The sequence below is a fragment of the Pelophylax lessonae genome, assembly GCF_965119305.1.
Source record: "Pelophylax lessonae genome assembly, chromosome: 1".
NCBI classification, from domain to species: Eukaryota; Metazoa; Chordata; class Amphibia; order Anura; family Ranidae; genus Pelophylax; species Pelophylax lessonae.
Window position 1 is genome coordinate 821653138 of NC_138768.1, and position 72089 is coordinate 821725226.

At 44.1% G+C, this 72089-nt stretch overlaps 1 protein-coding gene across 1 annotated transcript; it reads right to left on the minus strand.

Moving 5' to 3' along the window:
- Positions 1–14564: 14564 nt before the first annotated feature.
- On the minus strand, positions 14565–39003 carry LOC309566412 (fatty acid-binding protein, liver-like). The gene is made up of 4 exons (XM_082271558.1): positions 38911–39003; positions 21184–21356; positions 16196–16285; positions 14565–14665 (listed from the first exon to the last, which is right to left on the minus strand). Exons 1-4 carry the CDS (start codon positions 38975–38977, stop codon positions 14612–14614), a joined length of 384 nt encoding a protein of 127 aa, XP_082127684.1. The 5' UTR covers positions 38978–39003; the 3' UTR covers positions 14565–14611.
- Positions 39004–72089: the final 33086 nt, after the last annotated feature.

The window sequence follows — 72089 nt, forward strand, 5'->3', positions numbered from 1 at the left end:
AAGTGGTTAAAAACATACAAGAAATTTTATTTGACCATTAATACAAGGTCCTTGACCGTGCCACCCAAAAACAGGTTCCACTGTAAACCTGTACCAGCCATCAGTCATCTACAACCAGCTTGGTGGTTACACACTAGAAATTATTACACCTTTATTCACCTGGAATATCATGTTCCGTTGTAAAAACATATTAGCCAGTAGCCAGCTACAACCAACTCCTCGGGTACATACCAGGTATTTTTACACCATTATTCACCTGAAATAAACCTTAGTAAGTACACCCTTAATGAAAACCACATTATCATACATATTTGTGACCATTAAGGTTAAACCACTTGTCGCACAGTGCCGAATCGTAAAAAGTGGCCTGGACTTAAGACAGCGAAATCCTCCGGTGGTAAAGTGGTTAAGAGCACTGAGGGGGGGGGGGGGGCTAAGAGCACTGGGGGGGGCTAAGAGCACTGAGGGTGAGTTAAGAGCACTGAGGGGAGGTTAGGAGCACTGAGGGGGGGGTTAAGAGCACTGAGGAAGGGGTTAAGAGCACTGGGGGGGAGTTAAGAGCAATGGGGGGGGGGTAGGAGCACTGAAGGGGAGGTTAAGGGCACTGAGGGGGGGTTAAGAGCACTGGGGGGGGCTAAGAGCACTGGGGGGGGGGGGCTAAGAGCACTGAGGGTGAGTTAAGAGCACTGAGGGGAGGTTAGGAGCACTGAGGGGGGGGGGGGTTAAGAGCACTGAGGAAGGGGTTAAGAGCACTGGGGGGGACTTAAGAGCAATGGGGGAGGGTAGGAGCACTGAAGAGGGGGTTAAGGGCACGGGTGGGCTGGAGAGCATTGGGGGCCAGCAAAAGAAGTTGTGTAGTAGGGGGATGGGGCAGCTGCATATAGACCTTTCCCTATTCTTCCTGCAGCCGCAGGAGGAGAATCAGACATTCAGCAGCTGCAGGAAGAATAGGGAAAGATGAATTTCTCCATATGCAGCTGCCCCATTCCCCTCCTATACAGCACACACACTCGAGTCGGGCACTCACCTTCTTCCGCTGCGGCTCTGCCCCCACGGCTCCGCCCCCGCCCCTCGAGCAGCGTGGACTGAAGGAGCTGCCTTCTCCTTCACACCGGCCGTACACACCCCCCGCCTGCCCGTTGGTACGCCACTGCCGCTGAAGGAGGGGAGGACTGGAGCTTCGGCGCCCCTCCTCCGCCTCAGCTCTCGGCGCCTGGGTGCGATGCACCCCGTGCACCCGCCGAGGATCGGCCCTGCATATTATAATGGTTATACACGGGATACTGCACATAGTATAATGGTTATAGACAGGATACTGCACATAGTATAATGGATATAGACTGGATACTGCACATAGTATAATGGTTATAGACAAGTTATTGCATGCCGTTAAGCTCTGATATTCTTGGCTCATTTGTTACTGTGTTTGCTGCCTTTATAATTATTTATGCTCCTTGAGGGTAGGGACTGATGTGAATGTACAATGTATATGTAAAGCGCTGCGTAAATTGAAAGCGCTATGTAAGAACCTGAAATAAATTATAAATAAAAATGTATACGGTATGTTGTCTATTGTTGTAGAGAAAGGATCCCCTTAGTGGTCAAAAACTGAAATTACATTGCATGTAATTACACTACATTTCAGTAGGTTTCTCAGATATGGGGCTATTCAATCTTTTTGCAATCGGTGTCCCATTGGAAAGATTTCTCTTCACTTCCAGTCTGTATACCGTAAAAAAATAAAAAAAAAAAATAAATAAAACATAAAAAAGAGGAAATTTCTCCAAAATTAGTGAAATGCTCTTTTCGACACTAATGAAGTCTTTCAAGTATACACTTATTGAAAGACTTCTCCATTATTCTTGTTTTGGTCACAATTCAAAATGTTGGAATTTTTCCTCACTCCTGGTCTTGGTAACCATGGGCGTAAGGACAATAAATGAGAGTTGTGATTGTATACACAAACAGCAATAAAACCTAACAGGGGTTCTAGTTCTTCATCACTTTATTCAAAGCAGGAAAAAAGTTTTGGCTTTGGATATTGTATATCATTATTGTATATATATATTGTATATATTGTATATATAGTGACATCTAGTGGGGAAATAGCAGCATGCAACCCACATTTTTCCATACTACAGTTGTATTAGGTTCTAGGCCAATAAAACACAGCCTGCTAACCCTATAGGATCCAGTGATATCACTGAGAACTGGCACACTGTAGTACATCATGGCTGGAGTTATCTGATATATAGCGGGTATACAGCTGACACCTGAAAATTCAGCCATCAAGTTGGTCATGATCCCGGAGCAAAAGCAGCTGGACACGCATTGAATTACACTGTCCCTGGCCTACTAAACTAATTAGTAGGTCACCTTTGTTTTATTTTTGCAGGAGAGTTGATAGAAAAATTTAATGTTGAAGGAAACCTGGATTGAGAGAATTACAGAGGCTGCCGTTACTGAATTCTCACTTTGAAAATGCTAATTGCCTGGCTGATATGTCATTCTATGATATGAATCACTAACCCAGAACAGTTATGCAGATCAGAAATTCTGACTTTCTCCTGGCTTTACTCAGACTAGCAATTTAGAAGGTATTTTGGCAATAGACAGTGAAGTAAATCACATTTGGAGAAGGTAGCCTAGTTTTTTCCCTTTTGTTCTATATTGGTTTTTCAGTTCAAAAGGCCCAGGTTACATACAAAAAAAAAAAAAAAAACAACTTAAAGCTGAACTCCAGCCCTACACATTTACACTTTAAAAATAAATGACCTTTAATGCAGTCTGTCCTATGTTTGGCTGCTTAGTTGTTTAAAATGTGTAGCTCCATTAATCCTGCACAGAGCTGTAAGCGCCAAACTTTCAGCACTGAAACTTACAGTTCCACAGGGAGTGCTGAGATCACTGCAGAAAAATTGCGGGGGGTGGGCAGAGACTAGACCAGTCACCTTGCACATGAAGAGAGAGCAGCAGTGACCAGTCTGAATTACAGGAAACTTTCACCTGGATTAATACAGACCTGGAAGAAATACATAAAGCACACCAAAATTAAGAATACACATGGCTTTTGGACTTAGACTTTTGCTTATCCTGGAATTGAGATTTAAGGATCCAGGAAATCCTAATACATGGAGAAGATAGTGTTCAAATGCCTAGTTATTAAAAAATAAAAGTATATATATACACAGTGCCTTGCGAAAGTATTCGGCCCCCTTGAACTTTTCGACCTTTTGCCACATTTCAGGCTTCAAACATAAAGATATAAAACTGTAATTTTTTGTGAAGAATCAACAACAAGTGGGACACAATCATGAAGTGGAACGAAGTTTATTGGATATTTCAAACTTTTTTAACAAATAAAAAACTGAAAAATTGGTCGTGCAAAATTATTCAGCCCCCTTAAGTTAATACTTTGTAGCGCCACCTTTTGCTGCTATTACAGCTGTAAGTCGCATGGGGTATGTCTCTATCAGTTTTGCACATGAAATTTTTGCCCATTCCTCCTTGCAAAACAGCTCGAGCTCAGTGAGGTTGGATGGAGAGCGTTTGTGAACAGCAGTTTTCAGTTCTTTCTACAGATTCTCAATTGGATTCAGGTCTGGACTTTGACTTGGCCATTCTAACATCTGGATATGTTTATTTGTGAACCATTTCATTGTAGATTTTGCTTTATGTTTTGGATCATTGTCTTGTTGGAAGACAAATCTCCATCCCAGTCTCAGGTCTTTTGCAGACTCCATCAGGTTTTCTTCCAGAATGGTCCTGTATTTGGCTCCATCCATCTTCCCATCAATTTTAACCATCTTCCCTGTCCCTGCTGAAGAAAAGCAGGCCCAAACCATGATGCTGCCACCACCATGTTTGACAGTGGGGATGGTGTGTTCAGGGTGATGAGCTGTGTTGCTTTTACGCCAAACATAACGTTTTGCATTGTTGCCAAAAAGTTTGATTTTGGTTTCATCTGACCAGAGCACCTTCTTCCACATGTTTGGTGTGTCTCCCAGGTGGCTTGTGGCAAACTTTAAACAACACTTTTTATGGATATCTTTAAGAAATGGCTTTCTTCTTGCCACTCTTCCATAAAGGCCAGATTTGTGCAGTATACGACTGATTGTTGTCCTATGGACAGAGTCTACCACTTCAGCTGTAGATCTCTGTAGTTCATCCAGAGTGATCATGGGCCTCTTGGCTGCATCTCTGATCAGTCTTCTCCTTGTATGAGCTGAAAGTTTAGAAGGACGGCCAGGTCTTCGTAGATTTGCAGTGGTCTGATACTCCTTCCATTTCAATATTATCGCTTGCACAGTGCTCCTTGGGATGTTTAAAGCTTGGGAAATCTTTTTGTATCCAAATCCGGCTTTAAACTTCTCCACAACAGTATCTCGGACCTGCCTGGTGTGTTCCTTGTTCTTCATGATGCTCTCTGCGCTTTAAACGGACCTCTGAGACTATCACAGTGCAGGTACATTTAAAAGGAGACTTGATTACACACAGGTGGATTCTATTTATCATCATTAGTCATTTAGGTCAACATTGGATCATTCAGAGATCCTCACTGAACTTCTGGAGAGAGTTTGCTGCACTGAAAGTAAAGGGGCTGAATAATTTTGCACGCCCAATTTTTTTCAGTTTTTTATTTGTTAACGAAGTTTGAAATATCCAATAAATTTCGTTCCACTTCATGCTTGTGTCCCACTTGTTGTTGATTCTTCACAAAAAATTACAGTTTTATATCTTTATGTTTGAAGCCTGAAATATGGCAAAAGGTCGCAAAGTTCAAGGGGGCCGAATACTTACGCAAGGCACTGTATATATGTATATATATAGAATATATAGAAAACAAACACCTGACGCTTGGAAAAATAGGTACAACTTCTCATGAAATAGTGTGCACATTCACGATTATCAGAAGTCGTAGTGAAGAAATTTCCTCTGCGGATCAGAGGCGTAACTAGAACCTTTAGAGCCCCGGTGCAAGAAACCATAAAGGGCCTCTCTGGCCCCCCGGCCAGGGCCCTTCCTACTGATTCTGGGGTCCTTTACTCCCTTTGTAGGACCCTTTATTACAGGCCCCCTTACCGCCATCTTGGTGTCCCCCCATGGTGGCGGAACACCATGGCCGGTTGCAAGTGTGACCTTTGTGACCCTGGTAGTTCCACCACTGGTGTCAATAGTATTTTTTTTTACAATTTTATTATTTTTGTTTTTTTTTAAACTATTTTTTAGGACCCCCGTTGGGGGCTTTGGTGAAATATCAGGAGTCTAAGCAGACACCTCAATCTCCATCTCTGTAGCCTCAGCAGCACAGAATGAATGAACAGGATTCGCTCTGTACAGAGCTTCCCATTCATTTATAAACTAAAGCATAATAAACATAGTTTACTATGCCTCAGCTATGAACGAAAAAAAATCTATCGATTGACTTAGGTACACCATGTTGGACTTCTATCATGTGATTATTGTCAACGGTTATAGCCACTAGCGATATTTATTGTGTTCTCCAGGCAGTGGTGGCTCGCTGCCCCCCCCTCCCCCCCTCCCACCAGAAGAACATAATACTGTGTTCTACTAACTGTGTTGATGAGGGAATTGAGCAATTTTCTTTCCTAAGGTAGGCATAATCTATAGCTTACCTTAGAATGTAAAGTCTCGCGAGCAGGGACCGCCTAACCTTCTTGCCTTTAATTGTATTTGTAACAATTCTGTCATCCTATTTTTTGGAATGCCCTGCAAAAATTTTTGTGCTAAAAAAAATCCTGTATAATATTATTAATAATAATAATAATTATAATAATAATAATGAAGAACTGCCCCCTAGGGGACTGATGAGAATTACACTTTCTGGATTCCCCTGGGTTACCCTTAGCAACTGATAGCAGACAGCATTGAAAGTCCTTGGCTCAGTCAATATTCAATCCAGGGGATGTTGGTTTTTGTGTTTTTATTTAGAACTGGGATAGGAGAAGGGATGAGTGGGATACTCCAACTATAAACTATGCACAAACTTGAGGACAACTAGCTGTAGTGTGCGGCGAAGCCGCTGCTTCACCTTGCCACTAAAGTGAAGATAGTTTAAACGGTTCCTGTTTTAGTCATTCTCTTCAGGGTTCTAACCTGGTATACCCTTTACTTTCACTGCCTGTGTGTGCTGACACCCGTCCACTGACTCTATCCACTGGAGTGGTCCCCTTCCTGGGCAGACCCCTTGGCAAGCTTCCCTGTACTCACGGACACTGTTTTTCCAGAGTTGCTCTGCTGTCTACTCCACCAGTCAGCTTTCCTGGACCTCTGGATTCAGCACCACACTCCTGGTCCACAAGGCCGACCACCTGTGACCACCATCCACAGCAAACGGAAAGGAGAGACAGCCGTCACCCTCCTTACGGAACCTGGCTTCCCGCCCAAAGACAACCTGCCATATGTGCCCTTGGCTTTTATAGCCTATCCCAGGATGCACCACTGGGTATGCCAACCCACTGGGACAGCCACAAAAGCCTGTGTGTCACTGGCGGAGTTTCCTCCACTGTCCAACAGGCTCCCCTATTGGTGGGACGGTGAAGAAGAAACTGTTGAAGAGAAAGTTCTTGATTACAGGTTCTTTAGAAACAAATTATAATATCTGGTTTAATGGGAAGGATATGGGCCAGTAGAAAATTTTATAACAGAATTCCATCAGAGATTTTCTCCTAAACCTGGCCGTAAGACATGCAAGGGACGTCCTGGAAGGAGGGGCGTACTGTCAGGTCTGGGATCTGAACCCAAGACCTCTGCTGTGTCTGGCAGTAGCTCTTTTTGTGGATCCACCTGAGATGCTGCACAGCTCCCTGACTGATCCCTTGAACAAACTTATTTTCTTTCTTGTTTCTGGTGAAGCTTGAACTCCTTGCTCCTCCCATGAACTTCCTTTAATCACGCCATGCCTTTGCACTTTTTGTTTGCCAGATTATTGTGCTTATCTCTAGCCAATATCTTGCTCCTTACGCTCCTGCTGCTGTCTGCATCTTCATTACTATTCATTATCAACCTTTGGCTTGTTCCTCGACTAAGCTTCCACTTGATCCAAACCTGCAACCATTTGTTACTGATCTTTGGCTTGTTCCTTGACAACGCTTTAGCTTTATCCCAACTTGCAACCACTTGTTAAAATCCTTTGTCTTGTTTACCGACAATGCTTCTGCTTGATCCCTACCTGCTACATCTGCTACTGCGCCCCAGCTGGTTCACCTCCTGGTGGAGCAATCCTGAGGGCTGTGACCTGGCACTAGCATGCAAACCCATCTCTACCAATAGGAACTCTGGTGAAGACCGGTTGATGCTTAACTTCACACCGTGGGTGAGCTTGTGTCACCTGCCAGGGGAATCTGCTAATCTATTTATTCTGCTGTTTTCTGTGTGAGGCTTTTCACTGCTACAGCCAGGGATGCCAACCACCTGTAAATTTTTGTCTAGTTTCTAAAAATCATCTGGTTTTTAACTGTCCATAAATGTCTGGGAATGAGTTCCTAGTGCCTGTAAAAAATATGGCTGTGCAGTTTCGAAGCTGGCTGAAAGCTGCTCAGGCCATGCAGGAGGGTGCAGGGGTGAAATGTTTGTGGAGCAGTCTCTCTGGGGGCAATAGATGGAGTAGTCTCTCTCAGCCTGAGGGCAATAAATGAAGCAGTCTCTCTTAGTCTGGGTGCAATGGAGGCATGGAGCAGTCACTCTCTCTGAGGCAATGGAGCAGTCTCTCTCTCTCTGGGGGCAATGGAGCAGTCTATCGCTCTCTTTCTCTCTCTGGGGGCAGTGGAGCAGTCTCTCTCTGGGGGCAATGAAGCTGTCCCTCTTTCTCTCCCTCTCCCTCTCTCTGCAGGCAATAAAGCAGTGTCTCTCAGTCTGGGGGAAATTAATAAAGCAATATTTCTCAGTCTGGGGGTGATGGAGGCATGAAACAGCCACTCCCTCTCTGGGGGCAATGGAGCAGTCTTTCTCTCTCTCTGGAGGGCAATGGAGTACACTCTCTCTCTGGGGCATTCTCTTGCAGTCTGGGGTAAATGGAGCAGTCTCTCTCTCTCTGGGGGCAATGGAGCAGTCTCTCGGTCTGTTTAATTTTTTAGAATGTTTTGGGTGGGTTTAGTTGGCATTACACTTTACTTGAGGGTTTACCGCCGTCTTTTTGCAGTTAGCTTCTCCTGGACTCACACTGATGTCGCCACATTGCTGTTGACCACTGCTATCCACTGCTGAGCCCCGCCTCTTTCTGCTCTACTTGCCTAACTGTTAACTGCACAAAAACACACAGTCAGCTGCCTGCCTACAACCACGACTGCCGCCTGCTGCAACTCCTGAAGCATTCTTTGCTAGTCTTGGATTCAATATACAGCTATATCGTACTGTTAGACACATTTTGTTTTGATGTTTTGTTCCCAAATTGTATCTGCTATAGTATCATTTTTGTTTTTTCTCCTTCTCCCTCTTTATGCAGTTAGTATCTCCTGGAGTCACATTGACACCCCACAGCTATAGACTAGCCTGTTCCACTTCCACTGCCTCGGGCGCCCTCCTTGGATCAATTTACCTGCATGAAGTCTGGAAGCGTTCTGTGACAGTCTGATTAGATATTCCACTCTGTCTTCTGGTAAGTTATTGTCAATGTTGAAAGTCTGATTTTTTTTTTGTCTGTCAACATTGTTTATTTGTGTGGGAATCAGACAACATAATTAATTTTTTTCAGCTCTAGAAAACCAAGCTTCACACTTATAAATTAAGTGCTGCTAATATGTTTTTCTAAAATGTTTCCAGAAGTTCCAAAATATCTGTTCTCATTAACAGCTATTGATTTCCTGGCTTTCCTCAGACAGACAGGCATCAGCAGCACACAAGACATTATATATATGCTATCCCATAGCACATTTATAAATTTGTGAAACTTTCTTTAAAAGATTATTACCTTGTTCAAAATAAGTGTGCCATTTGACACTTTTAAATTGACACTCGTCTTCCTATTGTTAGGTTTGTATGTAACACAAAAGTGGAACTGAATAAACTTTTAGTCTAATAAAAAAGCAGTGGCGTCACTAGGGTGGGGCCAGAGGGGGCCAAGGCCCCTCCAAAATTAGTCTGTGCCCCACCATGTGCCCCCCCAATTGATTATGAGCACAACATATACTGTACACACTGACTACCACTGTTACACACAAATCGTCCCGCCGCCGCGGCCGCTCAGCGCCTCTAACACACAGCAGCCGCAGGAGCAGGACGGAGAGCGGGCTGGGCGGACCGGCGCCCCGACGAGCGAGCGGAGGGGGCGATGGACAGCGGAGCGGCTCAGTGGCATGACGTCAGGGGAGCAGTGCGCACCAGCCCGCCCCAGCCTGGCCGAAAGCGCGCGTGGGAGCGGCGTGAATGGCGGCGGGCTGTCCAGTGTGTCTAGTCGTCTGTGTCCTGTCGGAGACCGGGAGTCCGGGACGGGGACGGGGACGGTCCGATCGGGAGTCGGGACCACCACTGACCTGACCAGACGTTGAGGCCGCGAGGCGGCCGAAGGCAAGACACTCACAGTGGCGTGGCGCGGTGGCGTCTCTCTGGAGTCTGGAGTGGAGTGAACCAGGACTGGCAGCCAGCAAGCATAGGCCTAAGGCCTAGGCCACCAGCCCAGCAGAGTCAGCAAGAGCAAGCCAAGGGGGCCAAGCACTGGCACTGCAGAGGAGGACTGGAGGAGTGGACTCAGTGGAGGATTCAGACTGAGGAGCAGTGGAGCACGCAGGAGGAGTGACTGAGGAGACAGCCAAGCCATTTGTGAGGTGAGTCAATGCCCAGCCCAGCCCAGCCATTTGTAATGCATCGTACCACCCTCAAGCACTGTAGCACATCCAACAATTGTCAATGTGGAGGGACAGTGCTTGACTTGCCAAGCTGACAGAATTTTACAGCTGAACAATGCTGTAAAATTCTGTCAGCATGTCACTGTCAGCCCACATTGTCATTTTCAGGGGTATGAGGTTGGTATAAGATGCAAATGTGCAATGGACTCACATTGAGTCCACTGCACATTTGCATCTCATACCACCCTCATATCCCTGAAAATGACAATGTGGGCTGATATGCTGACCGAATTTATTTTACAGCTGAGCTGAACTGCTCCACTAGTGCGAGTGCCATCTCTAAAACTGATGTCCCCGGGCCTGCTCCTTGTGTGCTGGCTCACTGTGTCTGGTTCCATTGCTGCGTACTGCTGCCTCGCCTTACAGGTGACTCCGCTAATCCTGTCCGCATGCTCTGGACCTTCAAATATATAAACATTAAATATTCGTGACTGATGCCCATTGTCATGAATATTTCATGTTTGTCTTTATTTGGCCAATTTTTCACAAATGTTTCATGTTTTATGCTATTGAAGGCCCAGAGTGTGTGGATGACATCAGAGGAGTAACCGGTAAGGCGAGGAGCCAGACACAGCCAGCACACAAGGAGCAGGCCCGAGGACATCGGTTTTAGAGGTGGCAGGTAAGTGGAGCAGTGAGTCCACTGCACATTTCCTTTCTCATACCACTCTCACGCCCCTGAAAATGACAATGTGGACTGATCCGCTGACAGAACTTTACAGATGAACGTGGCAAATGTATAATACATGTCTGTTTGCTATGTCCAGCTGTAAAATTCTGTCAGTGTGTCAGTCCACATTGTCATTTAATATTTAAGCTTTTAATATCCATTGTCAGGAATGTTTATCTCCGGGGAATTCACAGGGGCTGGGATAGTGTTAGTGGGGATTGGGGCAGTAGTTGGTGGGATGGGAGTCTGTCAGTAAGGGGGGGGGGCAGTAGTTAGTGGGATGCGGGTCAGTTACTAGGGAGTGGGGCAATAGTTGTGGGGTGGGGGTCTGTCAGTGAGGGGTGGGGCAGTAGTTGGTGGGGTGGGGGTTCTGTCAGTGAGGGGTGGAGCAGTAGTTGGTGGGGTGGGGGGTCGGTCAGTGAGTGATGGGTCAGTAGTTGGTGGGGGGTCTGTCAGTGAGGGGTGGAGCGGTAGTTGGTGGGGTGGAGGGTCTGTCAGTGAGTGATGGGTCAGTAGTTGGTGGGGGGTCTGTCAGTGAGGGGTGGGGCAGTAGTTGGTGGGGTGGGGGGTCTGTCAGTGAGTGATGGGTCAGTAGTTGGTGGGAGTCTATCAGTGAGGGGTGGGGCAGTAGTTGGTGGCACCAAGTATTTCCCGTGAAACGTTGACGCTCATGTGTATTGTATTTTCAACAAATAAAACAAAGTGAATTTGTAACAAGGCCTCTGGAGTGCATTCTATTATAGATAGATAGAGTATATATATATATATATTGCGTTTTTATAGTTGGCCCCCCTACTTTTGTCCCTGTCCCCCCATGTGCCCCCCCTAAATATGAAAGCTGGAGACGCCACTGTAAAAAAGCAAGTGGTTATCGCCTTTCTTGCCTTAGATGTGTCAAATATTAGGCTCTAACCAGTGCTGTATTTTGGCCTAGGCCAGCACTTTGCAGGGGGGGCAGCAAAAAAGCCCCCTCCCCGCCTCCACCTGAGACTCTATTGGCCACTGGTTGCTGACTCCCTGGCCCTACCCATAATTCAAAGTGAAGGAGGATTTAATTTCTCTCTCTCTCTCTCCTCCCTCATGTCTCTCTCTCTCCTCCCTCCTGCCTCTCTCTCTCTCCTCTCTCTCTCTCTCTCCTCCCTCCCCTCTCTCTCTCCTCCCTCCCTCATCTCTCTCTCTCTCTCCCCATCCCTCCTCTCCCCCCCTCCCCCTTTCTCCTCCCTCCCCCCCTCTCTCTCTCCTCCCTCCCCTCTCTATCTCTCCTCCCTCCCCCCTCTCTCACTCTCTGCTCCCTCTCCTCCCTTCCCGTTTATCTCTCTCTCCTCCCTCCTCTCTCCCCCCCCCACTCACTCTTCTCCACCCTCTCTCTCACCCCCCTCTCGTGAGATGTCAGGGGTTCATGCTGGGATTTGTAGTCCTTCAATTTTGGAGGGAGTCACATCCGTTAAATAGGAAGGGGTGGGGCAAATTTCCTTAAGGGGGGGGCGCCCACATTTTAGTCTTGCCATGGGCAGCACAAAACCAAAATACACCACTGGTTCTAACCATATTACAAGCCTGGCCAATTTTGTAAACCAATACACAGAATATTCTTAACATTTCTTGCCTATTTTCTAGACCTTTGTCTGCTAGTTCAAGTCACCTCATAAAGACCTGCCCATTGCTCATAGCTTGAACCCAAAGCATACAAGGTCTGGGGGATCCTGTTAGTTGGACCAGTAAATGGGGAAACACAAAAAGGGGGTGGTATTGGCCGTTGGTTATACCTAGAGGTTGCTATAATTTAAGAGGGCTTTTTTGGCCATATCTCACACCCAGATGTTGGTGGAAATTGAGGGCTGATGTTACTGTAGATGACATCCAGAAGTTGTCCCATTTTAAGGGGGCTAATGAGGCCATAAGGTTACACCTGGAAGTGGGTTGAATTTTAGAGAGCTGGTTTGGTGGTAGGTTACTCCCAGAAGTGGGTGGAATTTAAGAGGACTGGTATGGCCATAGGTTATACCCAGAAGTGGGTGGAACTTGAGAGGATTGGTTTGTTCCTAGGCAGAGATGTATAGTAACGAAGTAGAACTACTTAAGTACTGTACTTAAGTACCGAAATGCGGTATCTGTACTTTCCTAGAGTAGAATTTTTTTCTCCTACTTCTACTTTTACTTCACTACATTTTTTCGATGATTTCGATACTTCTACTCAAGTATTTTTTTTTTGTGCTGCATAGTTACTCGTTACTTTTAAAAAAATGACCACTGCCAGAACAGTAGATGGCAGGTTGCATAAAGCTCAAAAAAATGTGTATAATGTCATTTGTAAATCAGCGCATACGAAAATAAAGGCTGTGTATAATAAAAGCTGCTATACCAAATCTTTCCAATAAAAAGAAAATATGAAACAAACAAATAAATGGTGCTACAGCGCTTAAAGTGCATCAAGAAACTACTAACAAACACAGGTTAATCATTTGAATAAATCATTTGAAATAATAAAAACCATTATGATGTTCAAACTTTTGACTTCTTTCTTTAATAACTACATAACACAGTACTTGTACTTCTACTTTCAGTACTTGAGTAGAAATTTTTTTTCAAAACTACTGGTACTTTTTACTTTTAGTACTTAAGTAGCAAATTTTTTGAAAAAACTACTTGCAATACTTAAGTAAAAAAAATGTTGAATACTTTAGTACTTCTACTTAAGTAACTTTTTCTGCGAGCACTTCCACTTCTACTCAAGTCACTTTTTGATCGAGCACTTGTACTTTTACTCAAGTAGAAATTTCAAGTACTTTATACAAGTCTGTTCCTAGGTTTCCCACAGAAGTGGGAAACATTTTAAAGGGCTGTTTGCTCTCAGATTAAAGTTTGACACATTTATCAGCTGGTGTTGGTAACACAAAAACAGTTTAATGTGTGTTGTAGGTTACACTGTCTGCAGTTCCACTTTGGAAATGGAAGGGGAACTCCCTTCTGCCAAAAAACCTCAGAGATTTAGGCATTGTTCCATTTCCAGCTAATGGCTTTCAGATGTGCAGTTCAAATACTGGTTAACAGCAGATGCTGAATCAAAGCAAAATGCAAAGTGGATGTGGTGCAAAAAATTGTTCAGCATAGCACATGGTGGTGTTTGTGATGTCCATAGTCACGCTGCACGTTCAAAACACAAGTCTATTGCTTCAAAAAAACGTGTTAGATTATCTTACCAATAGCATGGCTGACTAGTTTTTCATACTCCATAATAGCAAAATCAGTCAATTGTAAGCATACAAAAGGGTCCATGCTAATCAAAAACATTGCAAAGTGCAATAAAGAAGTGTTGTGCCAAAAACGTGCATGTTATCACTTTTCATTTCCGATTGCTGAATCTGCAGACAAAGCAACAAGCAAAAATTGGCCATGATGGTTATTTATTTTGATGAAGATGTTGGTAAAACCCAGTATCAGTTCTACTGCCCCACTGAGGCTAATGCTGAGCAAATGTTGTTTTGTGGAAGATAGTATCCTCCGGAAAACTAGTATGGCACTTGATACGGATGGTGCAAGTGTAATGGTTGGTCCAAGAAACTATCTGTCCCACTTCAAATCCAAGCAAACTTTCATGTTTCACATTCATTGTACCTTCCATATTGCTTCCTTATGTATTGCAGATGCCTGTAAAGTTATACCTAAAACTTTGTAAACATACATAACCCTATGGTGGCACGCAGAGAAGAGGAGGAGCCCAGAAGACCAGTGGGGGGTCCAGAAGAGAAAAACGATTGCATACAGCAGGTATGGCGTTTGTTATTAAAAAAAAAAAAAGAACCTTTACAATCACTTTAAACCTGTTGGCGCAGTGCTGGGGTTGGACAAAGACTCCCAGCTGGAATCTCAGACAGCAGTGAAGGCTCAGCAGGGGCAAAATACTGCACATTCCACCCAAAAATAATAAAAATAGTATGAGTGACTATTTAAAACAGCCCTCCAGCGGACATGTGTTTAAACATTTCCTGATAGTTAGGCCAAAGGAGACAGTTTTCTTTTTTTTTATAATGATTTTTATTTTATTTTGTTAACCATTGAACCATTAAAGCTTGTCCCTCTAGGAGAGTTTCTTGCTGAATGTCTTGTAGACAATTCCATTGTAGGTCAAAACCTGAAAGAAAAAATAATATCCAATTGCAGATTATTTGTTAACAGCAACTCTTTTACAGTTTATATTCAGACAAGGAGGTCATAAGGCCTAGCAAAAATTTTCTCCCCAGGAATTTACCTAAAGCAAAACTTAAGCACCCCTAGGGGTGTTTTCTCTAATGCATCCTAATGGGCAAAAATACGCTGTAGCCAGGTGCCACAGCAAAAAAGGCATCCCACTCTGTACAAGTAAATAAAAATAAAAAAAAAAAAATCTGGGCAATGAATTTTCTCTTTAATTCTTGGGTGCTATTTTTAACCACTTCAGCTCCAGGACGCTTTACCAAAAAAAAAAAAAAAGAATGTCTTTTTCCCCACAAATAGAGATTTCGTTTGATAGTATTTGATCACCTCTGTGGTTTTTATTTTTGTGCGCTATAAACAAAAGAAGAACCTCAATTTTGGAAAAAAAAAAAAAACAATATTTTTTTACTTTCGGCTTTGAAACATACCCAATAAAAACATTTTAAAAATCAAAATTTTTTCATTAATTTAGGCCATTATGTATTTTGCTACATATTATTTCTAACAAAAATCCTAACAAGTGTATATTGATTGGTTTGCGCAAAAGTTATAGCATCTACTAACTATGGGATACATTTATGGATTTTTTTTTTTTTTTTTTTATAGTTTTAACTAGTAATGGCGGCGATCAGCGATTTTTAGCGGGACTAAAACATTGGGACTGCGACAAATCTGACACTAAGTGACACTTTTTGTGGATCAGTGACACCAATACAGTGATCAGTGCTAAAAAAAAAATGCACTGTTACTGTATAAATGCCACTGGAAGGAAAGGGGTTAACACCAGGGGTGATTAAGGGGTTAAGTGTGCTCCTAGGGAGTGCTTTCTAACTGCGGAGGGAGTGGATGCACTCGACGAAAAGAGAGATCGATGTTTCAGCTTAGCTTTTTGACAGCTGTGTTGGTGCATGTCCCCCAACACACACTGTCCATCTGATGGTCCTGCATTGTGCATGACGACATCAGGGCTCCTCTGACCAATGGAGCAGTGAACAGAAGTGGCTTCAGGGTACCGGTCATGCATCTGGGAAAAATAAGGTAAGTATAACTGCTTTGTCTGTTCATCCTACTCAAAGCCTCTCAATGGGACACAGATGGCAAAAAAAAAACCCTGACCCTCCCTTGCTCTATCAAAAAATTAAGAAAAAAGTTTACATGAACACTTTCAGGAGGAGCAGCACTGTAAAGGTCAGTTTTTATTTTCACTGGTGTTCAGCTTTAAGTGTGACCTAATATAGGAAAACTATGGAACGTGTACATTGACAATGCGTAATTCCATATTCCTTTGTGAGAAAGGTACATATTTTTGACCATAACTCCCTTTATTGGTTGGGCAATCCACTCCTGTTTCACATTGGTTGCTACAGGCCGTTCCCCCTGCAGGCACTTGAATGAATAAGGCCAGACTGCTTTATATGCGTGATCCATGTGTATTGGTATTCAGTTAAAAGAATCACATTATCCTTACACTCCTGAGAACATCTCCAGAGACTTCAGTAACAGAGTGGACATCCTTAAGCTGCACAACCAGCTTGCCATCCACTAGATTAACGACAGTCTGGGAAAAACAAAAAAAAATAAAATAGTACATGTTCGTGATTTTTTACATTTAATTTTCAATAAAGATTTATTTTTTAAAGTAACAGAATGAATATAACTGATTTTCACAGACAACAATTAAAAACAAATGAATATACACAAGGGGCATAAACCTTTCCGAGCACAAGGTAATCTGTAGAGTTGCCTAAAGCCTATGTTTAGCTAAAATCAATGATATAAAGAATCAGCACAAAGGAAATAACCTATAGTTAGTATGATGAGTCCCTTGTTCTGATTCTTGTTCTCCTCCCAACCCCCGCTGCTGTAATCTTCCAGTGCCATAAGGGGTTAATACATCCTACTGAAGAAGCCAATCCAATGGCGATACGCGTATAGGAGGGAGGAGTTTAGCCCAGGACGTCACGCAGCTGCTGAAAACGGAATGGTGTGGTATGCAGTCTGACGATCGTTTGGTGATTTATATATGCTTTTTTTAATCTGATTTCTTGTAAGTGAATTTTTTTTGGGACATCTTAAAAAATTATTTAAATGGAGAGCACTATAGAGTTGCCTTTGTGTTACATGTGGTCCGTGTGAGGATTATTGGCCCAGACGGGAGTACTGGATCTAAGGAAGGAAGTTTTACTTCCATCTCAGAGTGAATGGTGGGAGTTGTGAAATAAGTCTTTTATTAACAGAAGTGAGGTGAGCGTTCAATTCACCTAGTGGTGGCACCAATTCATTTTTTTAACCACTTAACGTCTAGCGACGTAGACCTACGTCGGCTGACTTTGCGTGGTTGTACCGGGGTGATGCCTCTAGCGAGAGGCATCATCCTGGTACCATTTTTTAAAGCCGACGGTAATGACCGATGCCGCTCGGGAGCCGCTCGATCGTTACCACGGCGAGCGGAAGGGGATATCCCCCCTCCCTCTGCCTTCCGCGGCTTTGCCTGGTCTCCCGTCCCACCAGTAGACCCGAGCATCCAGCCGGAATGTCCGCCGGCTGGATGGAGTCCCGATCAAAGCCGGAAACGGCTTTGATCTCCGATGACGTAACCCGGAGGCGGCGTCCATGACGTCACGTCCGGGTTACTCTGCTGCTAAAGGCAGTAGATTCAATAAGTGACAGTATTCAAAAATGCAGTTTTCGGCGTTTTGAATACATGGAAGTGTAGTGGAGGGGTTTAGGGTCTTTTAGACCCGCGATCCCTCCATAAAGAGTACCTGTCACTGCATATTGCTGTCACAAGGGATGTTTACATTGCTTGTGACAGCAATAAAAGTGATCAGATTTTATTTTTTTTTTTTTTTAAAACCTGTGTTAAAATGAAAAAAAAGAATAAAATAAATAGGAAAAAAAAAATGTAGCGGCCCCCGTTGCCTTTAGCTCGCGCACGAAAGAAAACATATATAGAAGTCGCACCACAAATGAAATTGCTGTTCAAACCACATATGTGAGGTATTGCTGCGATCGCCAGAGCATGAGCAATAATTAAAAAAAAGAGCTACACTCTAACTCTAAACTGGTAACCGTTAAAAATTTTTAAAGTGTCGCCTATGGAGATTTTTTATTGACCGTAGTTTATCGACATTCCGCGGGTGTGCGCAATTTTAAACCATAACATGTTGGGTATCTATTTACTCGACGTGACATCATATTTCACAATATACAAAAAATGGGCTAACTTTACTGTTTAGTTTTTTTAAAATGCAGTGAAATGTGATTTTTCGTAATTTTTCCAAAAAAATGGTGTTTGAAAGACCGCTGTGCAAATACCGCGTGACAAAAAATATTGCAATGACCGCCATTTTATTCTCCAGAGTCTTTTCTAAAAAAAAAAAAAAAAACACAGAATTGTTGACATTGTTGCAGATTTATTAAAAAAGAAAAACTGAAATATATCACATGGTCCTAAGTATTCAGACCCTTTGCTCAGTATTTAGTAGAATCCCCCTTTTGATCTAATACAGCCAGGAGTCTTTTTGGAAAAGATGCAACAAGTCTTTCACACCTGGATTTGGGGATCCTCTGCCATTCCTCCTTGCAGATCCTCTCCAGTTCTGTCAGGTTGGATGGTAAACGTTGGTGGACAGCCATTTTTAGGTCTCTCCAGAGATGCTCAATTGGGTTTAAGTCAGGGCTCTGGCTGGGCCATTCAAGAACAGTCACGGAGTTGTTGTGAAGCCACTCCTTCGTTATTTTAGCTGTGTGCTTAGGGTCATTGTCTTGTTGGAAGGTAAACCTTCGGCCCAGTCTGAGGTCCAGAGCACTCTGGAGAAGGTTTTTGTCCAGGATATCCCTGTACTTGGCCGCATTCATCTTTCCCTCGATTGCAACCATGTCGTCCTGTCCCTGCAGCTGAAAAACACCCCCACAGCATGATGCTGCCACCACCATGCTTCACTGTTGGGACTGTATTGGACAGGTGATGAGCAGTGCCTGGTTTTCTCCACACATACCGCTTAGAATTAAGGTCAAAAAGTTCTATTTTGGTCTCATCAGACCAGAGAATCTTATTTCTCACCATCTTGGAGTCCTTCAGGTGTTTTTTAGCAAACTCCATGCGGGCTTTCATGTGTCTTACACTGAGGGGAGGCTTCCGTCGGGCCACTCTGCCATTAAACCCCCGACTGGTGGAGGGCTGCAGTGATGGTTGACTTTCTACAACTTTCTCCCATCTCCTGACTGCATCTCTGGAGCTCAGCCACAGTGATCTTTGGGTTCTTCTTTACCTCTCTCACCAAGGCTCTTCTCCCCCGATAACTCAGTTTGGCCGGACGGCCAGCTCTAGGAAGGGTTCTGGTCGTCCCAAACGTCTTCCATTTGAGGATTATGGAGGCCACTGTGCTCTTAGGAACCTTAAGTGCAGCAGAAATCTTTTTGTAACCTTGGCCAGATCTGTGCCTTGCCACAATTCTGTCTCTGAGCTCTTCAGGCAGTTCCTTTGACCTCATGATTCTCATTTGCTCTGACATGCATTGTGATCTGGAAGGTCTTATATAGACAGATGTGTGGCTTTCCTAATCAAGTCCAATCAGTATAATCAAACACAGCTGGACTCAAATGAAGGTGTAGAACCATCTCAAGGATGATCAGAAGAAATGGAAAGCACCTGAGTTAAATATATGAGTGTCACAGCAAAGGGTCTGAATACTTAGGACCATGTGATATTTCAGTTTTTCTTTTTTAATAAATCTGCAACAATGTCAACAATTCTGTGTTTTTCTGTCAGTATGGGGTGCTATGTGTACATTCATGAGGAAGAAGAATGAACCTAAATGATTTTAGCAAATGGCTGCAATATAACAAAGAGTGAAAAATTTAAGGGGGTCTGAATACTTTCCGTACCCACTGTATATATATATATATATATATAATGTTTGGGGGTTTTAAGTAGTTTTCTAGCAAAAAATACTGATTTAAACTTGTAAACAAAAAGTGTCAAAAATAGGCTAATAGGCTAAGTGCCGGTTCACACTGAAGCGGCACTACTTCGGGGGCGACCTGGGAAGTCGCGTGCACCGCGACTTCGTCGCGACTTGCACGGACTTCATAAAATGAATGTCTATGCAAGTCGCTCCAGGTTGCTCCGAAGTAGTACAGGACCCTTTTTCTAAGTCGGAGCGACTTGTGTCGCTCCTATTAGAACGGGTCCTGTAGCACTGCATGGACCGCGACGGACCGCGATTTGTCAGGCTGACAAGTCGCCTGACAAGTCGCCTGACAAGTCGCGGTAGTGTGAATGGAGTCTTAGTGGTAAAGTGGTTAAGAAGATTTGAGCACGGCGGTGGAATATATATATATAAAGGACTTTCACTTCACACATTTATATGTTTATTCACTTAATATTATTGTCTTTTGTGATTTATTAGGAGTTTTTCACAGTATTGAATATTCAGCAGCGCTGCACCATATGTTTATATATTGATTATTACTTAGTGTGGTGAAATCACTAATAGGTGTTCAGCAGCTACTGAACACAGAGTTTGACATATAGGTATTTTGTTTGATCATTAAAGCCTAGTACACACGCAACGATTATCGGCCGACCGATCGTCCGACTTTTGTCCAAGTTGTGTTTTGTTGGTTGGAATGTGCCTAGACTGCCCACAAATTTTCTCGCCTGACAAAATTCTACTTCAGAAGTGATGTCATGTGTTGGTTTGCTTTCTTAGTGTTCTTTCTTCTCTGAACATGCCCAGACTTGCTCATTAGATTTTTCCCCGTCGAAATCTGTACTGACTGCACGAAAATCGGACATGTTTTGATGGCGGACAAAAATTTTATAGCCTGCACACCAGATTTTTTTCGGCCGAAAAGTCGGAGTCGGTTGTTGGAAGCATCATACTAACAAGCCAAAAATCGGCAGATCGGTCGTCAGACGAAAATTCCCTGCCGAATTTCGACGCGTGTGTACGGGGCTTTAGTGTAGGAGTTACAATAAAAATAAAAATAGAAAAGTATTTATAGGTGGCGCTGATTGCACACATCTGATTTAATACAACTAAAGGGCTGTCAGAAGCTTTCATCAAGAAAGACCCACTATGCCTGCCCTCTCCTGCCAGATTCACCATTTGTGAAAGCTATACTACAGCTTCTATGAATAACATGAATAACACAGGATTTATTAATGGAGGTGGCTGAGCTATCAATCATCTGTATGTTCCTCATTCTGAGATCCTCTGTCATTTATGTTAAGCTTTGAATTCATTGGTTTGAATCCTACAAGGTCATTATAGGCTAGGAGTTTGTATGTTCCTCCCATGTGTGTGCTCCCTTCTGTAGCAGATACAATACTGTGTTTCTAAAAAGGTTCCAGTACACTCTTCTTATACTGATGATCAGCTTTAATTTAAACTATAAGTTAACATTATCATTTCATCCTCTAACAACTCCTCCTATTGGTGTTCTTACCTTAACTTTCCCATGAGTCAGTGAATCCATCTCAGTCTCCTCACCGATTGTGAACTCATTGCGTAGGACACTGGGCCCGGTGGTCACTGTCATCACAAAATGATTTCCAGTCTGAACGATTTCTGTGGTAGTCTTTAGATCTTTAAATTTCTGGATTACATCATCAGGAACCCCTGAAATCAGTAAAACACTCTTTTGTGCTTTTTTTTCAGAAACCACAAATCAGCCCACAAGTATGCATTCAAACTGGCATTGGCCACACATGTATTTCAGGCTTGCTTCAGGGGTGCCAAAACACTGCAACCTGTTGGTGCTGGTATGCGGGAGATTGTGGGAACAGGTCATCCAGGGGAGCAGCAAGCACATATGCAGCTGTTTTAGCTTGCTATGAAATAAACTGTAGGTAGAATAGTTATTAAGTATAATTTGGCCTTTCTCAAGCCTTTTAACACTGAGGAACCCTTGAAAAAACATATTTTCAGGAAACCCCTGCTAATAATTATGCTGTACTATATCTAATGTACATTAGCATGATGGTCATTGGGAAGAAAGCTCCTTACATTTTTGGTCAGTGTGAAGAATTCCCCCTTCAGGTAAAAATAGCATTTTTGACAGTGGTTACTTATCTGAAAGGCAGACATAGTTTTTTTTCTTATGGAAGACCTAACAACCTTAGGGTTCCAAATAATCCTGGTTGAGAAAGGCTGGTGTAACTCACGGACACGTGGAATGGTCATTGTCAACAGCCTGGCTTCAACAGGACTCTTTGCATTAGGTAGTGAAAGGGTCTGGTGGCTAAACCTTGACCTGGGTAGGGCTGAGGGGTGGGGTGATATTGAACATTAAAACCAAACCAGTTTCCAATCTGCTGTCATTTTGCTATACGACGGCCTCCCGGATTGTGCCTCGCCAGAGTTGTATAAAGTACTCGAAACCCATACTTGAGTAAAAGTACAAGTGCTTGATCAAAAAGTGACTTGAGTAGAAGTTGAAGTGCTCGATCAAAAAGTGACTTGAGTAGAAGTACTAAAGTATTCAACATTTTTTGTACTTAAGTATTGCAAGTAGTTTTTTTTTAATTTTGCTACTCAAGTACTGAAAGTAAAAGTAACAGTAGTTTTGAAGAAAAATTGCTACTCAAGTATTGAAAGTAAAAGTACAAGTACTTGTGTTCTGTAGTTATTAAAGAAAGAAGTCAAAAGTATGAACATCATATTGTTTTTTATTATTTCAAATTATTTATACATACAGTAGCATTTATTTTCGTATGCGCTGATAATACACATGTTTTGAGCTTCATGAAACCTGCCATCTACTGTTCTGGCAGTGGTAATTTTTATAATAGTAACGAGTAACTATGCAGCACAAAAAAAATATTGGAGTAGAAGTATTGAAATCATTGAAAAAATGTAGTGAAGTAAAAATGGAAGTAGGAGAAAAAGATTCTACTCCTGGAAAGTACAGATACCGCCTTTCGGTACTTAAGTACAGTAGTGAAGTAGTTCTACTTAGTTACTATACATCTCTGTGACTCGCAGATGGCTGTGGCCCAATCTGACACAGCTGATGACTGAACAGTGGAAACGGCCCATTGCAGATACTCTGTGACCGCTGTGATCAATGAAAGCAGATCACATGACAATTGTAAACAATGGATGGCATCCTTTCATGCCATCTATTGAGTACAATTATGGTGCTAGCTGTGATTGGTCACAATGATCACATGGTACAGACAGGGCTTATCACAGCCCATCTGTACCATGTGATTAACTGTACCCAGTCACAGCTAATCACAACAAAACAAACTGAATTAATCAATTTTAATAAGTAAAATGTTTGCTTATAGCAATTAATAAAAAAATACTGATCACTTCCCCAGAGTAGTATAATGTTACTATGGTAACATTATACTGTATTGCTCTGGTCACAGTGTGTAGAAAAAAAAAAAAAAAACGAAAAAATTAATTGTCATACTAGTTATATGATCAGTGGTGTATTTTGGTTTTGTGCTGCCCTAGGCAAGACTAAAATTGGGCGCTCCCCCGCTATGTAAATTTGCCCCACTCCTTTCTTAACGGATGTGACTTCCTCCAAAATTGAAGGTCTACAAGTCCCGGCATGAACCCCTGAGATCTCAAAAGAGGGGGGGGGGTGAGAGGGGGTGGGAGAGAGAGAAGGGTGAGGGAGAGAGAGAGGGGGGGTGGGTGAGGGAGGGAGGGAGAGAGGGGGGGTGAAAGAAAGGGGGGAAAGAGAAATAGGGGGGGTGAGAGAGAGAGAGCGGGAAATCAAAGAGTGAGAGAGATGATGAGAGAGAGGGGATAAGAGAGAGAGGGGGGATGAGAGAGAGAGAGAGAGAGGGGATGAGAGGGTGTGGGAGAGAGAGAGGGGATGAGAGAGAGAGGGGAATGAGAGAGAGAGAGGGGGATGAGAGAGAGAGAGAGAGAGAGAGAGAGAGAGAGGGGATGAGAGGGTGTGAGAGAGAGGGGAATGAGAGAGAGAGAGGGGGGATGAGAGAGAGAGAGGGGGGATGAGAGGGTGTGAGAGAGAGAGGGGGGTGAGAGAGAGAGGGGAATGAGAGAGAGAGAGGGGGGATGAGAGAGAGAGAGGGGGGATGAGAGAGAGAGAGGGGATGAGAGGGTGTGAGACAGAGAGGGGGGACGAGAGGGAGAGGGGAATGAGAGAGAGAGAGGGGGATGAGAGAGAAAGAGAGAGGGGGATGAGAGAGATAGAGAGAGAGGGTGAGAGAGGGGGTGAGAGAGAGAGGGTGAGAGAGGGAGAAAGAGAGAGAGGGGGTGAGAGAGGGAGAGAGAGAGGAGGGGTGAGGGAGAGAGAGAGAGAGAGAGAGAGGGGGTGAGACAGGCGGCTCTAGCAACCAGTGGCCAATAGAGTCTCAGGTGGAGGGGGGTGCCTTTTTTGCTGCCCCCTGCAAAGTTCCGCCCTAGGCCTGGGCCTTGTTGGCCTAGGCCAAAATACAGCACTGTATATGATGACACTGAACTGCACTGGTGACAGTATGTAAAAAAATGCAAACATTTCTTCTTTTTCCAAAAAATTATGACAAAATTTACAACTTCTAAAAACTCGCCATGCCTCTTACTAAATACTTTGGACTGTCTGCTTTCCAAAAAGGGGTTCTTTGGGGGATTTTTGTGCTGACATTTTTGGGCCTCATGAAATGAGATAGGTTGTCAGTACATCAGGAATGATTGATTTTCAGATATACTGTATACCAAAGTTTGTGGACTCTATAATTTTCCTACAGACTAAATCATATACACCGATTTAGGTTATTTTCACCAAAGAAATGTAGCAGAATACATTTTGGCCTAAATTTATGAAGAGCAAATTTTTATTTGCAAAATTTTATAACAGAAACAAAGAAAAATATGTTTGTTTATTTAGCAAAAGATAAAAAAAAATCCCAGTGGTGAATAAATACCACCAAAAGAAAGCTCTATTTGTGTGAAGAAAATGATAAAAATTGTGTTTGGGTACAGTGTTGCAATTGTCATTAATTGTGAGACAGTACTGAAAGCTTAAAATTGGCCTGGGCAGGAGGGGTGTAAAAGTGCATGGCATTGAAGTGATGAAACTTCATAAATAATACAATATGACACAAATAATTTTCATTGGAGTATTATGGCCACAGATTTTAGTAAGTAACAGGATAATAACAATTCTATGATTTACACCAATTCTTTAAAAACATACAAGAAAATTGATTTGACCATTAATACAAGGTCCTTGACAGTGCCACCCAAAAACATGTTTCACTGTAAACCTGTACCAGCCACCAGTCATCTACAACCAGCTCGGTGGGTACACACCAGAAATTTTTACACCTTTATTCACCTGGAATATCATGTTCCATTGTAAAAACATATTAGCCAGTAGCCAGCTACAACCAACTCCTCGGGTACATACCAGGTATTCTTACACCATTATTCACCTGAAATAAACCTTAGTAAGTACACCCTTCATGAAAACCACATTATCATACATATTTGTGACCATTAAGGTTAAACCACTTGTCCAAACAATACCAAGGATCTCTGGCACTATCAAGGACTTGCTACAGCATTCAGAAATTGACCACACAATTCTGAATGCCCCACCACAACTGCAGGGCTTGCTGCAGACCCTCCTGAAACTCAAAATTGAAGACCTTGAGCCCTTGTTTACAATGATAGCAGCTTTGAAATCATTCAACTTCATCTGAACTCGCACAATTTCAAAGCCGCATTTCAGTCCGACTTTGGGGGCGACTTGAAAGACATTTATGTGGGTTCATGCACGGATGTCTATTGAAGTCGCCCCCGAAGTCACCAAAAGTAGTGCAGGAACTATTTTTGGAAATCGACCGATTGGGGTGGTGCCATTGCCCGCAATAGTCTGTGATTTGACCTGTCAAATCGCATTTCAAATCATGCCAACGTGAACAGGGGCTAAGGCCTACTTCATTTAAATGAACATCGTTATCATAAAAATTGGCGGCAGACAGTGATGAACTGTAATACCACCTGTTGATGGTGGATACATTTTGACAGTGCTTGATTAAATTTGACTCAGGGTTTATTTAGAATAGCTCAATCAATAATTAGTTGTCACTTCAACCTGGGAACCTTTTCCGACCAGACTACCATGATGTCTGGAAACATTTCCCAGACATGCAAAAAACGGAATTTTTGTAAAATCTTACCTGTAAAATTCCTTTCTCTGAGTCCTCCGACAGTCGCCGCCCACTTCATATTCATCACCAATGGGGTTATGTCCTCTATTCCGTAGGAGTAGCTAGGCAACAGAATATGTTAGTACAAAGACTTTTAACATATCCCACCCCCAGGGGGTGGTCCCCTCAGTACATAACCCTCCACTTCCTGTATCCAACTCAGTTTCAGTGGAATAGCAGTAGAGAGTACATCAAAACCCCAAAAGAGGGGCGGGGGCAGCGACTGTCGGAGGACTCAGAGAAAGGAATTTTACAGGTAAGATTTTACAAAAATTCCGTTTTCTCTTACGTCCTCCGACAGTCGGGAGAGTGTCAGGAGAGAAACCCCTGGATTCGCACCAGGCAAAATACGCCTTCCAAGTACGGTAATAAACCTTCCCCGAGGAAGACTTCCTCGCATTTATTAAGGTGTGAATGACCTCAGGGGAAAGACCCCTGTTCTTCAGGACCTCGGTTTCAACAGCCAGGCCGTCAAAGCCAGCGACTGTAAAGCAGGATGGAAGATCGGTCCTTGCGACAGAAGATCTTCTCGAAGAGGCAGACGCCACGGGGCGTCGATTGCGAGATTTACGAGGTCTGCGTACCAGGACCGGCGAGGCCAGTCCGGTGCCACAAGAATCACCGTGGTCGGTCCCGCGTGTAACCTGCGAAGGAACCTGGACAGCAATTGAATCGGTGGGAACGCATACATCAGTTGGTACTGATGCCACGGGGCAACCAACGCGTCCGACGCGTCTGCCCGAGGATCGCGCGTCCTTGCCACGAACCGTGGTACTTTGTTGTTCAGACGAGACGCGAACAGGTCTACCTCCGGAAGACCCCACCTCGCGCACAACATCTGGAAGACAGCCGGGTGAAGGGACCATTCCCCCTGGTCCAGGGTCTGGCGGCTCAGATAATCCGCCTGCCAATTCTCCACCCCCGGAATGTGAACTGCCGATATTGCCGGGACATGCGTCTCGGCCCAAGACAGAATCGCGGCCACTTCTCGAGCCGCCCGGGCACTCCTGGTGCCCCCTTGGTGATTGATGTAAGCCACCGCCGTGGCATTGTCCGTCTGCACCCGAACCGGGCAGCCGTGAAGATTGTCCGTCCAACGACGAAGACAGAGGAGTATCGCTCGCAGTTCCAGAACGTTGATCGGAAGGGAGGATTCCTCCGTCGACCAAACACGACAGGCTGGCGTCCGTGGTGATCATCGTCCACGAAAGGGGACGAAAAGACTTGCCCCCCGATACTGAGGGGGATTGAAGCCACCACAGAAGATCCCTTCTGGTCTGAGAACTCAATGACATCTGGAGATCCAGAGACTGCGGACGCCCGTCCCACTTGGACAATATCTCCGCTTGGAGATCCCGTGTGTGAAACTGGGCGAAGGGAATCGCCTCGAAAGCCGAGACCATCAATCCCAGACACCGCATGCACGTCCAAATGGACGAAGATGGAACGTCCCTGAGGGACCTGACTGCCTCCTGAAGAGCTGCGAGTTTTTCTTCCGGCAGGAAGACCTTCGCCTGGACAGAGTCCAGAATCATACCCAGGTAAGAAATCCGAACCGATGGGCACAATGTCGACTTTGGAAAATTGATCGTCCAACCAAACTCCTGCAGAGTCTGCAACGTGACGGACAGATCCTTCTCCAGACTCTGGCCGGTCGCAGACCGAACCAGAATATCGTCCGGATACCCCAGAACCGAAATGCCCTGGGCCCTCAACAAAGCCAGAACCGGTGCCAGCACCTTGGTGAACACCCTCGGAGCCGAGGCGAGACCAAAAGGCAACGCCACAAATTGGTAATGATCTTCCGCTATGGCGAATCGAAGGTACCTCTGGTGACCCTCGAAAATCGGGATGTGAAGATACGCATCCTTCAAGTCGATGGAAACCATGAACTCCCCCGGAACCAGGGCAGCCACCACCGACCGCAGGGATTCCATGCGGAACTTGCGCACCCGCACAAAGCGGTTCAGCGCCTTCAAGTCCAGAATCGGACGCACCTTGCCCTCCTTCCTGGGCACGGTGAACAGATTGGAATAGAACCCTCGAAATCTGTCCCGATGAGGCACCGGGACCACCACTCCCTGAGCCCTCAGGTCCTGCACCGCTAGATGCAGGTCCCGCAAACGCTCCGGGGATAACAGAAGATTTGAGGGAAAAAATCTGCTCTCCGGCCGAGAGAGAAACTCGATCTTGTAGCCAGATCGAACGATTTCCTGAACCCACCTGTCCCGAATCCGGGACAGCCATGGCTGAGGGAAACCGAGCAAGCGTCCCCCCACCCCTGATTCGGGTGAGGGCGCCCCTTCAGGCCGCACTGTTGTGGGCCGCAGAACCGGATTGGCCGGACTTTTGCTTACCTGCCCACGGCTTCTTGTGGGAGCCTTGACCCTTGGACGGCTTGCCCCTATAGTGTGACCGAAAGGCACGAAAGGACCCCTGGGGGGGCCGAAAGAAAGCATTCTTTTTTCCAGGAGCCGTCTTAGTCTTGTGGGATTGAGGTAAGAGCGTGCTCTTACCCCCCGTGACCCCTTTAATTAGGGCATCCAGGGATTCGCCAAAAAGGCGAGAACCATCAAAAGGCAGATTGGCCAAGGTCTTACGTGAAGATTGATCCACAGACCAACACTTCAACCAAACCAGGCGGCGAGATAACCCGCCACACTGTGTAACATGACACCCTGGTGGATTTGATCCACCATATCCAAAGTCGCCTGGGGGGCAGAATCAGCCACCAGGACACGCCTAGGCACCTGCGTCCAGCTCGCGACCGCCCGGGCCGCCATAAGTGAAGCAAATAAAGCTTTCAACATAGAACCCATAATAGAATAGGTATGACGGGCAAGGGACTCCATCCTCTTGTCCGTGGCATCCCGGAACACCGGGGTGTCTTCAGCAGGAATCGCAGTGGACTTGTTCAAAACTGCTATCGCATGGTCCACCGGAGGTGGGACACACCAACGCTCATCAGTAGCGGGCGTAAAAGGATAGCGCAGCTTAAACCTACTTGGTACAGCAAAAAGGTTTGCGTATATTACGCCATTGTTCTTTCACATCGCGCTGAAAATCATCAGTGCATGGAAACATCTGCGATGATTTGCGCCTTTTCTGCGTCCCATAAGCCGCCAAGGCAGCTGGAGGACATGTTTCCTCCTCCAAACGCAGAGTTTGCTTGATAGAAGCAACCAATTCATCCATGAGTGCAAGCTCTTCAGACGAGCCAGGGGGAGAATTATCAACCCCCTCTACCTCAGCCTCCATTTCTGACCCTATAAGGTCCGGGGAGGAACGAGACCCCGATAAGGAGATCTCTGCCACAGCAGCCCCAGTACCATCACCCTCTGAATCAGAGGAAATTGAAACTCTGGGCCTTTTAGAGGATTGAGCAGCCACCAGCATTTGCACCTGAGTCGCAAGGCTAGCCACAATCGCAGCCAAATCCCCCCGGGGGGGGGGGAACCGCAGTCCCCTGGCTTCCCACTAAAGTGGCAGGAAACTTGCATTCCTGAGAATCCATGCCCCTGTAGTAGCAAAAATAAATGGGTGACCGCCCCTTTAAGAGAGCGCTGCGATCGTAGCCCACTCACACTAAGCACCCCACACAAGGGACCCCCACAGGGACAAGTATACCAAGGCAGGATACAGTGAATAGAGAGAAATGAACCTGGAGAGATCGGTGCTGCTGCTGCTGCCTGCGGTGCTCCTGAAGGAAAGGAAGTGCTGGCATACAGGGCGCTCTATTAAAGCCTATGGAGGCTACAAGAAAATGGCCGCCATGCATGTAAAACATGCGGCCGGAGCGATCGCAGCCAAAATGGCGCCGTTTTGGCGCCGAAACCGACGCTCCCACACCCCATGAGGGTGAAGTAAAACACACCATCTGCCCAAAAAAGGAACATGGTAAACCGCCGCAGCGGCGCTGTAATGTGCCCCAAGCATGAGAAACTCAAGCCCCACAGCACACAGCCGTTCACACAGACAGAAAACTGACACAGAGTGCAGCCAGCCCCCCCTCCTGCAGCCCACAGCATGCAATGTGAGAGATAGGGAAACAGTAATAGTGTGAACACAGGGCAAGGTACACAGTCCCAAACTGACACCCCCCAGACAGACAGGTCCCCACATAAATGCACTTACCTCTTACATGGCGTGGGGGACCCGCACAGGCGAACAAACCGCTGTACATGAGGCAGGGAGAGTCGCATCCAGGACGCATCAGAAGGTGGGTTGAGAAACCGCACAGCGTCCGGTGAGGTAGCCACCTCACCTAGCATCCCTGCACGGAACAGGGATGGGTCGTTCAGATAACTCAGGAGCGATACCTGACTGAACGCTCGATGGCGGGCTGAGAAACCACTGACCCACAGCCTGCTACCAGGGGGGTCAGCCCGAGACGCAGCCCGCATGATCCTCTTCTTCCGAAGAACTAACTAACGCTGGTAAAATAACAGCTAACAAGAAAGAGAGAAAAAACTCAAATAAAATCCAAAGAAAGGAAAGAGAGCTGAGACAAGGTGCCCCAGCACAGAAACTTCCAGCTACTCCTGACAGCTAGACAAATGAAACTGAGTTGGATACAGGAAGTGGAGGGTTATGTACTGAGGGGACCACCCCCTGGGGGTGGGATATGTTAAAAGTCTTTGTACTAACATATTCTGTTGCCTAGCTACTCCTACGGAATAGAGGACATAACCCCATTGGTGATGAATATGAAGTGGGCGGCGACTGTCGGAGGACGTAAGAGAAAGAAGAGTTTATTGTCTCCAACTAATCTGTGCATGGGAAAAAAAACACCATCATGTCCACCTGCATGTATCAGCACATGCAGTGGGTCCCACATTATCCGCTTCCTCCTCCCTTTTATCTTTACTCTTTTCCCATTTTTCAATTGAAAAATGCTCCAGTAGTGAAAGGGACAAAAATATCAATGTTTCAGACTTTCTCCCTAAGCTCTTTATTTACATGTGCCCCCAAAGGACCCTCAAAGCATGTACATGCTGCTCTTTGCAGCATCCAATATGGGCATTGGCTTATTCCCTTCTTGAACCTCACCCTTATAATTCCTAGGAGTGGTGGTAGGGACCGCAGAGGAATTAGCACTGGTTGGCTTTTCTACAGTACCTTAGTGCTGCTAGCAGTGGTGTTGTGTCACACCCCTTTCGGCTGATATAGACCCAGGTGGCACCACATCAGTATTTACTTCAATAGCTTCCTTCCTGTTCGGGTATTCAAAACAGTATTGGTGAAGTAACCCAGACTACTTCTGGACCTATATCACCCACACAGGAAACCCTTCTCAAGTCTATCTAAAATTCCCCGCAAGGTGATATAAGTGCCCCGGTATCAGCACTAACTAAGGAGAACCCTCACCCCATGGCAGTCCTTCCTGATTCCTCCAAAATAGGCTGCCTACTGACTGGTGCTGGAGTCCAGGAAGAACACCACCTTGCAACACAGAAGGTAAAACATTTTTGAGGCTCACTCGATGGCACCCCACAGGTGGCCAGCTGTGGCACCGCTGTTCCAGGCTCCATTTTTGATCCTGATGGTAAACTTCTTTGGATACCTCCTGACCAGTGCCACCTGTGAAGGAAATGAAGGGTGCTTGACCTGGCAGTGTGGATTCATCCAGCTGCAGCAGGGCTGATGAAGCATTTCCGGAACTCTAGGACTGCTCAGGGACCTTAATCTGTATTCTGTAAAGGCAACCAAAGAGAGGAGACACCATCAACCTACCCTACAGCCTCTGCAGCCACACTAACCTCAACAGGGCAGCTACAGCCATCTCCCTACAAGACTAACTCTTACAGGTGCTGTAAGGGATAACAAAGCTTCTCTGCATCTCAGCAGCTCTGTTTTTCCTCCAATCTCTGTACCTTGCACGGATCCATTCTGTGTGTTGTATGACACAGGAGCCCTGTGCAAGATTTCTGCCCTGGCTGAATCCATAGATCTTCCTAAACTGCTGCAGGAGCAGCTCCAGCGATACACTTAACCTGAAAACCTGCTGATAGAAAACAGTGAGGATCTGAGGCCTGTGAAAAAACAAGTAAGACACTTATCCACTCCACACGTCTCCAAATTGCTCACCACACTGTCTGTTCCTCCTTGAGGCTTTGACAAGCAAGGGGTGCTCTACACCGCTAGTCCTATTTTTTAACTCATTACATAGCCTCTCCCACTCCACTGCCATAAAGACACCATTATTTTATTAAAACTAATTTATTAGGTGCAGGACTATCCAGCACCTATAAGCGAGTCAATGTCTTTAAAGGCCCCAAGGTAGCCTGCAGAAGACTAACTTTGAAGAGGCCTAGGCTTAGCTCCTTCATCGCAAAAGCCCAAAGGCAACTTAGCTTTTAGTTGTGTTGATAGACTATTATCAGAATCTAGGTAAGAACAAAGGTCTCAACATTACCAGGGAGTAGCACTACATGTGGGGTCTCATCCGTAATTCCTCTATTCTGAGTTGTCAGTGACCTAGCCAACGAGCCATAAGAAGTCAACATGGAGCCTACTGCAGCTGCCAAGTGGTGCCAAGAGCAAAACAACCAACTAGAACTGTGTGTAGGGGTTGATATACCATAGGGTGAGTGGACTAAAGAGCAAGCCTGACAGACACTAGTAGCCTTAGTCTCCAGCCAGTGGAAATTCAACCTTGATGTGAAGACAAATCCAAGTGCTTCTCACACTTACATCCTGGCAGAATGGAAAAAAGGAGTTCCTACAAGGAGACAAGCTGACTGAGGAAGTTGATCATCTGATCCAAATAAACAGGCCAAATTCAATTCTGAGAGCTCCAGGCAAACTACACCAGACCCAGAAGTAGTCGCCACGGCACTGTCAACTTCTTCTGAGGGCCTTTTAGTCTTTCTGGTGACCGAGCTCAGGAAGCTGGTGGAAGGTCTTCTAAAGAATCTTGTCATGCCAACCAGTTATTGTTACTGCAAGTTAGGATTCTTTTCTGGCAAGACCCTCACTCTTTCTAGGGAGGATGACTTTGACAGCTGGAACAATCAAGCAATTCAAGCTGTTGAGGAGCGGGAAGTAGTTGACGCTTTTAAAAGACAAATAGTGACTGAGAGTTTAGGGGCCCAAGCCTCAGATGTAATCAGAAACTTAAAACAAGACAATCCAGGTTGCGATATCTCTGAATGTCTAGAGGCCCTTTGGTAAATCCATGGGAGAGTTGAAAACTGTATAGTTAAAGTGATTGTAAATGATCACCTTGTAAAACAACCCATTCAGTTTAAAATATAAATAAAAGGCAAAACGCTTTATATAAAAAACATAATAAATACATTTTTTCCCATAAATGCTGGAAGGAGGAGAAGCAGCAGCACAGTGAATGGCTGTCCATGGTGGGGGCGTGTCAGGAAAAGTGTGGTCATTGGAGGAGCGTACACAGAGTTCCTAGCATAGCTAGAGCACTGACCACAGTGTGCTCTCCAGCTTAGTGTGGTCAGTTTCTAATAAGAAAGCTACGGGACTAGCAGGAACACCAGGGATTTCACATAAAGGAAGCAATACAAAGAGAGCAGGATACTTTTGCATACAAGTGCATGGTACAGCAGGAACATATCAGGAGTATGAAGTGTTGGGGCAACAAGCACTTTAATTTATATTTTTGAACACACCTATCAGAGAGAAAAGAAAAGAGAAGCTGTCAGACTACATCCGGCAACTGAACAAAATTCTTCACCAAATCATATTTAAAGGCGGAATAGAAACAGTGAGTTCAAGCAAAGCCCTGTTAGAAAGGGGCTCGGTTTTTAGATCCCATCGTGTTTCAGCTCAGGGCCAGGGATCAAAATTATCCACTTATTTATTCTAAATTGATTTATTAGTAGGAAGCTCCCATATCTGCCAAGGCCCTGAGACCCTAGGCATCCAAGGGACATAAGCCCAGGGAAGTCACCTATTTCACTCAGGCTGTGGAAGATACAGAAACTCGTTTGAGAGAGGGGCCTTCCACTGCCATGGATACTTTGACTCAAGCTATAGCACAGATAGCTCAAATGTAATACACTCTACAGCTGACTTTCTGTGAAGTCCATGAGATAGTAGGGCAAGTTTTGGAAGTTCAAACTAAAATATGCAGAAGTCCCTGTCAAAGATGAAACAGACAGCAGCTACTCCAGCAGCTTAAACTGTTGTGGGAAAGTAGCACACATCGGAGCACAGTGCCCTAGTGGGGAGAACGTGCCAGATCTAATTGCAGAAGTTGTTATGGACTTCTGCAGTGTTATAAAGTGTTATGGAATGTGTTCCTGAGAAAGCCAGAGGGAAACTGATGCAAACACTGGAGCTGGGGGCAGAAAAAATGCCACCTAGCTGCACCTCTGAAAAACAAACCAATCCATGTAATCTGCTCCCTGGCAAACAGGCATGGAAGGTCGATGCACACTGTTCTGTTAGGCCCAGTGAGAAACATTAAAAGAGACAAGCACAAGGTGAGAAGAGTGCACAGGTATGGACCACAGAGCCTGCCCCAAAACAAACTCCCTAATCCGTTAGTGAGCCCTTTGCCAATAATCTTAACCAAGTAGAAGGTGTATACACTAAAACGCTGTTGGATACAGGAGTACAGGTCACATTATTATTCTGAGACTTCTATAAGTATCTAAAGCACATACCACTTTGAAAGCTGGAAGAACTGGAGATCTGGGGAATTGGGTCACAGAAGTTTCCTTATGATGGGTATGTCCAGATTAATTAACCTTCAGCTCCTCAGTAGTAGGGAAGTCTGAAAGCTTTGACACTAAGGCTACATTCACACCTGAGCGTAGCGTTTTTCGCGCGTTTTTTACCGCGATTTTACTGCGATTTTTGCGGCGTTTTTACCGCGATTTTACCGCGATTTTTACCGCGATTTTCGTGCAGGCGTTTTTAGATTGAATAGAGATCAATGGAAAACGCCTGTAATCTGCCCAAAAAGAAGCTCATGTACTTTTTTGAGCGTTGGGCGTTTTGTATACAGCGTCAAAACGCTCAGATGTGAACAGGGGCCATTGAAATGAATAGGATTTGTCTTGTTGGGCGTTTTGAGAGCTGATCCTAGAGCAGAAAAACGCCCCAAAAACGCCCCAAAACGCCTAGATGTGAACGGAGCCTTAAAGTCATGTGCCCCCATCCTTCCAGATCAAAACAGAGCTCGTTACTGATAGAGACAAACACTGATCTATTGAGGAGGTTACTCATTCCCATTGCCATAAATAATCACATGCCTGCAGGAAACATTCACCTTCAGCTGAAGCAGGCCTATCAGCATGCCCTGGAAGAGCAGAAAGCCCCTGAAGGAGAACTGGGAAAATTGTGGAAGCTTGGCTCTCAAGAGAGGATATTAAAGCTTGGTGAGATCACTCGCTTGCCAGCCACAGTCAAACTAACTTGGGATCCACCTGGGCCTTTGTTTGTTCTCTGATCCCATGGAGGGGACACTGGAGTCCAGGTGACTCCTCAGATACCTTCCACTGAACTTAAATCATGGAAAATGACCTATCAGTGTTCCACGCTGCTTGGACAGGTGAATATAGAAAACCCGGTAGGCGCATTTGGTCTAATCAGGGGAGATTTGAAAGAAGGGCCAGAAGACAAATTTGTTTACAACAGCTTACCGTCCTTCTCTCTCAGGTGGGCGGTCGACAAGTGGTTAAATGTGCAGCATATAGATTTTAACTACTACTGTTTCTTTTTGTCTGTTTTTTTTTTTTCTTTTTAGAGAGTGTGTGTTTTTTAATAATGTGAATGTGTGTGGGATACATTTATGGTAGTTATTTTCATTAATTGGATAAACACACTGACTTAGACTCCATTCACATTGATCCGACTTGTCAGGCGATTTGTCAGCCTGACAAGTCGCGGTCCTCCCGCTCCCACTGTGTAGTACAGGAGCCGTTCTAATAGGAGCGACACAAGTCGCTCCGACTTAGAAAAAGGGTCCTGTACTACTTGGGGGCATCCTGGAGGCGAATTGCATTGACTTCCATTATGTGAAGTCTGTGCAAGTCGCGCCGAAGTCACGCTGCACGCGACTTCACAGGTCGCCCCCTAAGTCGGAGCGACCTAATGTGAATGGGGACTTAAAGTCTAACTCCTTCTCTCCTTTCCAACTATTTAAAATATTTTAGTTTCAATAAATTTTTATTAGATATTAACAGCATAGATAATATACAAACAAATCAGAGTTTGACATATGCATAGCAAGAATGCAATGATTAAGGCACAGTAAATATTAATACAACATAGACTCAGCAATATAAGACATTATACTAAAAAGGCACAATGTCATATGTTTCCAGACAAGGACCTGATACCCATGATCTCCCCGTTCTCTCACAAATGGTCAGAGAGGGACATGCCATAACAGGCAAATGTGAATACAGCATAGCTGATAGAATGTGCGCCCAGTCAATTTAAAATATTTTAATGTGAGAGGAAAGTATGAGTTATACTGTGATTTGCAAATCAAATATAGCTTTTTCATTTTGGATGGAGTGGGGAAGCCCTAGAACCTTTGTCAGGTTTAATGTCTGTGCCCTGATAGAGACCATTCCTCTTCTCTGTAGCCTCTATAGCTGTCTAAAGCTGGCCACGCACTAGAAGATTTTCAAATGAACATTTGTTTGAAAATTCGTATGAAAATCTGTGTGAAAATTCTCAGTATGGTCAATGACTTGATAAATGTCATTCAAAAGTACTTCAAAATTCAATTTGTTTTTAATGTGCGATTTTGAAATTAATGGACTTTCCCAAATGAATAATACACCAACTGTTAAAAATTTGTTTGGAAAAAAAAAATAAAAAATTGTGGGTAAATTCACATGGGTGTAAAAATTTTACTGATCCTACTTTTACACATGTTGTTTTTGTAACACAAAAGTTCCTGCATGATGATCAGTAAATACTTATTGCAAAATTGTCCCATTTTTTTGCAGTACCTGCATATTGCATACATGTACATGTATGTCCTCGGAAACATCCAATTTCAAAACTATAGGTTTTAAACACTTCAGCTCATTGGGGGAACTTAACTTTCTTTTGTAAATATTGTTTTGAAATTTCAATGGAATTTATAGACAAAAAGATCTAATTTTGGAAAGATTTTTTTCCATAGTAGAAGAAGTAGAATGACATTTCCCAAAGGGAAATAGATGAAAAAAAAAGCAACAGGGGCTTTATTTTGTATGGATCGCTACAGGCTCTACAGGCTGTCTTGGAGCTGTGTTTTTTATAAAAAAAAAAAGTTTGGGCTTTAGATATACTTTAAAGCAGACCTTTACCAACCTACTTTTAGATCTTTGAAGTCTTCCTTCCCCCAACAAATCTTTTTTACATTTTCTTTTTTTGTTTTTGTACATGCTTTCTCCCTCCCTCTATTTTCATCCAGGTGAGAATGACTTCTACGCCAGTCCAGATGCTTCCTGGGATATCCATGTCAGATATTACAGGAGGCATCTGCCTACTGTACATAGAGCAGCTGGAGGAGGACAGATCTGGAGGGGTCAGCTGCAAGAACCGAGAAGAGACACCCCATGATGTCAAAAATCTAGAGGGCATTACGGGTCCCAATGTACAGTACAGTGGGGGGATAAGCAAATAACAGCAGATCAATGCTGGATTCACTCGGCAGGTAAATATGCTTTTTTGGCTCCACCCAGCAGACAAGGCAGGAGGATTATAAAAGCAAAATTAACCCCAAAGGGGGTGAGGTTTCTCTTTTTGCAAACATGTCTTTTTAAAATACTCTAAACAGAAGAGCATAGATGCAAATAACCTGGTAAGAATAAATATCTATTTAAAAATAATTTTCATGCTGTAAAATCTTTGCATTTTCCTCCAGGACAGTGGACAAGTTTGACCAGGCCCAAAGTCTGTGGCTTGTCCCATCACAATATGAGTCTGCCTACTGGTCAGAGAGCACAGGCAGAGGAACTCAAACTTTTTTTTTCTTTTTTAATATCTTTTTTTATTAGTATATCAAGTGTACAATCATACAGAACAAAGAAAACAAAACATCCATACAGGGGTCATGAAAACAGCATAAAATATTCCAGGATCTAGGTGACAATGGTGGGTCTAGGTATGGCTCAAGTCCTAAAAAGGTAACTTCTCATAAATACCAGACATGCTAATAAAAGGAGAATGTCTCCAGTATCACCTCATACCTCCACTGTACACATCAAAAATAGAGGATGACAGAAGTGTTATGATTTATCTAACATAGAAGCAGTGGTTGGGTTAGCCAAACATTAGACCATACTTTATCATATTTTTATAGACAGCCCCTATTAACATAGGTATGTTTATACAAAGGAAGGTTTACATTGACCAAATGTTTCCCAAAGGAAAGGGAGGGAGGAGCAAACTTCTTCCCAGACATAGTTATGGCCTTGAGGGCATAGAGAGGAAGTATGCTAAGCATGGTCCTTCCTGCCATCGTGGGAACCAATTCCTCCACTAACCCCAATATAAACAGACTTACAGAAGGCTTCAAAGAAATCTTATCAATAGAATTGATAATAGAAATCACCTCCTCCCAATATTTGACTATAACTGGGCAGCTCCAAAAAACAAGCGAAAAGTCAGTAGGGGAGTGATCACACCGCCAACATTCCTGATAAATCAAAGGGTTCATTGTATGCAGCCTATGCAGATTAAAGTAAGCCCTATGCCCAATTTTAAAGTGAATTAGCTTGTCTCTTTGGGAAACCAAATGACGAAAAGGAAGATCCCAAATATCTTCCCAATCCTCATCATCAAGCTCGGGCAGAACCCTCTGCCACCTCTGCCAAAGAATGCAAAGGGAGGGAGACCTTAACTCCAACTTTAGAGGTGCATGTTGCCATTACATGGTTGAGGGCAGACACAAAAATAGAGATGCCTACCGTATACCAATATCATCTGCATCCTTTTTACACAGAGCACAGGTTCCCAATAATGGTAATGCATAAATAATAATAACAATAATAATAGACGTTAAAGAACACGTTTGTTCTTACCAATCGCTTTCATGAAAGTCTCAAAGTTCTCCTTTGACTGCAGCTCATAGGTTCCTGAGAAAGCCATTGTAGAAGAAGGTCTGTTCTCTACCAGAGGGTCACAGAGGAGTGTGTCACTGTCACCCCTCCATTCTTCTTCTTATAGGCAGCGGTTCTATACTGATATCAGTAGTGAGATTACATCACCGGCTCTACAACACAGTTTAAACATTAACATCAACTGTTTTGCATGGTCATGCTAAGCCTTAAGTATTTACTTCTTGTGATAAACCATGTTTGGTAGCATTAGTGACTGCAGCCTATATAGAAACATAGAATAGCTTGTCTCAGAAATATCTATAAATGGAAATAATATTAGTTTGGGTTAGTTTTAAAGCAGAATTTCAGTTTAAAATATAAAAAAAAATAAAATAGACCAGCACTTTAAAAAAAAAGGAAAGGGCAACTTCTGCTGCATACCTCACCATTAGGGATGGCCTTGCGGTTTCCCCAGCGGTCGGTTCGTGGCAAAATTTGCTTGTTCGCAGTCCACCAATTTTGCGAACATATGTCGTTGTTCGCGGCAGCCATATTAGTTTACATTGGGGAGAACTTTGACCCATGACACAGCCATCAGGTGGAACAGCAAAACCAATTGAGACATTTCAGCACATGGACATACCCCCTACCTTATAAATAGACCTGTCCTGGCGGCCATTTTACATTCTGCTTTTTGTCAGTGTAGGGAAAGGTTTGCTGTGGGGAGCAGGGAGAGATAGTCAGTAAAACAGATCGCTCTGTTATGTCCACAAAAGACCTTTTAATGACTGGTATTTGGTATAGGTGTACTGTCTCTTTTGTCAGTGTAGGGAGAGGTTTGCTGTGGGGAGCAGGGACAGATTCTCAGTGACACAAATCGCTCTAAGGACCACAAAAGTCCTTTCAAGGACTGGTATTTGGTATAGGTGTACTATTCTTTGGTGTGCAGTGCACTATATAGGGGTGTAATACACTTATAATATACTTTCCAATATAGAAAGCATATTATAGTGGATTTGTATTGTGCATTGTGCATCATTGTGACTGGTGTGGTGAGCATTTCTGCAGCAATACTACAACTACAAAGAGTGACAAAAGCACTTTTAAAAAAGTATTATAACTGGTATGATAGACGAGTGCCCCCCTAAACGACAGATTGAAGTGGGGTGTTATCTAACAATATACTTACATAACAGTGTATTTGGGTACTGCAAAAATGTTGCCTCTTTTGCTGCGTTAACTCTGCTACACACAGTGCCAAACTTACTGGCCAATTTTTTGTACCACTGGTGTGATAGAGCAGTGGCCCCCCAAAACCACAGATTGAAGTGGGGTGTTATCTAACAGTATACTTTTATAAGTGTATTTGTGTCCTGCAAAATTATTGCCTCTTTTGCTGCGTTAACTCTGCTACACACAGTGCCAAACTTACTGGCCAATTTTTTGTACCACTGGTGTGATAGAGCAGTGCCCCCCCCAAAACCACAGATTGAAGTGGGGTGTTATCTAACAGTATACTTTTATAAGTGTATTTGTGTCCTGCAAAATTATTGCCTCTTTTGCTGCGTTAACTCTGCTACACACAGTGCCAAACTTACTGGCCAATTTTTTGTACAACTGGTGTGATAGAGCAGTGGCCCCCCAAAACCACAGATTGAAGTGGGGTGTTATCTAACTATACTTTTATAAGTGTATTTGTGTCCTGCAAAATTATTGCCTCTTTTGCTGCGTTAACTCTGCTACACAAAGTGCCAAACTTACTGGCCAATTTTTTGTACCACTGGTGTGATAGAGCAGTGGCCCCCCAAAACCACAGATTGAAGTGGGGTGTTATCTAACAGTATACTTTTATAACACTGTATATTAGTGCTGCAAAAATTTGGCCTCTTTTGCTGCGTTAACTGTGCTACGCACAGTGACAACAGTTACTAGCCAATTTGTAGAACTGGTGTAATAGACCAGTGGCCCCCCAATACCACACATTGAAGTTAGGTGTTATCTAAGATTATACTTTTATAAGTGTATTTGTGTCCTGCAAAAATATTGCCTCTTTTGCTGCGTTAACTCTGCTACACACAGTGCCAAACTTACTGGCCAATTTTTTGTATAACTGGTATGATAAACCAGTGGTCCCCCCAATACCACAGATTGAAGTCGGGTGTTATCTAACAGTATACTTTTATAGCAGTGTATTTTAGTCCAGCAAAAATTTGGCCTCTTTTGCTGCGTTAACTGTGCTACACAGTGACAACAGTTACTGGCCAATTTTTTGTAGAACTGGTGTGATAGACCAGTGCCCCCCCCCAATACCACAGATTGAAGCGGGGTGTTATATACCTTCTTCCACATATACTGCGCTTCTCTAGAGACTTTAGTCACAGGGTAATTTAAAAAATGACAGGCAGAGGAAGAGACAGGCCCTTACGCAGGGGTGGTGGGGGTAGGGCAGGAGCAGTAGGCCGGAGCCAAAGTGTGAAGTTTTAGAGGGTGCGTTCGATTACGTCAAAGGACCCACCAGACTTGGTTAAGGTGGCTCACTCAGCCTTCCTCTTCTGCACCCTCCTCATCCTTTCTATCTGCACCCTCTTCACTCTCTGCTGTGTGCACCCCCAAAGACACCACCACCAACACCACCATATACCCTCCGCTTGAGTCACTGGAACTATTTTCTGATCCATCACAAGACGTTTGCGATGCGCAGCCATTCTTGGCATCGGATCAGGAAGTGGAGGTAACAACAGCCGCCACTCAGCAGTCTGATGACATTACCCAGATCAGCCCAAGGAGGTTGGTCCCCACTGTTGCTGCCTACTCCGAGATCTCTAATGTTAGTTGTGGGGAAGGTGACATAGATGATGACGTGTCTATGGATGTCACGTCGTGGGTGCCCACAAGAGAGGAAGAGGAGGGGAGTTCAGAGAGAGAGATGGACCAGCAGATGGGAGGAGAAGCAGGTGGAAGTTACATTGCACAGGAGGGACAAAGCAGACTGCTAATGTATCAGGAGCGAGCCATCAACCATGTACGGTCACATCTGGCGCTCCCAGGACGCCGGCACATGGCTCCACAGTGTGGGCTTTTTTTAACGTGTCCGCTGCTGACAATAGTGTTGTTATCTACAGCCTTTGCAGTCAACGCATAAGTCGCGGTAAGCCCAACACTCACCTAGGGACGACCGCCTTAAGAAGGCACCTGGACTCCCATCACGAGCCCAGTGGGAGCAACGCTGTCAGAACCCACAAAGCCACACTCCAGGCTCTCACCATCTAGCCTCTTCTCCTTCTCCTCTCTCCTCACAATTGTCCTCCACTCCACCTTCCATCATACCGTCCTCACGTTGTTCTGGAAAAAGGCAGGCTTCCGTGGCCCAAATGTTGTAAAAAAAATGATGACGCCGGATAACCCTCTTGCCCAACGGTTGACTGCTGGCTTGTCGGAACTCATAGCCTGCCAACTACTGCCATATCAACTGGTGGACTCGGAGGCCTTTCGGAAATTTTTGGCCATTGGAACACCACTAAGGAAGGTCCCAGGCAGGAAATATTTCTCACAGAAGGGCATTCCGGAGCTGTATGGCCATGTTCAGTGGTAAGTGAATGTATCTCTGGCACACAGTGTCGGTGCCAAGATACATCTGACCACAGACACATGGTCTAGCAAACACGGGCAAGGAAGGTATATAACTTTTACTGCCCACTGGGTGAACCTTCAGATGGCCGTCAAGCATGTAACGCGTGGCACCCGTGTAGATTTGGTTTTACCGCCACGGATTGCATGCAGGCCTGCCTCTTCTTCTCCTCCTCCTCCCTCCTCCCTCTCCTCCTCAGCTGACTCCTCCTTTTCTGCTGCTACCGTCTCTTCTGCTGCGCAGCCCAAGATCCCCAGAACCTATTCCACATGCCAGGTGAGACGTTGCCATGCTGTGCTGCGTCTGTTGTGCCTGGAAGCCAAGAGCCACACTGGTCTTGCACTCCTTTCAGCTTTATGTTCACAGGCAGATCAGTGGCTGACACTGCTCAATTTGACAGTTGGTAAAGTGGTGTGTAACAGCGGTGCCAATCTGCTGAGCATGCTGAAACAGGGCAAAATTACACACGTGCCATGCATGGCACTCGTCCTGAACTTAGTCGTGCAGCGATTTGTTGCCAAATACCCTGGGGTCCAGGACATCTTGCGGCAGGCCAGGAAAATCTTGGGCCATTTCAAAAGATCTTACACAGCCATGGCTCGTCTTGCTGACATTCAGGGGCGACACAACCTGCCCGTCTGGCGTCTTATTTGTGACTGCCCAACACGATGGAACTCAACCTTGTATATGCTTGATAGGGTGCTCCAGCAGAAACGTGCAGTTAAGGACTACCTGTACGAACTCTGTGGCAGGACAGGTTCTGGGAAGCTTGGGTTTTTTTCACCTCGCCAGTGGCTGCTCATGCGCGGCGCATGCAGACTCCTGCGGCCATTTGATGAGATCACCAAACCGGTCAGTCACGGCCAGGGTGCCATCAGTGACATCGTACCTTACGCCTTCTTTCTGGAGCATGCATTGCGTCGTGTCATTGATCAAGCCGTCGAGGAGCAGGAAGATGAGGAAGTCGCAATGTTGGATGAATTCCCAGTGGGTGCTACTCCATCTGAGACAAGTCAACAACAGGAGTCTGAAGAGGAGTCAGAGGAGGATGGTGCCGGGGCAGATGAGGAGGAGCAAGAAGAGCATGCTTTAAACCTTTCTGGGATCCCTGGTGTTGTCCGTGGATGGGGGGAGGAGAACGAGGACGACATTATCCTGGATGATGAGCTGGAAGCAGGCCACTACACCGCTTCCAGTTTAATGCGAATGGGGGCCTACATGCTGCAGTGTTTTAAGGGGGACCCCCGTATAAAACGCATAAAGGCCAAGGACCAGTACTGGATGGCAACATACTTAGACCTCCGGTACAAACAAAAAATGGCAGAAATGTTACCACCATCACAGAGGGCGGTCAGAATGCAGCACTTCCAGGCCTTGCTTCGAGAAATGCTGCATTCTGCTTTTGTGTGTGCTGGCAGAGGAATTTCCACTCACAGAAAAACAGTTGTGGGTAGCAATCCAACAGTGCCTGCAAGAAGAGGGCGGTTTGAAGATGCGTTGGTCACTTCAGATATGAAATCATTCTTTCAGCCGACCCATTAACAGCTGTACTCCGAATCCAGCATCAGGGAATGCCTAGACAGGTGTCCGACTACATCGGGTTAATGGCCGATGTGGACGCTCTGAGGAGTGATGAACCCCGGACTACTGGGTGGGCAGGCTTGACCTCTGGCCAGAGCTTGCACAATTTGCAATGGAACTGTTGGCTTGCCCCCCGTCCAGTGTCTTGTCCGAAAGGACATTCAGCACAACAGGGGGGATCGTGACCGATAAGCGCACTCGCCTAGCTCATGACAGTGTTGACTACCTCACATTTATAAAAATGAATGAGGCATGGATCACAGAGGAATTCAACACATGTGACCAGTAGACCATGTTTGATTAAAATTCCTCATGACAGGCCACAAATATCCGCCAGACCGCCATCCACCTACAACAAGTCATTATCCTTGTCTTCGGTAAATACAGCGGCAAAAAAGGCATTTCATGTCCATTGAATGCCTAATTTTTGGAGCCTTTCATGACCGACAATTACTTTTTCTGTCAATGCCTAATGTACCTCCAGCCACAGAATACAACGTTCTTAGCTGTCAGGTAAATGCATGTGGGCTCATTTTTGGGGCCTGGAATGGCCGACACTTACTTCTGTATCCTGTGAATGCCTAATGTACCTTCAGCCACAGAATACAACGTTCTTAGCTGTCAGGAAAACGCATGTGGGCTAATTTTTGGGGCCTGGAATGGGCGACACTTACTTCTTTATCCTGTGAATGCCTAATGTACCTTCAGCCACAGAATATAACGTTCTTAGCTGTCAGGTAAAAGCATGTGGGCTAATTTTTGGGGCCTGGAATGTGCGACACTTACTTCTGTATCCTGTGAATGCCTAATGTACCTTCAGCCACAGAATACAATGTTCTTAGCTGTCAGGTAAACGCATGTGGGCTAATTTTTGGTGCCTGGAATGGGCGACACTTACTTCTGTATCCTGTGAATGCCTAATGTACCTTTATCCACAGAAAACAACGTTCCTAGCTGTCAGGTAAACGCATGTGGGCTAATTTTTGGGGCCTGGAATGGCCGACACTTACTTCTGTATCCTGTGAATGCCTAATGTACCTTCAGCCACAGAATATAACGTTCTTAGCTGTCAGGTAAATGCATGTGGGCTAATTTTTGGGGCCTGGAATGGGTGACACTTACTTCGGTATCCTGGGAATGCCTAATGTACCTTCAGCCACAGAATACAACATTTTTAAAATTTGCCTCCCATTAAAGTCAATGGGGCCCGACGCAAAGTTGCGGTTTGCGAATATTTTAGAAAGTTTGAGGCTAACGTTCGTGAACCGCCCGGCCGATGTTCGTCCATCACTACTCACTATCTCTCTGGTGCTATTCCCCACAGAGCTGTGAAGGGAGACACCACTCCAAGGCAGCCTGTAGTGATTCCTGGCTTCTAGGTAAGCCCGGGTGCCTGCCTGATCCGCAGCCAAAAGAGCACGTGGAAAGAAGTGGCTGAGGGCACTTCCAGAAATAAAAGCACTATTTTATTTCAAATCCATAGGAACAACGATGTGACACACAAGGTACATACTGTTCAGCAGACGCGTTTCACATGATTAAGCACAGGAGTGTGAAACCCATCTGCTGACCAGTATGTACCATGTGTGTCCCATCGTTGTTCCTATGGATTAGAAATAAAGTAGTACTTTTATTCCTGGAAGTGCCCTCAGCCACTTCTTCTTTCCACGTGCTCTTTTGGCTGCGGATCAGGCAGGCACCCGGGCTTACCTAGAAGCCAGGAATCACTACAGGCTCTACAGGCTGCCTTGGAGTGGTGTCTCCCTTCACAGCTCTGTGGGGAATAGCACCAGAGAGATGGTGAGTAGTGATGGACGAACATCGGGAGGGCGGTTTCCCGGCAGCCGCCTCTTCTGCATTCAACTACTGTTCGCCACAGACTTTACCACTTTGAGGTACAGTGACCACCCTCTTCTGTATAAAATGATGGAAAGTGTCCATTTATCCACTTCCTGTGAACCCTAGTTGTCACTGTCCAGCAAATGACTGTCTCCAGACCTGCCATACCACTATTATCCCTTGAGGATGAAAAGCTGATCTTGATCTGCTAAGCATGGGGGTCGGTGTATGAGGCATATCCATGCTATTAGACTTTATATCTGTTGAGTCCATTACACCATACTGCTATTATCCCCAGGAGGGACAGCTGATTATGACCCACTGGGAACAGGGGTCCTAATGTGAGGTGAGAGGCTTGGCATCATGGGTGAAGGAGAAGCACGGATCACTTTAAGTTTCCTTTTTCACATTTGGATCACATTATGGACTTTTTTCACATATTTATATCCTGATTTATTTGCTTTGTTTTTATGTATTTATTAGTGATTTTTTTTTTTTTTTAGCAGATGCACTTAGCGCTTTAATTTTTCACATTCACTGAGTGATTTACACAGTGGAATGTTTTATATTGTACTTCAGTTTATTGATTTACATCTATTATCTTGATTATGTATACTGCTACGTATCTTTGGTAAAAATAACCCAAATCAGTGTATATTATTGGGTCTTTATGACGGTTATAGAGTCTACAAGCTATAGTGCCAATCATTAAAAATTGATCACACCTGATCACACTTGATGTATTGACAGCCTCATCTCATTTCTTGAGACACTTACAAACCAGGACAGTACAAATACCCCCCAAATTACCCCTTTTTGAAAAGTAGACATTCCAAGGTATTTAGTAAGAGGCGTGGTGAGTTTTTTGAAGTTGTAATATTTTTCACCACACTTCTTTGCAAAAAAATTTTTTTTTCACAAAATTATATTAACAGGTTATTGGTCTCACATGGCATATGCATACTTGCAACTGCACCCCAAAATACATTCTGCTACTCCTCCTGAGTTTGGTGATACCACATGTGTGAAACCTTTTTACAGTCTAGCCACATACAGAGGCCCAACATGCAGGAAGTTCTAGGGACATAAATTACATATCTAATTTCTTGACTATCTATTACAATTTTGAAGGCCCTGGAGCACCAGAACAATGGTTAAAGCTCACCAATCAGCAGAAATACCAGCTGATTGCAGAGATAGAGGTCTGACTCGGCAGGAGGTCTCAGACCTCTGTAGAGGGACCAATGCGTTTATACAGATGTAAAGAGTCCCACTCTGCAGCATGTTGGCAGGGGACAAGCTTTTCTCTTCTACTTTGCACGTCTTATTTTTTAGATGCACCTAAAATGTATTTAGTATTTAAACTGAAGATTCAATTGCGCTTAAAGCTGTGGACACTGGAGTCTGTAGTTACTATTGAAGACAGTATAGGGTAACGTAGTGGCACTGTTATTGACAATAAGAATCCTACAAGCAGATAAAGGAATCCTATTTGATGCTCAATTTGTAATTATGATTTTATTTAACCCATTTTTGTATTGCCTTTGCATTGTAGTCTCCATTGCACAAAGCAGGTGAGCAAAACTTATTTTTTGTTTTCGAAAAAAAAAATATCACCTTTATAACCACTTTAAGAATTAAAGCTAATTGTGAAATCATATTTTTTCTTAGCAGCGCTCATGTGAACAACTAGGGGTCTATTTTTTAAAAATGTGTTTTGCAAATGTCTCATTATTTGTGCAAGTGTAGCGAATAATACCTGTAATGCTTGTAATATGTGTGTAGTGCTTATCCCAGGAGGAGCTGCTTAGTATGATGGGTTCTGCTCTTTGCCATGACTCTGAAAACTGCTTTGACCCCTCTGACACACCTGGTTAGGTATTGAGATGCTGCAAACACTTATACACCAGTATAACACTTGCAACCGTATTCAAATATAGGACAGAGGCACCAGGCTATGTAGTAGTAAATAAAATAAATATATTGTCACCAAGCAAAAAAAAAAAAAAACAATGCACAGAAAACATTGAATAGGTAAAGGAGTCCATCTGGATGCAGTAAACTGACTGAAGAGAATATAGTACTAGGCCAGTGATGGCGAAACTTGACACCCCAGATGTTTTGGAACTACAGTACATTTCCCATGATGCTCAACTACACTGCAGAGTGCATGAGCATCATGGGAAATGTAGTTCCAAAACATCTGGGGTGCCAAGGTTTGCCATCACTATACTAGGATAATAGGGCAGGTAATTTAGATCACCATGGTACAAAGCAAACCTAACCTGGTATCAGCAGTAAAGAGCAGCAAGAACAGTGAAGCGTATAAACAAATGAACAGCATAATAAGAAAAGGTCTCACAGAACCCCTTTATAGCAAGAGGCCAAAAAGGCCAAAAAGAAAAGTTTCCCTTTTTTTATACTACAGTTATTTTATACTAATAAAACTAATACAATACTTTCTTTTAAAGGTAATATAGCCACTTGAAGATCAGCGATGTACCAGTATGTCGCTAGATTTTAAGTGGTTATACCGGGATGTTTTTTAGAGCCGAAAGTCGGCTCTCTTATAAAGGCAATCCAGTGGCTAACTAGCCACTGGATTGCTTTTACAAGCAGTAAGAGGGAATGTCCCACCTTCCTGCCACTTCAATGGCTTAACCGGGAAATCCCTTCCCAGTGGGAGTCCTGACCACCTGGCACCTCTACAGGCTGATCACAGGGGCAAACAGGGACCGGGTCAGCTCTGTTCACCTCTATAATATAGGAACCTGGAAGTGATAACTGTACATTACTTCCGGTTTCCCTGGGTGTAATCGGTGCTGATGTTGGTGTGATCAAATGCTTTTAAGGGCATCTGGAGTCCCCAGATCTTCCCATAAAGAGTGCCCTCCACTTTCTATTGCTATCACAGGTGATATTTATATTCCCTGTGATAACAATAAAAGTGATAAAAAAAAATGAAAAGCAACAGTTTGAGAAAAAAGTGCTCGCGCAAAGGTGAATGCATGCACACAAACAACGATCCCCCCATGCGTGAGGTATCATGGTAAACGTCAGATCATGGGTAGTAATTCTAGCTCCAAATCTGCTGTGTAAATCTAAAGTGCTAACCTGTAAAGGCTTTTAATGCGTCACCTATCGATAGTAAAATTGACGATGTTTGTCGCCCTTGCACGGGCGTGTGCAATTTTAAAGCGTGACATGTTTGGTATCAGTTTACTCGGCGTAACATCATCTATTACATTTTACGACACAGTTGGATATTATATTGTTTTTTTGCGCGTTAAAAAAAGTGAAAAAAGTGTATTTTCCCCAAAATATTGTATTTGAAAAGCCGCTGCGCAAATACCTTGTGATATAAAAATTGATTCTCTATGGCTTCTGCTTAAAAAAAAAAAATCTATAATGTTTGGGGATTTCTAGCAACAAAAACTGATTATTATATGTTAATAAAAGTTTCAGGAAAGGGTCTGATCTTTAAGTGGATAGAGATTGTTTTGACTCTCTTATTGCTGATGCAAACATAACACTAAATCAGTGTTTGTACGCTATATTAAAATATCTGACATTAATGCATCAGGAGTCACAAGAGAGAATATCTTTTTACTATAGCAGCCGTTCTCACCCTTTTTTTTTTTACATGGAGGCACCCTTGAAAGAACTTTCAGGTCTCAGGGAACCCATGACAATAATTACTATGTCTACAGCTCACAGTACATTAGCAAAGCGGACAGTGGAAAAAATGCCCCTTACGTTGGTGGCCATTGGGAAGAATATTTCTTACGTTGGTGGTCAGTGGCAAGAATTCGTCTTACATTGGTGGTTAGTGGGAAGAATGAACTTTACATTGATGGTCAGTGAGAAGAATTTTCCCTACATTAATGGTCAGAGGGAAGAACATCACTTATATTGGTGGTAAGAGGGAGGAATGTCCACTACATTGGAGGTCAGTGGGAAGAATACTGCTTACATTTGTGGCCTTTGGGAAGAATACCCCCCCTACAGAACTCAGATCGACTGAAATTGCTAATTGCTCCAGGAACCCCTAGTGATTTCTGGAGGAACCCCAGGGTTCCCCATAATCCTGGTTTAGAAAGACTGCCATTTAGACTGACATGCAATGTATGGATTAAGGAGTTGGAAGTCAACTGAATTATGCATTTCAAACTGGTAAGGTTCTTCTTTCAAATCTTTCAAATGAGTGTTCTTGATGAGGTGGCCCAATAACACCTTCTTTCATAAACTCCAATCTCTGTGATGCCATGAAGTGTGTGACAGATTTATTCCAGTTACATGGCTAAAGGTGTGACCTGTGTGGATATAAATACTGGAGTATTTTCTTAACACTCATCTGAACTGCGGAAGCCACTTGGAACTTTACAGAATAAATCCAGGTGAATGTGACTAACTACTACAAGCTATATTGTTAATTTAATATACTAAAACATTCAAAAAAACATCCCTTGATAGTGAAGAGAAGAGAAGTAGAGATAGTTTTGCTTTTTCATGACCTACCACCTAAGTTAATATCACATCTAGCAGTTCATCAGGACATCTATGTCCCCACACCAAACTCTACACTACTGTGATTGTTTGCTATCCAAATAGAGTAATATTATTGTGCTATTCATACATTTATTATTACTGCAGAATTCGGATCACATGGCAGTTCCTGAGTGTGCACAGTAAAGGAAAATTTGTACCCAAATAAGGCCATCCACAATGAAACCTTTACATTCGTGAAAATATAAGTAGTACATGCCTTGTTTCTGCCTCTTTGTCAGTCTGATGTATTACTTTATATAGCAATGAGATGATAACTGAGTCATTTTGAACTTTGTGACTTGTGTGAGCTGTTAAACTAAATATCATGTGTTATCAGCTTTTCTGTTCTATTGGAAATCAAACAGTTATGTGATTAGCAGGAGGAAGTTCTTTACATTACACTGAAGTCTAGGTATGGCAATTTTTTACATAGTTTTACATAGTTACCAATAACTGTTAAACATTTGCAGAACGAAAAAATTTGTTAAATTTTGATTTGCTATTTAAATAATTTTGTTTAGGTAAATTAGTTTAATTAGTTTTCGGGATATTGTTTACTTTTGTTTCATTTATTCAATTAGAATTTTCTGAATTCTGTTGAATTTAATTAAATTCAGATTTATTCTATTCGAGTTCAAATCGCCATTCCAATTTTATCTAATCAAAATTTGAATTTCGGAAGACAGCTTTATTCTTTCTATTTTGTTCTATTCTTTTATTTTTTTATTCCAATCTATTCTATTCTAATTCATTCTATTCTAATTCAAATTTATTCTATTCCAAATTCAAATTTCGGAAGACATTTATATTCTTTCTATTCTATTTTTTTCTGTTCTATTCGTTTCTATTATATTCTATTCAAATTTGTTCTATTCAAAATTCCAATTTCAGAAGTGTAACAAATATGGACAATATAAGGCTGTTATTAGAAATAAATATTAATCTAATAACAGTGGGAAGCACCAACATTTATAAAAGCAAAAGACTGCAAATGCTTGAGCAGATTAGCTCTTAATTGCTGCAGCACAATATACTAAAAATACAGGTATACTAGACAGTCACGAAAAATACTTAGTAAATATTTAAAATGAACAGACACACCAAGAGAAGTTTTGATTAAAAGCATAAAACAAAACTTTACTTGACATCAAAATACATAAAGTTTCATACACATACAGTGGCGTAGCGTGGGGGGTGCAGGGGGGGCCGGCCGCACCGGGTGCAACATCTGGGGGGGGGGGGCGCATCCGCAGTGTCACTCTGTCTGTCTGACTCTGCCATACACAGTTCACACACTGTCTGCGGCTGCCTCCATCTTTAGGCTGGGAGATGTCCAGCGTAGCCGCCCTATGGCTGAAAATGGCGGGTCGGGGTGGGGCTGGACTGTGCCTCACCTGTCCATTGGTGTAGGGTGGGGTGGCATTGCAAGCCAAGCCCTGCCTATGCCGCCTCTCTTCACTGCTCAGTCAGTTTAGCAGCGAGTGAGTCAGCAGCCTGATGCTGTCACAGAGTGGGTTTTTTTTTTCTAATCACCTGATTAGAGCCAGAGGCTCTAATAGGCTTCAAAAAAGGGTGGACCCGGGGCGCAAAGCAGTGCACCCTGAGCCCACCCATTGTGTGACAATAGCGAATGAAAATTTGCTATTGTCACACGGATCCTCCTCCTGGCCAATCAGGAAGCGGGTCCGAGACCTGCTTCCTGATTGTCCGAAAGGCGATCGCATGCCATTGGCCGAGGAGGAGGCGGGAGGACTCGTAGATGCGGGGAACTGAGGAAAAGCCGCCGCTACAGGTAAGTCTCTTTGGTCTGTCTGCAATGAAAATGGGCACGATGATCTCTCTGCATTGAAAGGGGGCATGCTGGTCATTCTGCATTGAAAGGGGGCATGCTGGTCTCTCTGCATTGAAAGGGGGCACGCTGGTCATTCTGCATTGAAAGGGGGCATGCTGGTCATTCTGCATTGAAAGGGGGCATGCTGGTCTCTCTGCATTGAAAGGGGGCACGCTGGTCATTCTGCATTGAAAGGGGGCATGCTGGTCATTCTGCATTGAAAGGGGGCACGCTGGTCATTCTGCATCGAAAGGGGGCACGCTGGTCTCTCTGCATTGAAAGGGGCACACTGGTGTCTCTGCATTGAAAGGGGGCACACTGGTCATTCTGTATTGAAAGGGGGCACACTGGTCTCTCTGCATTGAATGGGGGCACGCTGGTCTCTCTGCATTGAATGGGGGCATGCTGGTCATTCTGCATTGAAAGGGGGCACGCTGGTCTCTCTGCATTGAAAGGGGGCATGCTGGTCATTCTGCATTGAAAGGGGGCACGCTGGTCATTCCGCATTGAAAGGGGGTATGCTGGTCTCTCTGCTTTGACAGGGGGCACGCTGGTCTCTCTGCATTGAAAGGGGGCACGCTGGTCATTCAAACTTGTATTTAGATGCATTTTACTTTAATTACATCAGTATTTTCATAACAAACAATACATGTGCTTAGGGGGTAAGGGTTTCTTTACCTAACCTAGTGGAAGAGACTCGAGTGCTAAAATCCCGCGGGTTAGAGGGCGCAAATTACTTGCCTTGCCCCGGGTGCTGACAACCCACGCTACGCCACTGTACACATACATAAACATTACACAATATAACAAGACTTAAACATAAACTTCTATTCCCAATACCCAAAAGAAAAGACAAATAATACTTAGCTTTGGCAGTTGAATGTTAACAGCTTACAATGAGGAGTTTTTGCTGCACGCTTTCTTTCCACAGCTCCAAAAACTACCCCCCCCCCCCCATGCTAGGGGCTCTATTTATGCTCCTGTATACTGGGTACCACCCAGGGGATGTAATCATTCCTCTTGACTACTCACAGGTCATTTTGTGAGTGATGTCAGCAAGACATGGTTGCAGTTCCTCTCAAAAACCACATAGTCAATTAAATATGTAGCAGCCATCTTTAAACACATGACAAGCTTTTATTACACATGTATGGGGACATTTGTCATAATTCAGTTAAAAATATACAGTACACAACTAATGCAGGAAGGTGGTTATATTCTTTTATTTTATTCTATTCTATTGTTTTCTATTCTATTATTTTATTTTCTATTCTATTCTAGTCTATTCTTTTCTATTCAATTCCTTTTTTTATTATTCTATTTTATTCTATTATATTCTGTTCAATTTTAGTCTATTCTTTTCTATGTTATTCTATTCTGTTTTCTTCTATTATAATATTTTCTTTTCTATTCTTTAATTTTCTCTTCTATTTTATTCTATACTTGTTTTCAAATTCTGTTCAAATTAGATTCAAATAGAATTTCAGACAAACATTTGTTTCGTTATTTTGGATTTGTTTATGTTTGTTATTGTAATTCAGAAATTCGTATACTTACAAATATCTGAATAACAGAAAAATTAGTCCAAATAATTGACTATGAATATTTGATTAGAAGTTACAACTTGTAAGCTCTAATGAGCAAGGCCCTCTAACTCCTCCTTTATTGAATTGTATTGTAACTGTGCTGTCTGCCCTTCTGTTGTAAAGAGCTGCACAATCTATTGGTGCTATATAAATCCTGAATAATAATATTATTAATAATACATCTTTTGTCAGTTGGCTTAATCTGGAAAGATGTCTGCTTTTAATGCTTAAACGCTTGCTGACTTTTGCATACAGAAAATCAGTATAAGTACCAATTCCAAGATGTTTATCAAAGCCAACAATCAGATTCACAGACACTTTTGAAATCTAAATGTGATTAATGATATGGGTAGGAGATATAGAGGAAATTAATTTGTTTCCACTCCTACAGACTTCCTACTAACCCTGTGAGGTGCTTGGTGTGTGATTTGGGTGCTTAGCGCTCTATGACTGGAGGAGGCAAACACATACCTCCCAACTTTTTGAGACGGGAATGAGGGACACCTGCTAGCGAAAGTATGTTGTCATAGGGCACACCCCCTGCCACGCCCCCTTAAGAGGAGAATTATACATAAAAGCCCCCAAGTGTTTTTTTTTTGTTTTTTTTTTTTACGACTACTATTCCTTTATAGTGGCTTTTGACATTTACGAATGCAGCAATTTAGAAACTGGGTGAAAGGTTTAGCACTGAGAAACACGGGACAATCATCATTCATGTAAGTACTGTCCCTGGTATTAGCTTAAGCCTAGATTCAGACTAATGCGGTGCGGGAAACCCCACGATCTGTGCATGTTTTCCGCACAGAATTCAAATCCCACTCCCCTTGCGATCTGCAACAGTTGTCAGTGCAGTTTTAATGACAACCCAAAGGCAGGTTGCAAAAAATGTTCCTTGCGATCCGATTGCAGTGCGATTCCAAAATTGTTGCATGCACGACTTTGGCGCGATTTGATCCCATTCAGTAAGAATGGGCTCAAATCGCATTCGCACTGAATCGCATGTGATTTAAAGAGGAATGCGGTGCGATTCACATGCGTATAGTGTGAACCAAGGCTTAACAAAAAAAAAAAAAATAATTAACTTCAGCTTTAATTTATACATCTTTATTTTCCATCTCTTACCTACGTAGCTGTATCTAATGTTTAAATCTCCAGCAACTGCTCACTAATAAGGATTAAAGGCTAGCGCTGAGGATTATAATTATACTGATACCACTGTATAGTGGGCTGCTGCTGGTATAAAAGGTGATGTACCTTCATAAAGTGTATAGTGCAAAAGTATACCTGCGCTGCTACCAAAACAAACTAATAAATAAATCTCAATAATTATTGTGTATAAATAGTCTGTGTAAAGTGCTAGTGCTCAACTTAAAATACACAATCCTATATCTTAAATACCAATCAATATAAAAATATACATAAATACAAATTTTATACACGTGAAACAAATAAATGTGAATAAAAATCCTTCAATTAAAGACGTGCTGAAACACTTGCCACTTTGCCATATTGTAAGTGTATCTTGTATTGTGTGCATCGAATAAAGTAGTTACATACTTCACGATGCCAGCATCTCTTTCCTTTTTTTGAGCAAATACCTGGATGATGTGATCTACAGTAAAGCTATTGAGTTGATGGTCCAATAAGGCTCGTCCCACCTAAGGATATTTTTTGAAGGCGGTGTATTATTTGGCTTCTGGTGAGTAGGGGTCCAGGAGGGGAGCACCTACCCATGTAGAGAGAGCACCGGCACTTGTTTTATGAGCACGCAGCACTTTGGACTTATACTTTGCACAAAGACTGTCACTATTTCAGCACGTCTTTAATTGAAGGATTTTTATTCACATTTATTTGTTTCACGTGTATAAAATTTGTATTTATGTATATTTTTATATTGATTGGTATTTAAGATATAGGATTGTGTATTTTAAGTTGAGCACTAGCACTTTACACAGACTATTTATACACAATAATTATTGAGATTTATTTATTAGTTTGTTTTGGTAGCAGCGCAGGTATACTTTTGCACTATAAACTGCTCACTAAGCAATTCCAAAGTATCAAAATATAATTTCTGCAAGATTTATCTTTATGGGTATACAGTACATGTGAGTAATAGTGCAATGTAAATACTCTTTATCTTCATATGTTAAAGATTACAGCATTTTGTTTCTTTAAATAGACTTACTGGTTTACCAATAGACATGCCTTGAATGGTAAAAAGTTGTCGGAAGCAATCTCTATCATAATTACCTGTAATGGTATACTAACAGAAATGTGTCTAGTCCTTGAATCTTAGAAGAGATGTAAGAAACCACTAACTATACTTTAATGATATACAGTACTAGCTCAAGTGTGACCTCTCCTTGAATGGTAGTAAAGTAAGAACATATCCTGTGACCTGAGAACATTTCTGTAAATCTGTTTTATGATGATTACAGTTGCGGCAAATTGCTAATTTCAAAATTGGGTTTAAAATAAGAACATAAACTCAGAAAGTTGTTTCCAAAAAAGCCTAGCTGAGAATAAAGGACCAATAACCAATATTGCATGTGGTCTCCCTGCAGCTAATCTTTCCCCTATTACCCCTATTACTTGCCATGCTTTGTTCTGCGTGGAGACAGACATCTTGGTAGATGCAGGGAATGTCCTCCCCATGTCAGTTCCTCCAGTAAGGAGAACAGGAAGCAACATAGTAAGGATATCCCCAAATCTCTCTCATGACTCTCTCATGAGACTTACAGTGCCTTGCGAAAGTATTCGGCCCCCTTGAACTTTGCGACCTTTTGCCACATTTCAGGCTTCAAACATAAAGATATAAAACTGTAATTTTTTGTGAAGAACCAACAACAAGTGGGACACAATCATGAATGAAGTGGACAAAATGTATTGGATATTTCAAACTTTGTTAACAAATAAAAAACTGAAAAATTGGGCGTGCAAAATTATTCAGCCCCTTTACTTTCAGTGCAACAAACTCTCTCCAAAAGTTCAGTGAGGATCTCTGAATGATCCAATGTTGACCTAAATGACTAATGATGATAAATAGAATCCACCTGTGTGTAATCAAGTCTCTGTATAAATGCACCTGCACTGCGATAGTCTCAGAGGTCCGTTTAAAGCGCAGAGAGCATCATGAAGAACAAGGAACACACCAGGCAGGTCCGAGATACTGTTGTGGAGAAGTTTAAAGCCGGATTTGGATACAAAAAGATTTCCCAAGCTTTAAACATCCCAAGGAGCACTGTGCAAGTGATAATATTGAAATAGAAGGAGTATCAGACCACTGCAAATCTACGAAGACCTGGCCGTCCCTCTAAACTTTCAGCTCATACAAGGAGAAGACTGATCAGGGATGCAGCCAAGAGGCCCATGATCACTCTGGATGAACTGCAGAGATCTACAGCTGAAGTGGGAGACTCTGTCCATAGGACAACAATCAGTCATATACTGCACAAATCTTGCCTTTATGGAAGAGTGGCAAGAAGAAAGCCATTTCTTAAAGATATCCATAAAAAGTGTTGTTTAAAGTTTGCCACAAGCCACCTGGGAGACACACCAAACATGTGGAAGAAGGTGCTCTGGTCAGATGAAACCAAAATCGAACTTTTTGGCAACAATGCAAAACGTTATGTTTGGCGTAAAAGCAACACAGCTCATCACCCTGAACACACCATCCCCACTGTCAAACATGGTGGTGGCAGCATCATGGTTTGGGCCTGCTTTTCTTCAGCAGGGACAGGGAAGATGGTTAAAATTGATGGAAGATCGATGGAGCCAAATACAGGACCATTCTGGAAGAAAACCTGATGGAGTCTGCAAAAGACCTGAGACTGGGACAGAGATTTGTCTTCCAACAAGACAATGATCCCAAACATAAAGCAAAATCTACCATGGAATGGTTCACAAATAAACATATCCAGGTGTTAGAATGGCCAAGTCAAAGTCCAGACCTGAATCCAATCGAGAATCTGTGGAAAGAACTGAAAACTGCTGTTCACAAACGGTCTCCATCCAACCTCACTGAGCTCGAGCTGTTTTGCAAGGAGGAATGGGCAAAAATTTCAGTCTCTCGATGTGCAAAACTGATAGAGACATATCCCAAGCGACTTACAGCTGTAATCGCAGCAAAAGGTGGCGCTACAAAGTATTAACTTAAGGGGGCTGAATAATTTTGCACGCCCATTTTTTCAGTTTTTTATTTGTTAAAAAAGTTTGAAATATCCAATAAATTTCGTTCCACTTTATGATTGTGTCCCACTTGTTGTTGATTCTTCACAAAAAATTACAGTTTTATATCTTTATGTTTGAAGCCTGAAATGTGGCAAAAGGTCGAAAAGTTCAAGGGGATCGAATACTTTCGCAAGGCACTGTATCTCTTTTGAGAATTTACTGGTTTATGAGACTAAAAACACTTACAGGTATGGTAATGGAAATGCAAACAAATGGCCACTGGGCTACAGCGAGCAAACTAAGGGTTACAGAATCCTACACCGAAAGACTGACCAATTGACAATAAGCCATAGTGTTTATTTTGATGAGAGCCCATCACCAGAAACACTGATTCCTGAAAGCTGTAAAGTGAATATGTCCAGAAAACCAGAAAAGAAAACCTGTGCAGGAGTCAGAACAAGAGGTGGAACTCGCAGTGCCTAAATCAAGTTTGCCACTAGATCCTGCTGAACTGCCTGAAGTCAGAAGATCCACTCAGACTACAAAGGGGATATCACCCCGCAAGCTGTCATACATTGTCAAAACACACAGCATACTTTAAGCAATATCCTGGGAAGATATAGGAAAACTGCCAAAACATGAAGCCAATATATGGAGAAAGGAAGCAGAAGAAGAATTATAGTCACTTCAGGAAAATAAAACCTGGACACTCACAGAGCTCCCTTCTAACTGCAAAACTATAGGAAGTAGGTGGACTTTCATAGTAAAGTCAGACGCAGAAGGGAATATCCACAAATACAAAGCCAGACTAGTTGCAAAGGGTTTCTCCCAGATATTCAGTGAAGATTACGATGAAACATTCGCTCCCATCGTAAAACACTCCACCATCAGAGTGCTTCTTAGCGTTGCAGCCAGGGAGGGCATGCAAGTGAAATACCTAGACGTTAAAACTGCTTTCCTATATGGAGACATTAACCACTTGCCGACCGCTGCACAACTATTTACTGCGGCAGTCAGCCCCCAGGCAAAGTGACGTAGGGGTACGTCGCTCGCTCACAAACCTGTAGGGGGCGAGCGCGCGCCGCCGGGGGCAAGCGCGCGCCGCCGGCGGCGCGTTCCCGCCCCCGCTCATTCCCTGCCTAGGCAGTGCATGTGACCGGTGGCTCCGATGTCCACCAGCCATTCGCGATCTCCCTCAGGAGAGGGAGAAAAACAGACGGCTGATGTAAACACAGCCGTCTGTCATTCTCACTGAAGTAGGCATAGAGGCTATGCGATCCTGCTATGTAGGATCTTAGGTCTCTGTAAAGACTTCACTAGCCACACCCCCTAACAGTTAGAATCACACCCTTAGGGACACACTTAACCCCTTGATCACCAATAAAGTTAACCCCTTCCCTGCCAGTGTCATTTTTACAGTAACAGTGCATATTTATAGCTCTGATTACTGTAGTAATGTCACGGGTAACCCCAAAAGTGCCAAAAATGTCAGTTAGGGGTCCGATCTGTCCGCCAAAATGTCGCAGTCCCGCAAAAAAAAATCGCAGATTGCCGCCATTACTAGTTAAAAAAAAATAAAAATGACATAAATCTTTCCCGTAGTTAGTAAACGCAATAACTTTTGCGCAAACCAATCAAAGTACGCTTATTGCGATTTTGGCCTAAAATGTTAAAAAATTTTGATTTTTACATTTTTTTTTTAAATTTCATATAAAAAAATGTGAAAAATATTGTTATTTTTTCAAAATTGTTGCACTTTTTTTGTTTATAGCGCAAAAAATAAAAATCGCACAGGTGATCAAATACCACCAAAAGAAAGCTCTGTTTGTGGGAAAAAAGGACGTCAGTTTCATTTGGGTTCAGCGTCGCACGACCACGCAATTGTCCGTTAAAGTCAAGCAGTGCCGAATCGCAAAATAGGGCCTGGTCATTGAGCAGCCAAATCCTCCGGGGCTTAAGTGGTTAAAAAAGACCTTTACATAGAGCAACCACCAGGGTTTGAACAAGGAGATAACATTGTGTGTAAACATCAGAAGAGCATCTATGGTCTTAAGCAATCTGTAAGGACGTGGAATGAGAAAGTGAATGAAGTACTTACTAGAGAGGGATCCTCAAGAAATAAAGCACACCCCTGTCTCTACTCCAGGAATGAAGAAGACAGATGGGTATATATACTTATCTATGTCGATGACATTATAAACTGTTTTGAACAAGAAGAGGATTACAATCAGTTAACAAGCTGAAAGAAAATTTCGAAATCAAAGAGGTAGGGAACATTAGCTACTATCTGGGAATCCAAACAGAGAGAGAAGAAGATGGAAGTTATCTTCTCAACCAATCTCAGAAATCTTGGAACAATTCCATATGCAAGATGCAAGGAAGTGAAAACTCTTATAGAACCAGGCTATCAAAAGAAGCAAAAAAAATTCTACCCAACAATAACATGTATCGCAGAGCAATCGGTAAGCTGCTATCTTCTGCTACTGTAACAAGACCACATATAGCCTCAGCAGTGGGCATACTATGTTGTTAAGTATCAGCTCCCTGTCAGTGTGAATAGAACGCAGTAAAAAGAGTGTTACAGTACCTCAAAGGAACAAGTCAGATGAAGTTATGGTTATCAGCAACATCAAATCCAAAATTGGTCAGATATTCGGATGCTGATTTGGCCAGGGACTGCACAGACTGCAAGTCCACATGTGGATTCATATTCCAGTATGGGGAAGGAACCATACGTTGGTCTAGTCGAAAGCAGGTAACTGTCGCTCTATCTCTAACTGAAGCAGAGTACATTGTAGCAGCACACATGCGTCAAGAAGCGATATGGATTCATCAACTTTTTGTGGACATCGGGGTAGACATCTCAAAACCAATGACCTTTTTTGAAGACAACCAGGGATGTATAAAGCTTACACATTCAGAAAGGGTCAATCCTAGGACCAAAACATCAACGTCAAGTTTTACCTACTGAGGGATATTCAAGAGCAATCGATAATAAAGAAAATTGCTGCGCTAACTGAAATTCAAAGCTTCAAACATACAAACTTCAGAAGTTGGTAATAAAATCCAAATAGAAAAGCTGCTACACAGAATCTGGAATAAAAAACAGATCTAAAAGCAATATAAGAACAATGTAGCGCTAATCATCAGTAAAAAATTCTCAGAAAGATTGAAAAGTCCATGTAAAGTCCCAATATGATCAGATGAAAAATGTAGCGAATCCGTGATACCACCACCAGACACCCAGTTCACACTGACCCTTACCACATAACGATTATCCCCATGACAGAGATCCCAAATGCCAAAAATAGACTCAGTAGGACTCGATATGTATCCTGGATAATATGCGTCCTTCTCTGGAAGTCTCAGGTCAGTAGTCACAGGTATGTAGGGAATGAAGCACAAGGCAGTATCATAGCGCAGACCATTTATTAACCAGATCAAAATAATAGATTAAAAACACTTACAAGGATCCAATCATAACGAGCATGTAAAGCAGTCCAAATTGTTTCCAAGCATGTTCCGCCACTTTTTGTGGACATCGGGGTAGACATCTCAAAACCAATGACCTTTTTTGAAGACAACCAGGGATGTATAAAGCTTACACAATCAGAAAGGGTCAATCCTAGGACCAAAACATCAACGTCAAGTTTTACCTACTGAGGGATATTCAAGAGCAAGGTGATATTGACATTTAATACTGCCCGTCAGAGGAGATGACTGCTGATACTCTCACCAAGACTTTGTTGAAGGAGCGTCATAGTTAGATCCAGATAAAACTGCATGTAATTTGACAAAGCACATGCTGTTGAGAAGGGGTTTTGGAAAAACAACAGCGAGTTGCTTATATACTGTGACTATAAATGCATTATACCTGCCTATGCAGCAGGTGACGCTGTAGTGTTAAATTGTAATGTGCATGTAAATCTATGGTATGATGTAAAGAGAGGAAGTGTTTTTTTTCCCTCAGTGTTCTATTATGTTCCTGTTTCGATGCTGTTAAGAAATGTTTTGCTGTCCTCCATGCAAGTAAAGTTTTTTTCTGTATTCAAGAAGCTTCCAGCGCATCATATCAATAGTCTGGCAATACCATGAGCATGTGCTGCCCTCCAGTGGGGGCCCGGGGGAGGTAGGAGCCATATTAAATTTTATTCCTTATCAGAGGTGCAGGCGGCCTGTGCCCTAACTCTGCTCTGCCTCGCTCCTACTCCCTCAGTAATTACTAAGGGCAGATAGCGGGACCTGCTTGCTGAGGGAAAGTAGAAGCATTTTACCTACCTGATCTTCCCCGCACGGCATACGGTGCTCATCCATGCTCCATGTGGTGGACTATCCCTTAGCATCATCACTTCCTAGGCAGGGCCATGGAACCTGTCATTAGGACTGTAGTCTACTGGAACGCAGGGAGAAGATGCTGCAGAGACTGGTTTAGCCGCTCGGAGGAGCAGAGAATTGGGTAAGTAGATCTTTTTTTCAATGCTCCCTGCACCTAAAGAAGCTGTTAATGCTTGCAGAGTGGGCGCAGCTCCACTGCAGGAAAACATTTTCAAGTTTCCTAAAGTTGGGCTTTAAAGGAGAAGTGTGAGGTTCTGAAAAAAATAAACATATATATATATACACTCACCTCTATGCTGCATCATTGGTGTGATTCTGCAGCTGCCCCCCTTCGGCTCCAAGACCGAGAACTGATCGGTCACATGACTGCTAATTGCTCAGTTGTCTGACATCCCAGATCAAAGAGCAGTGACTGTCAGGCACCGCTCTCTACCCTGCCCCTCTAATGCTCACAGGAGCACCAGGCTGGAGAAGGGTTGGAGGTGGCTGGCTCAGTCTCTCAGGATTGTGATCAGACATCTGTGTAGAGCCTAAAATTATTGCTGGTTTCCTTCCAGGGCCGGGAGCAGCTGCCTTTTAGGACCGTCTAGCGGCATGTTGTGTTGCTTCCTTGGCTATACACAGGGCTGTTACAGTTTATGACCCATGTTTCTGACTGGTGGTATTCCATCCAAGGCTTTGACCACAATCCCTTCTCTGGTCTAGTGGCCCTTGAAGCCGGCTCCCTCTTTAGCTAAATTTAATCACCATAAAAAACAATCTTTTTGTTAATATATTATGCTAACTTCAAGTGGATCCTGAAAAAGCCCAATCTGGGTGAAACGTGTCAATCCCACCACCGTCCTTGGACTGTATGGCACATTTGGCAGCATTTTTTTTAGAATGTCTTTTTACATTTCATCTATGGACTAATACTTCTTTTTTAACTCTTTACTGTGAAGAACAGAATTTATGGGAAGCAGCACATTCACACCTGAGCGTATTGTTTTTAGGCTTTTTTGGGGGCGTTTTTCAGGGGCGTTTTTCAGGCGTTTTTTACAGGTGTTTGGAGGCAGGCATTGATATCTAACAAAAACGCTGGTAATCTGCCAAAAAAGAAGCTCATGTAGTTTTTTGAGCTTCAGGCAACAAAACGCTCATATGTGAACAGGGGCCATTGAAATTAATGGAATTTTGCTTGTTGGGCGTTTTGAGACTTCAGAGATGAGCGTTTTACGAGCTGAAAAACTTTCAGGTGTGAACAGGGCCTTAGAGAGCAGGAGCCAGCAGCTTTGAAAACTGCAGAGTGCCGGGGCAAGAACTTTAACCACTTGCCGACTGCCTAACATCTATCTACATCGGCAGTCAGCCCCTCACAGGCAAAGTGACGTAGATCTACGTCGCTAGCCTGTGAGGCTCTAGGGAGCGAGCACGCGCAGCCGGAGGCGGTTACACCGGGAGAAAGGCAGGCGGCTAATGTAAACAAAGCCGCCTGTCAATCTCCCTTGTGTAACAGCAGAGATCATACGGTCCTGCTATGTAGGACCATAGATCTCTGCTGTTACATGAAAAGCCACATCCAATCACAATCACAGTTAGAAGCACGCCCCTAGGGACACACTTAACCCCTCCTTCTCAAATAAAGTTAACCCCTTCCCTGCCAGTGTCATTTTTACAGTAACAGTGCATATGTATAGCACTGATTACTGTAGTAATGTCACTGGTACCCCCAAAAGTGGCAAAAATGTAAGTCAAGGGTCCGATCTGTCCGCCACAATGTCGCAGTCCCGCAAAAAAAATCGCAGATCGCCGCCATTACTCGTTACGCTTTTTGCGATTTTTTTTACCAAACATATGTAGCAGAAAACAAATTGGCCTAAAATGTTAAAAAATTTTGATTTTTACATTTTTTTGGGGGGAATTTCATATAAAAAAATGTGAAAAATATTGTTATTTTTGCAAAATTGTCGCTCTTTTTTTGTTTATAGCACATGATCAAAAAATCGCACAGGTGATCAAATACCACCAAAAGAAAGCTCTGTTTATGGGGAAAAAAGGACGTCAATTTCATTTGGGTACAGCGTCGCACAACCGCGCAATTGTCCGTTAAAAGTCACGCAGTGCCGAATCGCAAAATAGGCCCTGGTCAGGAAGGGGATAAAATCTTCCGGGGCTTAAGCGGTTAACAATAGTTTTCTGGGGAATGTTTAATACATTGTCTTGAATTTAAAAACACTACTTTAGGTAAAATCCTACTAAGGATAATATATCCATAAAAAGACGCATAAAGGCAAATGTGAAACAGTGAAAGGAAAATCAAAGTTTGAATACCTCACCAGTCATCTGCAGTACATTGCAGGTATATTTGTTGCCTTGTAAGGTATAACATAGCAACAAGTCTTATTAATGTAGTCACCTGTGTAAGCTGAGTCTTGTTTTCCCTTATCAGTTACAAGTGTTTTACGCCTGACAAAGTCCATGGTCATTGAACTTGAACGTCCTCAGCCCTGTGGCCTGTTCTATACAGGATCCAGCTGTCTCATCCCACCATCCTCTCCATCCTGCTGATGATTCAGCTCAGCTGCTGCCTTCTATTTTATCCCTGAGCTGTTGGCTGGGATTCTATAAGCTTTATATAGGAGGAAGAACATTCCTCTAACCCAGGGGTGGGGAACCTATGTCCCGGGGGCCGTATGCGGCCCTCGAAGTCATTTGGTTCGGCCCCCCGTGCAGCTGAGTCTGTGTCTCTCAGCTGATCTGTCAGAACAGAGCCAATGCTTCCTGTATAGTTCCTGCTCCTTTATGACAGTCTAAGTGAGTCACAGGTGGAGTGATATCAAATGCACTCCACCTGTGACGAATACAGGAAACATTGCCTCTTCCTCCAGCGCGTCATTTCCCGCCAGCAGCACACACAGCAGTACCAGCCAGAGCCAGCAGTACCAGCCAGAGCCAGCAGTACTCACAGCAGTACCAGCCAGAGACAGCAGTACCAGCCAGAGACAGCAGTACCAGCCAGAGTCAGCAGTACCAGCCAGAGACAGCAGTACCCACCGCAGTACCAGCCAGAGTCAGCAGTACCCACAGCAGAACCAGCAGTACCCAAAGCAGTACCAGCCAGAGCCAGTAGTACTCACAGCAGTACCAGCCAGCAGTACCTACAGCACAGTACCAGCCAGCAGTACCCACTGCAATACCAGCCAGCAGTACCCACAGCAGTACCAGCCAGCAGTACCAGCCAGCAGTACTAGCCAGTAGTACCAGCCTGAGCCAGCAGTACCAGCCAGCAGTACCCACAGCACAGTACCAGCCAGCAGTACCAGCCTGAGCCAGCAGTACCCAAGGCAGTACCAGCCAGCAGTACCTATAGCACAGTACCAGCCTGAATCAGCAATACCCACTGCAATACCAGCCTGAGCCAGCAGTACCCACAGCAGTACCAGCCAGCAGTATCCACAGCACAGTACAAGCCAGCAGTACCAGCCTGCGCCAGCAGTACCAGCCAGCTGTACCCACCAGCAGTATCAGCCAGCTATGCCCATCAGCATTACCTGCCAGCAGTTCTTTTCAAAACTTATCACCATAAAGTCGACTGCGCTCCAGACTGACCGACACAAACCTGGAAAACCAGTTGCGAGTAGCAACATCATCAATACCAGCTAACATCACACACCTCACCAAAGAGAAGCAGTTGCAGTCATCACATTAGGGGCGAGTTAATTAAATGTTTGACCAAATATAACAGGCACATTTTTAAGTTGATCATTTTGTACGGCCCCCGAATGATTTTAAAAAATACCCAAATGGCCCTTGGCAGAAAAAAGGTTCCCCACCCCTGCTCTAACCCAATGATCTGCCGTATTTATACATATCTGGCGGCATTCCTGAGTCCCGGTGAAGAGTAAACCATTATAACACTAACTCAGCTGCATCAGAGTTAATGCCCGTTCACACATTTGCAATGTCAGACATCGCATGTGATTCGAAGCGCACTGCTCTGTAAAATCAAATGCAATGTCTGTGCATTGTGAATTCAGCCATACAGATTGTATGGCTGAATCTGCATCGCATTCGAACCAAAGTTGCACAGGACCCTTTTTTTGGTCCGCACCAGAATCGGATCGCATTGGTGTTCACACCTATGCGATCCGATTCCTGTCCGAACTGACAGTTCACACTGCGATATGCCAACTGATCTGGGGGTGTCGTTAACTTTGTATTGACACCCCCCCAGCGATTCGCATATGGCAGCATACCTCCCAACTTTTTGAGATGGGAACGAGGGACACCTATTAGTAAAAGTATGTAGGCATAGGGCACACCCCTTGCCACACCCCCTTAAAGGAGAATTATACAAAGAATTGATTAGTTAAACCCACAAGTGCTTCTTTTTTAACTACTAATATTCCTTAATATTGGTGTAGCACTGCCTCACATTTTCGGGTCCCCCCTGAGTTATCAGCACACAAAATTACAGTTTCAAGTCCTTACTTTCTCCTTCCTTGACTCGCTCCAATGATCAGTGCAGGGGTATTTTGGTTGTTTTGTGTTTATTATAAATTAGCAGTAGGAGAAGGGAATAGTGGGATACTTCAAATTAACTATACACAAGGGTTGAGGACTCCTATCTTCAGGTACAGCCAGGCTTTTTAATCATCCCGCCACTATGGGTGAACTTGGATTAAGTCTCTTTCCTCTTGGTAAGATGACTTGGTGAACTGATAAATATCTTCAGGACACTCTCTCTAGTATCCTCTCTCTCTTCACTGCCAACGCCCGACCACTTACTATCCTACACGTGGGGTGGCCCCCCTCAGGTCAGGCCCCTTGAGACGAGTCTCTGTATTCACGATACTGTGGTCCCAGGGTCTCCAGTGTCTTCCTCTCAGTCAGCGCTCCTGGGCCTCCAAGTTCAGCTCCTCTCATCCGTTCCTCTGGCCCTTAGGATGACCTCCTGCAACTGCATGCCACTGCTACAGAGGAGGAGGCAGCCGCCCCCTTCCTCTGGGATTCCGCTCTCCAGCCAAAGACCCCGCAGCACTGGCTTTTATTTAGGATTCCAGAATGCAATGAGGCAAGCTACCCCCTGCCAATCACCAGGACTGTATCAAAGCCTATGCATCCATTCGTCAGGTTTCCTCCCACCGTCCAACATGCCTCCCTATTGGACCAGTGTGAAATTTGCGGCGCACAATTTCTCTCTCCATTCTCACTGATATCCTTTCGCTGTTACCGATGATATGTTCTTCCGTTTTTGACACCCTTCTTTTTCAGGTTGTGTTCTCATGGGCATTTTTTGGTGCCTTCCGTGTGAGCGAGTTGATTTCAAGATCCAGATCCTTGGCGGGTGGTGTTCTAGCTTCTGATGTTGACATCTCTGATCGATACGTGTCGGTATTGCTTCGGACTTCAAAAACAGACAGCTGCGGCAGGGGCAGGCGGGCAGTTTGCATGCTTACAGGGGCCCTTTCTGTCCAGTTTTTTGTCTGCTCGCCCCCGTCCCCTACTTTTCTTGTTCACTCTAATTCTTCCTCGTTAAGTACATTTCAATTCTTGCAGGTTTTCCTTCATTGCCTTGACATGTTAGGCCTTCCCTCCCCTGAATTTTTCATTCACTCTTTTTGTATTGGCTCCGCTACTGCGGTTTTGGCATGGGTTTTTCCGATACAGAGCTCCAGCGTTTGGGTAGGTGGGGATCCTCTCAACTTTCCTTGTATGTTCGCTAAACACTTATTGTTTTGATTACAGGTTTCTATCTGGCCTTGGTTTGGATCATTGGCCACTCCTTTTTATATTGGGCCTTTCGCATGGCGGAGTTGCGGAGGTATGGCAAGAATTTAGGCTTCGCTTTCGATGTGGCCTGAATCTGTTGGTGTGGGCGGCGTGGTTTTATGCTGGCGTCAGGTGCTTCCAGAGTGCTTACTTCTTCAACCTCATGTTTCCGGCCCCGACGTTCTGGTTCTTCATGCTGGGGGGAATGACATGGGCTACACGCGCTCTGTGGATCTCATTGCGGCTTTTAAACAAGATATTGCCCATTGTTATGCAGTCTTCACCAACGTAGTCATTCTTTGGTCTGAAATAATTCCCTGGCTTATTTGGGCCCAGGATATCCCTGGTCCACGTTTGGAACGTTTTCGCTGGAAGGTTAATGCTGAGGTTTCCAAGTTTGTTTGTAGGATCCGGGGGATTGTTGTCTGGCACAAGGACCTGGAGAGGGATAATGGTGATCTCTTGAGACTAGATGGTGTTCACCTCAATCATAATGGTCTGGATATTTTTAACCTCGGCCTCCAGACCGGTGTGGAACAGGCGCTGACTGCTGTGGGGGCGCCCGGCAGTTAACACTGACGTGCGGGTGGTGTTTTTTTTTTACCTTGTCAGCATTAAAAATTGATAATGGGCTATGCCCTTGACTGGAAGTTGGAGTTAGTCTGTCCAGCACTTATGGTAAGGACAGGCCCATTTGGAATTGATTCTTCCAAGTGTTACCACTGTGATCGGCACTTGTTTAAAGTGTTAACATGTTCTGTGTTGGAAATTAAATAAAGCTGTCGCCTTGCCCTTTCCAATTCAATTGTTGTAAGTGTGGTATTTTCTACTGGGGAGAGGGCAAGGGAGTTTCATATGTTAAGTTGGTTTTCCTAGGTCTATGCGCCTCATCAGTCATGAGGGCCTCTTGATCCTCTTGGGAAAGAGAGCCTTGACTGATGGGGCATGGCCAGGAAAGTTCAGCCCTTGGGGGAGGGGGGGTCATTGCATGAGGCGGTTGCAGTAGATTGGTCAGCAGGACGGGGGGTCGGGCCTGAGCTCACTGAAAGTTATTTCCCCCCATGGAATGCTGGGGACTGCTGGATATAACATTTTCTGGATTCCCCTGCGTTACCCTTAGCACTACATGCTTTTTTTCTGCAGCTTCTCCATTGAAGTCTTTTAAACCAAAAAAGTCCCTGACCCTTTCCAAAAACGCAGTGACTGACCTCAGGCTCGGTTCATTAGTCCTTGGACCAGTCAATGATCAGTCCAGGGGATGTTGTTTTTGTGTTTTTTTATTGAGAACTTGGATAGGAGAAGGGATGAGTGGGATACTCCAACTGACAACTATTCACAATATTGAGGACAACTGACTTTAGAGTGCAGCAAGGCCGCTGCTTCACCCTGCCACTAAGGTAAAGGTATTTTAAGTGTTCCTGCTTGAAATTCTCTTCAGGGCTTTAAACTTGGCATCCCCTTTCACTCTCTCTCTCTGTGTTGACACCCGTCTACCAGTGTCGCCAACCGCCCGTAGATTTACGGGCAGCCTGTAAAAACAGGGCACTTTTCTCTTGCCCGTAAATGCCCGTAGCAGAAGAAAAGTGCCCGTAAAACTATGACGGCGGCGGCAAGATCAGGACTGCGCATGCGCGGCACGCACTTCAGGAGATCCGACCCCGAGGCGAGTGTTCTCTCCTCTCGCAGAGACGCAGACTCGCACTGGAGTGCCACGGCCCGCCTGCGCCCGCCCCTGCCTCCGCCCCCCGCCGTCAATTAAGTTTTCCCGCCGGGCCGGTGTCTTATTGGAAGAGTCGTACTCGGGGTGGCTGCGGAAGTGACGTCGAAAGTTGTAACAATCGGTAGTACAGGCGCCAGTGACAGTGTGGAGGGGAGTCTGGACTGTCTGTCACTGTGTGTGGGCTCCAGCTTATGTTTGTGGTGCAGTTCCCAGATTGTACTTGGGCAAGTTTGACAGGCAGTGCCACCTGTAACCTCTGCACCACGAGATGAAATTGCCAAAGCATCATGGTCACGGCATATATTGTTACAATTCAGGTGGGTGGTCAGGGGAAGCCAAAACCGCGGTTATCGCCCTCGACCCTGGTCGCCAATCTGAAAGAGCCCTAACTTTTCAAGAGAGCAAAGATCGGCAGCATGACAGGTGAATACAGCCCATATACATTTATGTAGTTAAGTCATGCATAAACATGCATTGCGTTAAGGCAACCTTTATTTTGAATTGGCTGTCAATGCACCCAAGTCTGCATACCTGAAACATTTTTGAAAGAGCAGTCACCTTGCTTAAGAACTGGAAGGCTGCAATAAAGTACATTTAAAATGTTTAGGTTTACTAAAATTTAATTGCAAGGTATCATGAATATAAAGCTGTTGCTTTGTCCTACCTGGGCAAATCACATGTTCACTTTACTGTGGAGTACTAGAAGTCGAGGATGCTGGACACAGTGGACGGATGGTGGTGGTCGGTGGAGTGGACAGAGCAGCAGACTGACAGCAGAGGCAGCCGCAGAGCACACGAAGAGCAGAGCAGAGGACTGGTGAGTGGGGCTCCGAGCCTCCAACACTCAGCTAGCAGGCAGCGCAGACTGGAGTCAGGGGGCAGAGGACATCAGTGTCCTGCTCCTGTGCCCCCTTCACCTCTCCACAGGCAGTGTCACAGCTTCACTCTGCAGTAATGTCACTGATATGGCTATGGAGAGGTGAAAGGGACTTAGGAGCAGGACACTGATGTGGGGAGCTAATATGAAGGAGGACAGAGGAAGAAACTACTGTGAGGGAGTGTGTGTGAGGAGGGCACTTCCATGTCCACGCAGGCTCTGACCATCTCCTGTATTGTGTACACAGTCTCTGACCACCCCCTGTACCATGTCCGCAGTCTCTGACCACCCCCCTGTACCATGTCTGCAGTCTCTGACCACCCCCCTGTACCATGTCCGCAGTCTCTGACCACCCCCCTGTACCATGTCTGCAGTCTCTGACCATCCCCCTGTACCATGTCCGTAGTCTCTGACCACCCCCCCTGTACCACGTGCGCAGTCTCTGACCACCCCCCCTGTACCATGTCCGCAGTCTCTGACCACCCCCCCTGTACCATGTCCACAGTCTCTGACCACCCCCCTGTACCATGTCCGCAGTCTCTGACCACAGCGTGCCCCCTTTCAATGCAGAGAGACCACAGCGTGCCCCCTTTCAATGCAGACTGACCACAGCGTGCCCACTTTTAATGCAGATGTGTGGGGCCCCGGCCAGCGGAGTGGAGACCAGAGCCGTTTGACTGAGCCCTGCACAGTGCACCCGAGGGGAGGTCAGTGACAGCGCCGCCAGACCAGACTGATGGGGGGGGGGGGGTCACTGATGTAAGGGGGAGAGAATACAATAATGTAAGTGGGCACTGATTTTTGTTTAACTTAAACACATTGCTAATAGCACTATCTACATGTTTATAGTTTAATTATTCATATTTGCACGGTTTAGCACTGAAAACGGCTATTTTATGTACATTTTTGCAGTGCCAGTAAAAAATTGGTGCCGTCCGTAAATTTTGGCGTTCTGCCAGTAAATTTCACTCTGGGGGGTTGGCAACACTGCCGTCTACTGACTCTACACTCCAGAGTGGTCCCCTTCCCGGGCAGACCCCTGGGCAAGTTCCTCTGTACTCACGGACAGTGTTTTTCAAGATTTACTTCAGCCCCAACGCCTTCAGTCAGCATCTCCAGGACCTCTGGGTTCAGCCACACTGTCTGGCTCACCAGGCCGACTGCCTGTGATCACCATCCATAACTACAGAAGGAGAGATAGCCATCACTCTCCTTCCGGTCATTGGCTGGGTTTCCTCCACTGTCCAATTTACCTCTCCATTGTATACAATGGGGACACTCCCTCAGTCCAC

Coding starts and splice junctions, on each gene's coding strand:
- LOC309566412 (XM_082271558.1), bottom strand. CDS start 38,977: ATGGCTTTCTCAGGAACCTATGAGCTGCAGTCAAAGGAGAACTTTGAG. Junction 21,357..38,910: donor GACTTTCATGAAAGCGATTG/GTAAGAACAAAC, acceptor TACTGATTTCAG/GGGTTCCTGATGATGTAATC. Junction 16,286..21,183: donor TGACTCATGGGAAAGTTAAG/GTAAGAACACCA, acceptor TGTTTTTCCCAG/ACTGTCGTTAATCTAGTGGA.